The 72,089-nt window shown below is 41.5% G+C and overlaps 2 protein-coding genes and 1 long non-coding RNA gene across 3 annotated transcripts in view; all 3 read left to right on the forward strand.

Moving 5' to 3' along the window:
- LOC145655695 (homeodomain-interacting protein kinase 1-like) overlaps nucleotides 1-2,060 on the forward strand; it is a 7,076-nt gene extending 5,016 nt beyond the window's left edge. The window contains exons 5-10 of the mRNA XM_081709185.1: nucleotides 269-388; nucleotides 509-595; nucleotides 896-1,077; nucleotides 1,221-1,451; nucleotides 1,708-1,834; nucleotides 1,962-2,060. Coding sequence (XP_081565311.1) covers nucleotides 269-388; nucleotides 509-595; nucleotides 896-1,077; nucleotides 1,221-1,451; nucleotides 1,708-1,834; nucleotides 1,962-2,060 — 846 coding nt within the window. The remainder of the gene's footprint in view (nucleotides 1-268; nucleotides 389-508; nucleotides 596-895; nucleotides 1,078-1,220; nucleotides 1,452-1,707; nucleotides 1,835-1,961) is intronic.
- Nucleotides 2,061-26,174: 24,114 nt separating this feature from the next.
- LOC145655696 (protein NDRG1-like) lies at nucleotides 26,175-28,163 on the forward strand. Its single transcript, XM_081709186.1, has 6 exons — nucleotides 26,175-26,400; nucleotides 26,512-26,632; nucleotides 27,070-27,132; nucleotides 27,246-27,306; nucleotides 27,660-27,746; nucleotides 28,155-28,163. The coding sequence occupies exons 1-6, from the start codon at nucleotides 26,337-26,339 to the stop codon at nucleotides 28,161-28,163; spliced, it is 405 nt and encodes a 134-aa protein (XP_081565312.1). The 5' UTR covers nucleotides 26,175-26,336.
- An 89-nt stretch (nucleotides 28,164-28,252) lies between these two features.
- LOC145655706 (uncharacterized) lies at nucleotides 28,253-29,236 on the forward strand. The gene is made up of 3 exons (XR_014121685.1): nucleotides 28,253-28,311; nucleotides 28,859-28,962; nucleotides 29,068-29,236. It is a non-coding gene; the product is annotated as an uncharacterized LOC145655706 (long non-coding RNA).
- The last annotated feature ends 42,853 nt before the right edge of the window (nucleotides 29,237-72,089 follow it).

The raw sequence follows: 72,089 nt of genomic DNA on the forward strand, positions 1-72,089 counted from the left end.
AAGAGTGGCGTAGTGTTGCTAATGGAAATGGCCGTTCTTCTAACTATGCAGTTTGTTAGGGAGTCCATAATGGCTAGCAAGGAAGAGAGTGAATGTATGGTTTGAGCTTTTAGCTGCTGCTTTGGCTAGCTTATTTTTAGGAATAATATAAATAAGAGTTTCTATGGCCTGTTTTTCTTTTCTTTTTTTTTTTATACATGCATTTTGAAAATGGAAGGATGAACACAAAATAAAGTCGTAATCCTCTTGCCGTGTGGTGTCTCTGCAGATCCGTTACATCTCCCAGACGCAGGGCCTACCAGCAGAGTACCTGCTGAGCGCAGGGACCAAGAGCAACTATTATTTCCACAGGAGCCCTGACTCCAGCTGCCCCCTGTGGAGACTCAAGGTTTGCCAGTCTTTAAATGCCAAATACCATGTGTTTGTTTCATAAGGGATGTAACTTAATGATGTCATGTAACTTTATGGTGGAGCTGAATGGTTGATTTTTTTTCTTTCCTTTCTCCAGACGCCTTCAGAGCATGAGGCAGAGCATGGCATCAAGTCCAAAGAGACACGGAAGTACATTTTCACCTGTCTTGACGACATGATGCAGGTTATTTTGGCTTTTGTGCACATAACTGTACGCATTGCTTTACTGTTGTGATGTGAATTTGAAGAACGTGAGAAACAGCTTCCACGGCTCACGTTGTAGAGCAGGTTGAGCAAGGTGCTAGCTCAAAGGTCGAGCGTTCGTGCCGTTATAATGAGGAACGCACATGAATCGCTCTGGAGAACGGCATCTACGAAAGGCAGAGCAATGCATAGTAACTTGCTGCAGAACTTGCTGCGTCTTAGGTGGATCGGTGCCCTCTGCTGGTGTTTAATATGACTCACCCCTGGGTCTCTCACGCAGGTCAATGCGACCAGTCTGGAAGGCGCAGACGTCTCGGCGGAGAAGGCAGACCGGCGGGAGTTCATCGACCTGCTGAACAAGATGCTCACGCTGGACGCTGACAAACGGATCACGCCGATGAAGGCCCTGAAGCACCCGTTTGTCACCATGAGCCACCTCCTCCAGTTCCCTCAAAGTGCCCAGTGAGTTGTTCCAGGCCTTCCAATCTACATGTCACAGTTTTTAAAAAAAATTAAGGAACACCATCTTAATTTACAAATCCAAATGGTAGTACTGTAACTTGCCCCCCGCCCGTGTCTCTCTTTCTCTCTCTCTCTCGCTGCAGTGTGAAATCTTGCTTCCAGAAAATGGAGATCTGCAATCGGCAGTGCACAGGGTGTGATGGCAGCAAGAGCCTGTTTGGCAGTGGGGGTGGGGCGGGGGGCGGGGCCAGCACAGCTGCCAACCTCAATGACACCTTCAGCAGCTGGCTCGCCCAGCACAGCCAGGTGGGACAACCGGCACAGCAGGGCGGGTTCAAGAGGTCAAAAGATCGCCAAGCAGAGAGCCGGGCTAGGTACTCCCTGCTTCTTATTGCACTTTTTAATGGTTGGCATTAGCGCTAAAACTCCACACTAATTCAGTGCAAGGGAACCCTAGAACAGGACTCGAGACCTACTGGTCTAGTGTGTGGGTCTGCATAGTGGGTACAACTGTTGTAACAAGTGCTGGATGGCTCTGTGCCATCACACTTTGGTGATAGGTTGTGTGTGTTCACTCGAGTGTGCAGTGTGTGTTGAGAGTGTTGACGTGCTCCTCTGACCCTGTGCCAGACCTGTGTCCTCCCCCGTGCATGGCATGGGCGACGCATCGGAGCCCATTATCATCTCTGACACGCCCAGCCCAGCTATGAGCGTCATCATCATCTCCAGCGACTCGGAGGACGAAGATGACACCAAAGTCCAGCCCACCAGGTGCCCTCGCCTCGTCTTTTTAAAGCCATTATGAAATCCTTCCTAACACTTTCCTTGCCGTCACTCATCTTGTTGTTTAACCCTTCCTTCCCTTCCTTGGCCCCAACTCCCAGCTGCGGCGGGCGAACGTCATGAGCTGCGTGACGGCGCAGCACTCCGACATGTCCACATACATCCCGCTCAGCCCCAAGTGTCTGCCCAAGTTCGTGTAGAGCGCCACCAACCTGCCCAAGTGTTTTTTTGTTTTTGTTTTTTTTTACTTTGAATAAAAAACTTTGAATTGAAGTCGCTGACTGTGCCATGCCTTTCTGTGGGAGGCCCCATTTTTAACATTTTTTTTAACAATACCCATATTTTTATACATTTATATTTTGATGTTGATGGTTTTGGTTCTGTGTGAAGTTAAAATATTTTTTTATGCTGCACTTGGCCTCAATTAATGTATTTTAAACATATTGGATGTGAGTCCTTGACCAGCATGTCAATAAAGCTTCATCCAGTTGCTCTTGTCACAATGTGTTCAGTTCTTCTTAAAAGGGTAACATCGCAATTCTAAATTGTATTACAGTAAAGCAAAACATTAAAGGTTATTTGGTTGTACTATTCTATTGATCCTATAGTCAGTGGCTATCAATAAGAAATGATCAAGCACAGTTTTATTGGGTGTGTGTCTGGAAAGAGAACTACAGCTCCTGGCGAGATTTTTGGTTCAAGATTAATCATCATGCAAATTATTGTGATTAACGCTTTGTCTGTTTAATGAAACTATTATACTATAAACCTAATGTTTTAATAGGGCTGGCAACTTTCTAGATCTGATTACTACACGTGTGTGAAGTACAGGTGCTGTAGCTATACAAAATACAAATGTCCACAGTAGCCTAATTATAATATATGCATCCAAAATAAACACCAGAAGCCTGGACTAATGCTAATGTACATAAGTGCATTAAATCTAGGTAGGACTGCTCGATAGGTAGGATAACAAAACATTTGTCCCGCCATACAAAAGAAATGAGAGCGTGATAAGGACTCCAAGTCGCCACCAGATGGCGCCCGAAACCGCTTAAATGTATTCCAGTCGGAGACGCCTTTTACCTTAACATGCCAGGATACACACTCACTGGATGTTTAATCTTTCGAATGGGTCAGCTATGTTTTTATAGTCCGGAAAGATTTTTTATTATTATTAATCAGTTAAGTAATTCAAGCTGTTGCATTTTGCTGAGTTGAGGGAATATTGCATAACCCTGTACTAGCCAAATAATTAGATTTGATGTGCTATTTTGTGGATTAATACCATACCTGGCATGGTTTTAATGGCACATGGTCAATACTTGCTGTCAAAATACAGAGGTTCATAAGAACCTCCTTCCTTCATAAGGAGACTCCTGTTTTTGAAACTGTTTCGCGCTAACACCACTGTTTCTGCATACTAGCTCTTACTGCTTTTTTGCAACATGTTTATTCTTCGCCATTAGCGATAGTTTTATCTGTGAGAAGTGTAGATGAATTGCTGTTCTGTGACGTGGGAGACAAGGCAGGATGCAAAGACGAGCCGTGGTTCACATGGGACAGATGTTTATTAACACACAAAACAAAATGAAACCAAACACGAAGAACATTAAGCACTAACATCGGAGGCTCGTCGCTTTCAGAGTCCTCTGACCCGGTCTATAAACCACAGGAAGGATCCTCATGGCGGGCCTCCTCCACCTCCACTGATGGATCCTCAGAGCGGTCGGATTCGGTGTCTGACCTGAGGCCGACGTCAACATACTCCTCACTCCTGCTGTAATCCTCCTGGTAGTCCGTGAGGGGATAGTAGGACCCTGCAGAGTCTGTCCCTGGATATTGGTAGTCGTAATCGTACGGGTCCCGGTAATCCAGTGAAGGTAGGCAGGACTCTGCAGCATCTGATCCTGGACCACCACCAGGGCCCCCCCAAAATCCTCCAGAGATACTCTCCCCTGATGTGATGACAGGGAGTGTTCCCACAAGTATGGAGGATTCTCCTGCATGGGTTGGGTAGAAGCAGCTACACTGCTTCTTCCCCTTTTTCTTCTTTCCCTTGGCTCGAGGCAACCTTCAACGGTCGGTGTTCCTGTGACGTGAAGCCGGATGCAAAGATGAGCTGCGGTTCAGATGCCACAGACGTTTATTATCATACAGAACAAGACAAAACCAAACACGAAGAACATTAAGCATTAACACTACTTAGAACATAACAGGCAGTCTTAAAACACAACAAAGCAGCATACATGGGGTCAAACACTGACAAACAACAACAAAACAAGGGTTTAAATATGTGTGCTCACAATTAAAAGAACTATAGACAGATGCTGGTTCACTCCTAACATCTGCAAATTAAAATACAAGTTGGTTATTTCTCAAAAAGGACTGAAGCTCTTCCTCCGTCAGTGAAGCACCCTGGTAGTGTTCTCATATGTGGCGATGGAAGTGACGTCCATGTAAATAGGTGTTTAATCACTGCCATGTGCTACTTGGAAAATAAATTAATCTTTTAGTATGAACAATGTTGGGGATAAAGAAAGGGGACTTGTACATCTCCAATAGCGATTAGAAGACAATAACTGACACTAGGACACCTCATCTAAATATGTTGACTTGACAAGTATAGTATTATTCATGTTATACATCTATGGGTTAAAAATATGGAAAAAGTGTTTTAACAAGAACGCCAGAGGGGGCATTTACTATTTTGTGGAGAATAAAAAATGGCTCATTTTAATGTGTTAAAATTTTTTAAATTCTTTTGCAGAGAGGGAAGGGTGAAAGGACTGAGAAAGAAGGTTAGCACCTGCCAACCGGTGCTGGGAGTAGGCCTCACTCACCTGTCATGCACAAGAGACCTGCAGTCCCAGGGCACAGTAAAGGCTAATTTACTCCCTACATATAAAAGCTTGTAAAACTTGTTTCTGTTAGAGTGCTCCTAGACTGAGGTACCTACATTCCCAAGTCTGAAAGGTGAGATTCTACCTGTGCACGTAGAAAATCAGGTAGGCTGTTTTTGTCCTGCTCTTCAGGATGGCTGGCTCAGTGCTTCTTGATACTTTTAAGTCACTGAATGACAACCAGCTCTGTCCTTCTCCCTCAGCTGTGTCACTGATATAGTGGCCTGTCGGAGTAGTCGGTGGTCCTTAGTCATTTAATAGTTTCTACTGCACGTGTATAAATAATGTCAGATTACTCACCATGGTCCATGCTGTCACCTAAATGAGAAACCACCGCCTGGAGTCTGTAGGTGCCAGTGGGTGCACATTCCTGCAACAAACAAATACATCTTTTTTTTCATACGATTAACTGAAAACGCATCACGGATCGAACGCCATCTCTGTATTAACAGGCCTCTTTCATTCTCTCTCATTCTGTCTCTGTGTCTCTCTCAGCCTGTATCTCTCTTCTTTTTGGTCTCTCTCTCTCCTCACCGGTAGGCTTACTTGCTGTCCTCTAGCTCCCTGTCCTTCTCCTCTCTCATTTACTACTGATGGGTTAAAAGAACTTAGTCATTATGGCAGATACTTATACACAGCCGTATTATCACTCCACTGTAAGAAAATGGCACAACTCTACCTGGCTGGGGACTGGAGTTTTCCCCCAGTTTATCATTTTGCATTTCTTGCGGTTTGTCCTGGGTTCCCGCTGCTCCACTGAGGACAAACCACAAAGCCATTCAGTCGGCATTTTGTAGCTAAATGGGAATGGGTGGACAGAGAAGTATGTGGGCATGGGTTGATGGTACGAGCTCACCTCGACTGCTGCCTGAGAGAAGCCACCCCAGGAAGGGCAGAGAGATCCAGCTCGGACGGGACGTCCATCACGTCTGAGAGCTTTTGGCCCAGCATGTCAAACCGCTTAAGGTGGAGGACGAAAATACTGTTCCAAGAGGAAAAGTGACTTAAGGACTGGAAGTGTGTGTGAGTGGAGGAGGGTGTGTGTGTTGGACTGGTTTAAAACTCATTCTTTAAGGTCATCTACGTCAGACGAGACTCACCGTGGCAGTGTGAAAAACTCCACCTCTTCAGTTGCCTCGCAGCCTGCTTCACACTCACAAAAACGCTCCAGTAGTGTTGGCTGAAAAAAGAAAGAGACCCTTTCATTGAGAGTGATAAAATCAAAATGGTAGCATGTCATAACTGTATTCTCTCCTTTACAACACAGTAATGAAGCCTTATCCAAAGAGGGTGTGTGAGGTGACCAACCTTAAAGTAAGTGTGTAGGCTGTCGGTCGTAGCAGGGCTCAGATTTACAGAGAGGTGGTTGTAGACATCCACTCTGCAGCTCTGCTTTCCACAGCTTTCACAAAATGGAGAACAGAAATGTTACAACATTTGCACAGAAATAATCTCCTGCATCCCTTATACAGTGTGTGAGTTATCACATGCTAATTTGCTCAGTTTTACAAGTAGATAACATCTTATCTAATGTGAAGCATCAGAGCAGAAAACATTTAGAATGCTCAGTCCATGTCTGTTATGTTTTCCCAAACTCACACACACTCTGAGATTTGAAAGCTATGTGATGAATACAAGCTGAACTTGTGAGCATTTTAAATGTTCATATTTAAGTTATGTATGTTATGAAACTTTCATGAATACTTTAAACAGAGATGTCCGGAGAAAGCGCCTACTCTCCGTGAGAAAATGTACTTTAAACAAACATGTTAAGACTGGTTAAGACCAGTCCATTAACACAAAGGAGATATGCAACAGTGATACCTAATTACCTGGTACATGTGAGCACAGACTTGATATGAAACTCAAAGTTTGCCACAGGGCAGATGTAAGAGAAGAAAGAGGCCCTGAGTCTCTCTCCCTCCTCTTTCAGCTGCAGTAAGCAGAGCATCAGGAACTCATGAGCATCCTGTGGAGGACAGCACAGGAGAACATCAGAGGAGGATTTGCTCCTGGACTTCAACAGCAGCACGGTGAGAAAACAAAGGTGGCCGTGTGCAGTTCCTGCAGGGTACTGCGTGAGGTTCTGATGTGTTCTGAATGGCTGAGGGGGCTATTTAGCTGGACCTGTTCATAGTCCTCTTCGAATGCAGGGCAGCGGGCTGAAACACACTCAAGCAGGGCTCCCAGGAGCTGCACCTTCTGCTTTGTGCTGCGAGTGGTGAGCTGGGCCTGCTGCAGATCTGAAAAACATCTACACACAGCAACAGGGAGACCAAGTGGTTTATATCTCTGAGCATCACAGCACCTCCTTAAGCACTCATGATTAAACAGTTCATTTAGACCCATGTGAAGCCTCTGGTTCTGAACGGGTACCTGAGCATCTGGCAACTAGAAGGATCCGTCAAGCAGGATGACTGAGCTCTGATGGGTCTCCAGAAGCAGGAGATACTCAGTAGGCACTGCAGAGTGGCGTTCATATAGCAGCTGTTCCCAATGTTGGGAAACCTAACAGGTCATCCATGTTAAAAATAGATTTAGTGCACAAGCTCTGAAACATCCAGGCCACTACATGTCAGTATAATGGCTGTTTCATAATGTGAAGAAGAACTGCTAAATGACTTACTGCTCATTTAATTACAATATGTTTGTATTTGTATAGGAGAAAAAGACTGAGCTTCACCTGTGTAAACTGTAAAATCATCTACTCTTAATAGGCTGTGTAGTAAAACGCGGTGTGTATTCTCGTCTTTACCCGAGCTGCCGAATGTTGAGGTGTTCGACAGCGGAATGGATGGGGGTGTGGCCTTGGCCCTCACCCTGACCAATCTGACGCATCCTTTTACTCCTGAGGACGTGCAGCAGCTGTCGCAATAAATTCCGCGGCTGAACACGAGTGTCTGCCTGCATCAGAACAGCCGGAAACCTGAGAGAGAGAAAAGAAGGGAGAGATGAATACAGAGTGGCCAGTTATGCACAAAATGTTCACATAACAACCCTTAGACAGATAAAGGTGTGAAGAATGAAAAATACAATGATGTTTTTTCTCGTTTTATGCCCTAAGGAAGTTACAATGGCAGTGCCATTGGGTAACCACCATGCCACACTTTTCTCTGCCACGAAGATGAATTTTGATAATGTACCCACCTCTCAATGCGCACGGAGTCCACATCTTTATCTGCAGCCTCTGTATAGAGAACAGAAACTTGGAGTAAATGTCCTTAACCAAAAACAGACTATGCATTTGAACAACATGATCAAATCTGCTGAGCTCTAACCAGGAACAATCACTGCTGTAGTCCTGAGCGACTCATATGAGGAGGAGGAGGAGGCTTGACCAGGAAGGCACGACTGGGTAGAAGAGGCATTGTGGGATATGTCCACAGGTGAAAAGGAAGAAGCAGTACTGAAGATCAGGGACCCCTCAGAGGAAGAGGGGCAAGAAGTGGAGGTGGTCACATTCGCGGCGTGACCGTCTAATGCCACGCAGGAGTCAGACACTTTGGAGGATGAGATTATGTGTCTCCACCAACTTCTATTCGTTTTCTCCTTCTTCTTTTTCTGTAGAAAAGCATTGTAGAAACGTATTGATTTGTATATGCAGTATTATCGCGACTTAGCGATATCTCGGTATTCTTACAAGAATCTCATTTTGATTTAAAAAAAACAAAACAAAACTTTTTAATCATCTGCATTTGCGCTAGTTTTTTTTACAGGAAAATGCTAATTAGTTACGCACTGTAACGGCCCGAGTGCCGCTGGTCAAGGAACAGGACGTACAGACTCGCTCCACGGAGACGTTTATTAACGATTATTAACATACGATACAGACACCGGCACTCACGTATAACACAAACTGTGACCGTGAACATGATCAACGACTGACAATAAGGCACACACTAACAAGGGTTTAAATACATACAAACATGACAAGAGTAAACCGATGCAGGTGTGTGCTGAACAACATAGGCAAGGTTACGCACGAGACAGTCAACGAAGAACTCCCAGTGCACGCGGCGGGCCATACCACGTGACCAGTGGAAGCGTTCCGTGACATGCACAATAAATCTTAATCCTTTTCAGATTATCGTATTTAAAATCGTTCCCAAAGTGTAGGAAAAAACATACATACCTTCATACACGAGCAAACACAGCCCATCCTGTTCGAATCTGTGATCTACTCGATTAGAGAATTAAGTAAAATATCAAATATGGTTTTTACAGGTCCTTTAACTGATATTCGCGATACAGCGCACCTCATTGTTTTGTTTTAAAACGGAGTTTTGACTCTTAGATGTTCTGAATATGTATTATTTTGTCATTACTGATGCAAGTTCTCAGTTCTCATACGTTGTCACCCTCTTGAAAATAAATATTATTTACGTGTGTGTGTGTGTGTGTGTGTGTAAGCGTTTCAAACGTTAAGATTCTTTAACTTCCGCAGTATAGTTTGGTAAATTCAGGTAGCGTAATGTTTTTTCCTAAAATCCTCACTGTCTCGCCCTGTGGTAAGGAGAAATGTTCCAAATATGACAGGTTACGTTTTATCATAGATAACTGGCTACAAATTTACATTTGCGCCCTAATTTCTCTAGACATACATCTATAAGCATTGTTACTTTAAGACGCAATTAGTCTTGCGCTCTGGCAAACGTGTGCACCTGTAAATAATTACAATTATTTTAATGTACAACTTATTTTATTGTATAACCACACTGTAAATAGAATCCATAAGAATGTATTCAAAGCCAGAGTTGTAACGTTCAGTTATTTTTACAGGTAGAGGATTACTGTGCTTCTACTATCTCTTAGCAACAAGTGATTTTTTTTTCTTCAGTATGACATGTGGGATAGTTTAGGGAACCTGATTTTTTTGTTAGATAAATATGTGTGGGTTATGACCGTTAAAAAGACCTGAACAAAAAAAATGTTTGGATTTTTATTCGCTGTCACCTTTCATCACGGGCAACATAAAAATTCACACTACTGCAATATCGCTAACATGTTACTGGCATGCGAATAAGACACCTGAGCACAGAGAGAAACCCAGTGTTATGATTACAGTTGACATTGGAACTAGCTAGATAGCTCATATTAAGACACTTCTTTGGAGAACACGTGCTAAAGTGTTTTCCCCACAATCTATATGCACAATTTATTTGCCAACTGTGACCAGAGAGAGAACATAGCTTACTCACAGCCTAGGACATGCATGGATTTTGATGAGGACTGCATATGCCTGGGATCAATTCAAACACGTCATGACGATGATATAAAACCTGATGAAACAAGCTTGACAAGCAGCAGTTCCGTTTTTCCGTGAAAGTATCAAGCACAGATGAAGACGTTTCTATGGTTATCTCGGTTTTATAAATATTAGCCTATAGAGTTGGGCTTAGTACGTGAATAAAAGATGGAATTAAACATGCATAAATTACGGTGTCCTGGAAAACCCATCGTGCTGCAAATACACAAAGCATATTCATCAAAGTGGTAACACACTTTAGAAATGCGGTGCAAATTTAGAAAACGCATACAACTTCAGGAACAAATCCTGTCACAACACAACGGAAGTGCTGTTTCCGGAGGACACGGAAAGGGGTGGACTTCTATGAGATTAGCGTGAAGTCTATTGGAAGTAGTGACAACTGAGTAAAAAGGGTTGTTTTTTTTCCAGTTACCACAGTGTTATCAAGGGTAGGTATGTGATACAGAATGGAAGACTGACCTATTCATGCTCTGCATTCTTGCTTATTTTATACATAAGGCAGCCTTAAAAACATGGGATGGAAATCCCATTTAACACAATATGGACTGTTTTACATTCAGAGTGAAATAAGTAACATTCACCTTTTAATATATATTATATATTTATTTATTTTAAATGTTAAAATTCTTAACTAGGTCAGTGTTTTAGTTAGCTGCAAAAATGCCCCCATATTGAAATTTGTATTTCTAATGTCACAAGAACACTTTATTGACCTATCTCTGCCTAGTCAGCCTATAGAGGTTTAGCACACCCACTTAAATTGCCTTTCTCAGGCATTTCAGCTCTGAGTACCTTTTGAATGAAGCACAATACAGGGCAGCCAATCATAAAGGAGCTCATTTATCTTACATCCGTCTTAAAGGTGCAGTAGCAACAGGTGCCTGTTGAATTCCAAGCGATATCTATAGAGGTTGGAAATTGGTTGTGTAAAAAAAAAAAACAGGCTGAAAACGAGTCGTTTCCGTTCTGTGAATTGGGAGAAAGGGACAGTGTGTGGAAGCCCAACCCCAGTCATATAGGTTTGCTTCAAACAGTACCATTACCATCACCCACTCTGGTGCACTAGTTTGAGTGTATTAGAACTAGTAGCAATGCTGAAGCATTACATGTATCTATAACAAATATTCTGACCATGATGAAGTGATAGATTTGTTAAGGCAAACTGTGTATGCAAAACATGTTGCTTAGGTCACTTGCTCTAATTGTACACAACTCTAAAGCTACACAACTGTACATTAGTTAAAGTCTACACAGTGTCAGTCATGTGAAGTACAACTGAAAGTTCCCCTGTTGTATTCTTCCAACAATCAAGTTCTGCGTAAGTGGGGGCAAAATAATATGAGCTTCACATCAAAGAACATTTTAAACAAATGGACTGTATGTACATCTTTTTTTCTAATGTTACAATTGGAGTCTAAAGTTATATCTCTTATCAGTGGAGGATGCACTTGCTCAAACCTTTTCTTTAGATTCCTTTTGTACACACTACAGACTGTGACCTCGAGATGCTTGAATGAATGTTGAACATTCACACTTGTGTATGAGTGCCGAATGTTAGCTAATGCATCATGATGAGCCTATCCTTTTTGAGTTACTTACTGAGATCATTCTCATAGCAAGTTCATTACACCTTGTGTACTCGATGTAGTGCGGTGAGCAGTTTCAATCTTAGTTACAATCTTAGTTATCAAAGACTCACTCCACCGACCAAAGCCTCTTCTCTTAGACAACATGACAAAACCATAGCAGCTTGAGAGCAAAAATCGAGCCTCGTAAGAGGTGTTATGTTCCATAGGCAGATTGACATCTTAATGCGATACACATGAACTCAATTTTCTTTGCATACATGTACATTGCACTTGTAATGTTTCTGATATTGCTTCTCTCCTGAATAGCTCAGTCAGTAGAGCATCAGACTTTTAATCTGTGGTCCCTGTTCAAGTGAAAATATTGTTCTTTGCCACTAAAGTGCGCTTGAGAAGTTTCTTGAAATACCTCTAGATCAACCTAAGTCAAGGGACAGGACCCTGTTGCCTTGAGCCTTGCCGATTAAACTGACATTTCACATCCGTTTCCCCCAGCTGTGATGCTGTGCATTGGCTGTCATCCCAGGTTAGGCTAGCTAGTTCTGCTGGCAAGCTTGAAATATCAAAATCCTTCCTACTTTAAAAAAAATCATCACTTCTGAGCGTATCCTTTTTGAGTTAATTACTGAGATCATTCTCACAGCAAGTTCATTAGACCTTGTTCACTCATTGTAGTTCGGTGAGCAATTTCTATATTGGATGAGAGAAGGAGCAGACTTGTTCAAGTCACAGAATCCATTTACACTTAAACAACAGGAGCTTGTCAGTGGAGGGTGTACTTGCTCACACCTTTCTTTTCGATTCCTGTTGCATAAGGGAATAAGTGACAAGGGAAGTCATTTTGGAACAAACCTGTGAGGCAACTGTCTTTGAGGCAAAGTGTCTGTATCCAGGGAAGAACATGTGCATGTTCAAGTGCTTGCCCTGTACTTCATTCTCTGAAGTTTACTGAGAAAGACCTGACAGCAGTTGAACACCATTGGTTGTTGTCTGCTACCTTGTCTCTGTCTCTCTCTGTGTTCGCATGATAGGCACCACTGCATGCCATGCACCAGGCCTCCTTTCTTGTGAGGCTGTCCCTCATGACATCTATGGAGTGCATAATTGAAGACTAAGTAAAAGGATTCCCTTAAGATCTGAATACCTTTGGTTGTTGTCGTACATTGTCTCTGGCTCTCTCTGTGTTAAATGCAGACTGCTCAGGTCATGGTGTTGACAGCTTCTAGTATTTTCACTAGATCCAAAGCAGTGTCAAACCTGTTTTTACATTTAAATGTTTTCACTTGGTTTTACATTTTAATGTTAACAAAATAAGAAACAATACACATTATAAATGTTAGATAGCTACATATTTGTACTTCTTGTACAAATTAAGAAAATAATAGAACACTAATTTAGTTATGTGACATATTGACACCTGAGCAAGACATGAGTGAGGGATAAAAAGGCAGGATATTAGTCACACAAAGCACTGCCAAAAAGTTTTAAAAACACAGATGTGTGGAAGCTCATGAAGACAGGCTCAGCTTTAGTCCACAGTATGCTAAATGGGAAACACTGGAGGATGGTACATGAGGGGTTTAAATAGGGAGAGAGTTAATTAGAAGCAGGTGATCGTGATGGTTGATAAGTGTGTGATTGTGAACCGAGCAGTGGTCGTCGTGGGTGATTTGTGCGGATATGTGTGTACGTGTCTGTGTCTGCGTTCCTGGTTCGGTGCGGACCAGAACCTGACAACTTGTTTCCACTTGATATCAGAATTAGTTGAAGAGAATTTCTGGTCCCGTCCTTTATTGCAACTTAAATATAAACATGCTTTTGAGGGACCCTCCGGAGAATGTCGGAGGGGTACACAAGAGTTTAATTCTTATAAACTTTTTCAAGGGCAATTATGTAAACAACCCTCCTTTTTTTCCATATTGTTCTTTGAAGTTTCCACCATTATGCTCAAATTACACATGAAATTATAAAAGCTAGTCACCTATGAACCTGCGGGCTTATATAGAAGGGAAAATAAACTATGGACTATTTGTGCTCTGCATTCTTGCGTATTTATTTATGCTAGGCTGTACATAACGCAGCCTTAAAAACATGGGATAAAAATCCCCATGTAACACAATTCAGGTTCTGTCTAAATACATGGCTAGCTAGCTAGTTATTTTACAATCCCATTTAGCCCATATATCGTCGTGAATGTCCTGAACAAAACGCGCTGTACCTAATCCCCATAAATGACATATCTCTCAGTGAATAAAAACTCGTATGCTTCAACAGTATACAATGGGAGAAATGGCGATCACCTTTAAAAGGATTTCTTACTGTAGGCCTATTATAAACAACATGGAGGAAATAAAAATAAAAATACTTGAGTCAGACCGTGGGCACAGGCTGCTAATAAATCAGGTAAATGAAACTGGATGGACTGCTTAATTTTGTAACAACACAACATTTATGGTGACAAGGATGTTTCACACATACACTCTTAAGTGATGCTGACCTCAATATCCATATTTCACATTGTTACTGTAACACTATAGATGAACCTAAACCTCACATTCTCATCACGTTGATAAGCTTTTTGAAAGTTCCGCTCTGCACGTCTCTGAAAGGCAGGTGAGTTAATCTTCTGGAAACATAAAAGCATGATCTTAAATCTTTCACTTTGTTCTTATATGCGAGTTGTCAATAAGTCAAAATTCTTGTTAAAACTCTGGAACTCTGTTGCAGCTCAGTGTCTCTGTTTTGCATTGCCAGATCACTGGACAGGAGTATGTCCAGCTTTGACACACGTGCCCTGCGCTGACCAGTACCGCCAGCAACCACAACACATGTGGAGACGAAATGCTCTTTAACTACTTGTCCTTCCTCCACGTATATACACTCAAAACTCCAGTTTAGAGTGGTTAATGGCACTTACGCCAGCACACTGTACCGGTTTGTTCACCTGTAGTCAGAGATGCATGGACCCGTTGGTGCGTATGCGTAACTCGGAGCAGGTGCTGCTCTACAAGGTTATGCTGCTGCTTATTGTCACTCTCTCACGACCACAAGCCCTCATCTACTTTAACAAGGCTAAGTCACTGATAATGTAATAACAAACATGTTTGACAAAATACTAGGTCATGGTTTGCAGTCTGAAGTATTTCTGACCTGCTGAGAGTTAGCCTGATTTGATTTAGCTTGTTCTTAACCTTTGTTTAGTATGTTACGTAAAAGCTCACTCATTAGGGTTTTTTTTTAATAGGCTGTAGTAATTTCAGGAGCTCAGGCAGGGGCATACTTATATTTATGAGTGGCTATGCAACACCCACTGAAATAAAAGCTGAGGATGTCATTGCAGAGGTAGGAGGAGCCAGAGCAGAATATTACAGAATATTACATTGCTTGAATAGTGGCTCTGTCTGCCCTGGGGGTATTATTGAAACCCAAAGGCTGAAAGGATGGGGGGAGAGAGAGAGAGAGAGAGAGAGAGAGAGAGAGAGAGAGAGAGAGAGAGAGAAAGAGAGAGAGAGAGAGAGAGAGCATGTGTGAACATATTCTTGTCACGGTACGGCCCCTCCCCCCAAACGTCTCCCCGTGTGCGTTTGCTTGTGTGTGTGTGTGTGTGTGTTCATCCGTGTGGCCACGCTCACTTGTGTTTCACGCCTGCCCTTCGTTGTGTTGTTATTGTTTGCGTATATAAGTCCTTTGTGTAAACGTTAACGTTGTCAGTGTTTGATCCCACGATAGCCTTATTGCTACGTTGTCTTCCATGTCTCTAAATAAACATCGTTGTATGCATCATGGCTCCTCTTTTGTATCCTGCCAATCCTCCCTGCGTTACAATTATGATAAAATTTGATAAAATACAAGATCATAGTTTGCAGTCTGAAGTACTTTTGACCTGCTGAGAGTTAGCCTGATTTGAGTTAGCCTGTTCCTAACCTTTGTTTAGTATGTTGCGTAAAAGCTGATGGAAATATTTCAGATGTAACATACATCTAACTGACCTAGTAGAGCAAAATTACAGAATTTTAAGGAGGAAGTGACGTTCTTGGGGCATATCATTAAGGGAAATACACACAAGCTGTCTCAAAACCGACCACAAGCCCTAATTTCGCTACCTAAACCATAGTGGCATACTCCCATCTTACTCTTTTAGTCCCACACGCAGTACACCGAATACTGCAGGACCAAAGAGTGTCACACTTCTCAGCCCAGTGGTAGCTGAGATACCACACCACCCTCTTAGATATGCCTAATATAACTGTCAAAAGGTGTATAACACTGAACCCAGCTACACTCCTTCCTACGGAGGAGGATGGAGATCCACAAGACTGCACAGCAATCTTAGCTGAAGTATATATACCGCGGGTTGATCTCTTGGAAGAAGCCATAAGTAACCCAGACCTATGCCTCTATGTGGATGGGTCAGCAAGCAGGGACGACACAGGGGTCAATAGGGAAGCATACGCGGTAGTAACAGATCATGAAATACTTAAAACAGAAGTATTACCATCCTCCTATTCAGCGCAGGCTGCTGAACTAATAGCACTGACGGAAGCATGCAAACTAGCTGCAGACAAAACTGTTAATGATTTTGGAGCCATATGGAAACATAGGCAATTCCTGACAAGCTCGGGGAAATATATTAGACATCGCCATCTTGCTAGAAGCCATTTTGCTGCCAAAGACAATTGCAGTTGTTAAGTGTGCAGCTCACAAGACTACAGAAGACCAAATCAGCAAGGGGAATAATTTTGCAGATAGAGTAGCAAAGGCAGCTGCAACTAAAACCGCTGTGCAAGCAATACAGGAAACCGCTGCTACCCCGCAGGCCACATTACGGGAGATTCAGTCATGGGCTACCGCCACCGAGCGCACCAGGTGGAGATAACTAGACTGCACAGTGTACAATGGTGCTTGGACACACACACCTACGGGCAAACCTTGCCTACCCAAATCATACGTGCAGGGCCTAATCAGAATTGCTCATGGGCGTAGCCATATGAGCAAAGGGGGAATCGTGGACAGCATATTAAAGTACTGGTTGAGTTGGAACTGTGTTGAGTAGGGTGTTAAAGGCAAGGCCTACCCTTTCAACACTCGGAACCGTCAAGAAACCCATAAGATGGGTGTGTTGGTGCTTGTGATACTTGGGGTCTGGCATAGTGTCCACTTGAGTACATCCGAACGTATAACCTGGGATACCTCCTCCTCCGGTTATTGGACCAGGTTAAACAACGGCTATTTTAGCACCTCTAACAAGGAACAAATCCCATGGTATCAAGCCTTCAATAAGCCAGTGCAGCAGACAATTACAGGTCACCTAAGAGAAAACACCACAAAGCAGAGTCAAATCATTAGGGTTCCGTCTGGTTCTTATGATTATTCTGCAAACAGAAACTATGTATGGGACATCAGAACTGATAGTGAAGTTAAACAGTCAATCTTACTATTGCCAGTGCACCCGGGGATGGAAATGCCATTCAGGTAAAGTTACGAGGAAACTGGAACAATCCCAATGGTAGCTATCTGTGCTGTATAGAAAGGGTGGGGGCTGACATTTGTGTGCCTCTGACACATGTAGCACTGCCACATAGAGAAAATCAGACACAGCTAACACAGTCAGAACATAGACTGCATATTAACATGGATGAAGAATCCCACGACTTATCAGAAGACTTGTTGCCATTTCAGGGTCCCAACGCCACTGAGGCAGAACGATTAGCAGCTAAATGCCAGCAAAATACAGCGTGTATGTCAGTCATTGTGCATGCCCAACATATCGAGCAAGAGTGCCTGGTGTGCCAGCATACCAGTGTTCCATGGACTGTAATCCCTCTGAAAAACGCAGACGTAGGAGAAGTGAATATGACAATCTCTATGTGCCAGGTTATTAACCAGACCTCAAACTGTCCCAGTCCCACTAACCCCGCACCACCGAAAATGATGCTGCATGTGGCAGCTAGTAAGGGTGAGATATTTGTATAGCAGATGAAGCAGCAGGTGCCGGAAGGCTGGTCCAGATGCGTCGACTATGTGCAGGTGCACAGCAACGGCACTTGCAGTGACTCCAATAGCAGTTCCCTGTGGAATTGCTCCATGACAACCCTGCAGGGGTATTGGAATGTAATGCGGGTCGGTGGTTCGGTGGCCTATGGTGAATTGCCACAGAACTGGACTGGATGTTGTTATCCAGCTGTAGTGCGCCCAAGGACACAGGTGTATACACTTCCCCATGCCAAGCAGCACAGGGTGAGGAGAGACATAACCAGCATAGACTCTTGTGGTAGAATTCTGAGGGACCCATGGACCACTCCGGGTGAAACCATTGGTTGGTCCCTTTTCCTGGGCGGTGGCACAGTAGCAGCCCTGCAAAAGATCAGTGGCTTAGCTTATCAGTTACTGCAAGTAGTTAATGACACCTTAGCAGCAATAGGTGCCGTAAAGATAGAACAACAAGCGATAAGGGCAGTAGTGCTTCAACATAGAATGGTATTAAATCTCCTAACCATGAAGGAAGGAGGAGTGTGCAAAATGATTAACACTTCCTGCTGTTTTTACATTCCAGATCTCAGCGCTAATATTACTGATTATATGAATCATATGTGATCTGCCTTCACTCCGCAGCCTACAGTTCCAGTAGCGGCTGTAGCGTTGCCCATTCTGCTACCCATTCTTCTTCTTTTTCTTCTTCTTCTGTGTTTACCTCCTTTTTTGTCATTGCGTGTCAGACGTCTTTCTAGTGTGTTCACCATGCCAGCGCTCAGCGGCCATGCCAATGACCAACCGCAGCTCAGTGAAGACATTCTGCTCCCCAAGATGGGCGGTGCTGGTGATCCACATGAAGACATCGTAGTGCTATTTGCTGAATAAATGTGTGATAATGTGTGATATAGAATAAAGGGGGGAAATGTTGTGGAAATTTACCTTACTTCATTTTGTGGAAATTTACTTTGCTTTATTTTACTTTGCTTTATGTTTCTATAGTCACAGCATAACAGTCTGCAGATAAGCGTGTGAGTCAGGTACACCAGCTGCTCACATACCGTTCTAACCATAGAGATAGAAGAAGCCTTCAGCGCTCAGGCTAACCAAAACATGAATTAGCCAATACTCTGTAGGAGTCGTTTTTCTTTTTTTTCTCTTTCTTCTGTTCTGTGTATAAGGGGAGGGGGACCGTACTGCGGGTCAGTCCTCTTACTCTGTTATACAGGGGACAGAACTCAATAAACTTTTACTCTTTACTACTCAATGCATAAAGCTGTCTGTGTTTGATGTGCTCTCATTTTCCCACCACATCCATTTAGCAGTACTTCTGAATAACCGAAATGGCTTAAAACAGCTGAGGGGATGTTTGAAACTGAGTGATAAGATGTTCAGCAATTTATATATGATAATACAAGGCAGTAAATTAAATTTGGCTGAACTGGACAATAGTACCTGGCATGAAAAGTATGTCGTAGAAAGAGTAACAAAAAACTCAACCTCTCACCTCGCGCTCTGAGATGTCTTCGTCACTGTCTGTAGTGTCCTCTAGGATACTTCTGCCCTCACTAAAGTGTGTCAACCTGACCGGGTCAAACATCTCTTGAACATAATAACTACACAATGGAAAATCAGCTTCAAGTGCTGCATTGAGCAAGAGTGCACTGTAAATGGCCAGATATAAATGGCAATGTCAGTAGTAAATTTATATATGCAGTCATGGAACAGGACCTAGCTGTAGAGCACAGCTTTAAGGTGCATATTATGATGTGCTCTTACCAATCATCCTCCTGGCTGTGTCTTGCTCTTTTGGCCAAATGTTTCTCTTCCAAAGCAGACAGACCAGACTCGCTGCATATTACTCTGTGCACTATAAATAAACCACATGTATAATGCCTTGTAAACAATGGAAGAAGGGAAATTTGAACTGTGACTACTCTGTTAAAGGGGCGGATAAGGCACCCCACCCAAACCCCCGAAAGCTGTTCTGTTATCCCTAATTGCTATGCAATAGTCCTGTGATTAACTCAAAGGCTGGAGAAGTTTCACCTTTCTCTATTTGAATCCTGAAGGCTGTTCGGTTCCGTCGCCCACAATCCATCCTGTGTAATTAAACATTCACATCATAACTCGACACCGTGTAATAGGGCAAACTCACTCGGATCGGGGAAAGGATCACAGACTACCTGTACTGCTGCTGCAACTCTGCGGCCATTCCAACAACATCCACATACATTCCAGCAACATCCTATTATAGGACACAGTGTATCTGGCTTAAGTACACCCATTTAATAGCATGTTGGACCTTCTTTGGCCTCCAGAACTGCAGCAATTCTTTCTGGCATAGTTTCCACTATATGCTGAAAATACTCTGCAGGAATCTTGGTCCAATCTTCATAGGATATTTTCTCTCAAATTACATAGAGGGACTGACATGTTCTAAACTGCCTGTTATACCTTTACCCAGGGATGTTCTATAGGATTAAGATCTGGGGACTGTGAAGGCCAGGAAAACATTGAAAATTTGCTGTCTTGATACTGGAACAAATCCGTGATTATACAACCCTTGCGGCAGGGTTTCTTGTCTTGTTGAAAGTGTCCTTCTGCCATAGTTTAAGCAGCTGCATGAAGGGATGCACTCGGTCGCAATACATAGGTAAGCCCTTCTGTTCAAACATCTACTGATTTCAGAGGACCCATGGTGTGCCAAGAAAACATTCCTCACACCTTTATGCCACCTCTACCAGCTTGAACTGTTGACACCTGACAGGAAGGACTCTTTAATTCATGCTGCTTATGCCAAATTCTTACCCTCCCATCATCATAGTGCAACAGAATTTTGGATACATCTGACAAGATGATGTTCCACTGTTTAGTTTTCTGCTCTTCTGCCCACTGGAGTCTTGCCGTTCTGTTTGCCTCAGACAGCAATGACACTCGAACAGATCATCTGAACAGGTCATCCAAATGTGCTAAGGTGATGACCTGTGCATTCAGACATGTTAGTTGGAGCAACAGCATTGTATCTGGCTGCAATTTGCTTGACCGTGCACCACTTGATCATCAGAATTATTCTTGATGTCATCCTCCTTTGATCCCTTTCAAAATATTGGTCCTGGTTAGTCTGGTCCATGCCTCGTTCGCAGTTCGCTTCGCTCAGACCACTTGACTTTCCCATTCTAATGTTTACATGGCGTTTTTTGCAATTAGTCAAAACTGACCTTTCATGACCTTCATTATAAACTTTTCTAAGCAGTCATGACCTCACCCTGTCATAATATTTACTATCATATCTTCCCTGTGTCCAAAGTGATCTCATGGCAGGAATTTTCTAGCCAACCATTTCTAAGTCAAGCCAATTCAAGCAGAAATGCCACTGAGAGTGTTTCTGATGAACTCCTGTCATTGTACTAAGTCGGTAAGAAAGGGTTAACTACATAAAAATAAAAGTGAATGACTTAAAAGTTTGATCATTTTAACTGAATCTATATTTTATGGAATGGTGTAATTAACCTTCATTATAAACTTTCCTTAGTCGTCATGGCCTGTCCCTGCCAGAATATTTACTATCAGATTTTCCCTGTGTCCAAAGTGATATCATGGCAGGAATTTTCCCAAGTGTTTACATTAAAGGAATCTGACTATACTGATTACTCTTTGCCAGCTAACAGCAAATAAAAGATGCTGGATTTTGGATTATGTGAGTATATAACGCGTGACTGTGTTTGTGTCAGAGAAGGGAGAGGAGAGGCTTTGTCTCCAGCCTCCCGCTGCTTGCCGCTGTTCAGCTTCTCACTCCTGAGATCCTTCTCGTTCTCCTTCTCCCCATTGCGTCCCACTCCGCCAATGCTGCTGCAACTTCAACCGCTGACAAAGTGCACCAGCTCAAAGCGTGGTCTAGAGCCAAATTTCAACACGGGCATCTTCCTCATTGGCTCATCTCCTCAGAGGGGCAACACATGCACAGTTTCAGCTCCTATCGATGCCCACGTAGAACCTTATAAAATCAAACTGACAATGACAAGGAAACCATATTTTCAACACCTCCAGCACAAGTAGTAGTTTTTAGCAATGCACTACTTTTAGTGGTTGTTGAGCATCTGGAAAGAATGCAAGTCACCAGGGTAACATCATCAAGAAGCCCTTTTAGACTTACTTCCATCAGATGAATTCGGCCTCTTTTTTGCTTCAGTATTTGGGACTAATTCGTAGGAGGGCATTTTGCCAACATGAATCCCCTCTGCCATGTCATGCACTCTCTGCATCAGTTGTGGGCCATACCTGCTAGACCAAACATTTACATTCTGAATACTTTGGCTCAAGTTGTTAAAATCTTAGTATAAAAATCAACACTTTTATCTGTATCTTAATTTCAGGCTGATTTAACAAGTAGATAAGCTAACGTAGTGAGCGGTTGTCTTGGCTTGTCCTAATGGCAGTCAGGGGCCAAAACACTTACTGTAACACTTTATACTTATAACACACTTTCCTTAACTATTACAGATGCCGTTTAACAATGTTCTATTTTTAAAATATGGAAACAGCAACTCAGCACATAAGGCGTTAGACCATACCTGCATGCTAAGAACACATGGTTCACTCAGACCATCGATAGAGACAACAGCTGATCTAAGTCTCTTGCTTCGTAATTTTCAACGTGCTTGTTTATGAATAACTTTCGAGCTAACCACTGCTTATCACTTTCAAAGTGTTGTCAGAATTTATTGATATGAAAGGCTCTCGTCATGCTGATAATTGTCTGGTAGGACCAACTGACAACGTTATTGCCCCGACATACGCCCGGTGAGAAAAGCATTGTGGGAATTTCAAATATGGCCTGTGCAATGCTCGGTTTGCCTGCTAGTGCCTGATCTTCGAGCAGGGAACCTCCAGCTTTGGTCACGTTCTGCCCAGAAATCTATCCGCTTCAAGATTGGTCTAATGGGCCAGTCATTGCTCATCCTCCGCCGCTCTTGTTCAGTCGGCAGAGGGTGGATTTTCGTCCTGCTCTGTCTCTGTCCCATTGTCAAATGCGCTAACATTTGCTGAACTTGAATCTTTTTAATTCTATGGCAGGGGTAACATTCCAGAACTGTTGTCAGTGTAGATCATTTGAATAAATGACTGTTCTGTTTGCCTGCTACGAGCTGCCATAGCTGCAGGTGTTTGGTGACTAGACCAGTCAGCATGCAGGAGTCTGCCTATGTTCAGTTAGAACAGGCATCAGTAAGACAAGACTCGCTGTACTCACTCATTATCTTAATACTGTTCATTAAATTAAGTCAGCGGTTTATATTGAGTTTACGTCATTTGGTACGACGACTCTACAGTCTTGAATTGATTTATGCAGTGTAATATGGATATAAATGTTAAAATGTTCTATTACAGAACACGACACCTGTTGCGTTTTATATTGGTAAATATCTGATATGACCGCTGTAACATAAAGTTGCGGTTATAAGTACGTGAAACATTTTGATCGACTGAAATGTAGATGTATGTACATGCAATATATTTGTGATTATGTAAATCAAACAGCTATTCTTATTCTTATGGCTAGCTAAATTGATTGCAATTTCGTCGTCTTCAAGGCATGGCATGGTGTTTATTCATTCTTTGGCATACAAAATGACACCTTTTCACGTTTTGGAACTACAAATATGGCGGCCTTTTTTCTTTAGCGTTTTAATGACGTAAAAGCAGAGTCTCACCGTAAAGTCGGGCAGGAGGATCTGGACTCATTTATTTCTTCGTATCTTCCCCCATCTAGCGGTCAATAACGGGTAGTCTTGAACTGATTTCTATCGCGTAATACTTCGGATATAAATGTTTAAATTTCCTGTTGCAGAACAGACAAAGTATAGTCAACCAGTTCTAACCTTTTGATAAAAACTTGAACTTCAAAGTAGGTGAATCTATTTCCTTAAACCAATGAGATCACAGTTCATTTACATAACATCAATGCTTTGAGTGCTTTAGATATGAGAACATCACAGTGATCTTTCTGCTCACACATCAGTCAGTCTATAATTCTGTATTATGTGTTTCTATAGCTTCCAACTTTCATGAGTTCCTTGAATCTGTGGAGAAAAGTGCAGACCAATGTAGTTTCTTATTTGTGAACATTTATACATTTATTGTAATTTATTTATCATTTAAATGTTTTAATTCTTTTAATTTATAGACATAAGGATACAGAAAACAGTTCATATATGTATAGTACATCAATCAATGTATAACACTTTTAGTACTTAGTATATGAATCAATGTATAATATTTGGACTGCTTTAACACCAGTACAAAAGTTTAATATAATAAAGAAATAATGCACTGTGATTACGTGTGGCGGCACGAGTGCCGTAGGGCGAGGGGCAGGACGCACAGACTCCACTGACTGGGACGAACATTTATTAACATAAATGACAGCGGCACTCATGTATTAGAAACAATAAACATGGACCTGAAACAAATGAAGTTAAACAAACATAATACACAAGAATACATCTAACATAAACACGTTACATTCAGACATTACACCGACAATGACCAACACCCTGTACACTTTAACACGGGTTTATATACATTGAGACGAACAAGGTGCAGGTGTGGTTACAAACACAGCCCTCCCACTGAACGTGGCAGGCCAAACCACATGACTCGGGGGAGGCTAACATTCCATGACATTATGCTTCATCTTGTAAAAGCTTTACATGACTGACAATTTCAGCTTTTTCAGAGGACCTATTTAATTCTTTCTTACATTGTACTTCTTTCCATTCCTAGTCTAATCTTGAAATAAATTTAATTTTAATGGAAGTCTTCATAATGTGTGTTTCAGGTTATGCAAATACTTTGGGAGTTGTTTAAATCAGTCAATCCACTGAATTCCCCACCAACAACAGTATGAATAATTAATTGTCATTTACATTTATAACTTTTAACATACTAGTAGCATGTGAGTTTCATGAATTTGTACTTCATTAACTATTTGTATCACATTATTTACATTACTGTTGTAATAGTAATAGTAAAAATTCAATGGTAATAGGGCACATTGATTTGACACAGTTCAATGGCATTAAACTGCTATTAAATGAGTTCCAGTGAAGTAACTTGCTACTTGAGTATTCTTGTAACAGATACTTTCTTACTTTTACTTAAGTAATAATTTAAATGACTACTTTTACTTCTACTTCAGTAGTTATTATTTTAAAGTAACAGTAATTTTACTTGATGACAGTTTTGCCTACTCTACCGACCTCTCTCTGTATTACAGTTAATGTCTTGATCTTTATCAAAAACCCATGTAGTGCCTGCATGGAGGGACTTCGTGTTGTATTGGAAAACTGTAATAAATGTCTATATAACTGTACCCATCTTTCAGCTACGTACTCAGCTGCCGCTAAAAATAGGGATTTCACATATTTTTTAAACTTTTGACTTATTTTCCCAATGACCAAAATGTCAGCGCAACCCTGTAGTAACATCACAATGTCTATGACGTCACAATGGCTATGACATCACTACATCTATTTTAAAGGTGAGCGCAAGCATCTATATGTTATTTCACTTGACACACTTCAGCAGTTCAAAGGTTGGGAGACAATAGGGTGAATTAAACCTAACCATAGGTGGTGGATTACTACTGAATTTTACAGAACAAGGTACAGTGGAATCTTTAGTCTCTTAGGGATCATTTTGATGCATTTCAAACAGAGAAGGTCTGTCAGAAAAACAGCTGTAACATCCAAAACATACTTCATCAAGCATTAAAAAGTGGCATGGTGTTCTTGTCATATAGATTTTAGGGAATCTGTCATTAAACTGCTCAAAAGTATTTTAGTGATGTCATAATATTACTATTACAGGAGAGCTGCAAATATTCTAAATTGGAACTGCACAGCCTAATATCCAAATAAGTCTGTACTGAATCTCTGTGACCAAAAGGAAACGACCCTTACAGTGGCACCAGCAATGCAGACGGTATTCAGACAGGGAATCGATTTAGCGAGGAATATTTGCTCGTCAACTTTTGGGATAATGGCAAAAAGGGTAGGTTGGGCAAATGTTTTAAAAAGAGAATACTTGTTTAATACTACCTTACAACCAAGTTTTATCTAACTTTGTACTGAGAATTTTTGCTTCTTAACCCCCAGGCCCTCTATAACCCTCTATTGGAGGATGATGAAGAAACATCTGATGATGCCTTTTGTATGGACCCGTTGTGTCCGGTAAAATAAGGCTGTATTTTCAGACATTGAGTACTGTTAATAGAATAAAGTCTATGGGATGGATCTTTTCACATCCAGAATGAAATGTTACCACTCCAAAATCTATTTTTCTCTGTGTTTTGTCTGAAGGATTTTAAGGGGGCATTTTGGGGTCAAGTTGTGGTAAGTAGCACTACCTTTTCACAGATGTTTCAATAGGCTAAAGCTTTTACCCATAAAGCATGTTTTCAAGCACTGTCATGTGTCTTCTGAGTCAAACATGATCTTTTGTAAACAAATTAACTTGGTTAATGATAAATAATAAATAAATGATTGACATTCCTCGTGATAAGAGGCTCATTCCACAGAAGTAGTTCTAAGTGTGACAGAGTAATGTCCTGACACACAAAACCACTGCAGTGGAATCAGACCTCTTTTTAGAGGTTTTTCTTATACATCTAGACCTAGACCTTTATACTCCACCTGGGTCTTATAGGAGGACAATGTGGAGACCCCCTTTGGCACTGTATGCTGCACCATGGCAGGTATCCCCAGGGATAACCGACCGGTCATCCTCACCTACCATGACATCGGAATGAACCGTAAGACTCTGATACTGTTGCTTGTGGCACGTAGCTGATTGCTCTAAAGTCTAAAACTTAGCATAAGCATCATTTATTGTGTTGTAATGACCCTGGAATGCATGTCTGCAGACAAAACTTGCTTCGACGTTCTTTTCTATGATGAGGACATGCAGGAAATCATGCGACACTTTGCCGTGTGTCAGGTCAACGCTCCTGGGCAACATGAGGGTGCCAGCACCTTCCCTGCAGGGTGAGCGTGAGTGCACCATATGCCACAATGTTCTTTCAGGGGCTGAAAGACATTCCAAGGTTAAATCTAATCTAAAATGTGACCTTCAGCTACCCCATACAATTTTTTCCAGAATGTATATTTATCAGAACCTACTCCATAGCCCTCCGTCTGCCCTCAGACCACTCCTTCCTGGCAGTCAGACAGGACGACTCTATGCCATGGTGTTGGTGCCCACCTAAACTAACATCTGGAGGCCCTGACTGTCAGCATGTCTAGCTGGCACCGGCTTGTCATGCACCAGGGTTTCTTTCATGAACTTTTTTCTTAGCGTTCATATGCTACATTGATGGCTGTGGCTCCCAGTACATCATAGCTAGGTTTAGCAGGTTCAAATCCTGAAGAATCAGTGGCGTCCCTTAGAATTATAACTCACTCAGGGCAATTTTTTCCTGTAGATTCACATATCCCTCAATGGACAAGCTCTCCGAGACCCTCCCAATTGTGCTCAAGCATTTTAAGTGAGTGAACCAGATTAGCCATTTACTCTGAGATTAAACTGTCAATCCTTGTTCTAATCTGAAACCTTGCGCTTTAATGGTTTAAAGTTATGTACATTTTTTTCTCTCCACAGAATTAAGAGTGTTATTGGAATGGGTGTTGGAGCAGGAGCAAACATCCTCACACGGTTCGCTGTGAGTTGTAGCACTGTCTTTCTTCCCAATAGATTTTAACACAATGATCAAACAAGGATTACTCCTTGGTGAAATTCTTGCTTTGTAACAAAGTGTTGATACTTGCAGCATAATCCTAATCATTACACTGTCAAGCTAGCTAGACATCAACTCTCCAGAATACTGACACTTCACTATTGTTCCTCTGCTTGCACATGTAAACAAACCTTTTTCTAAGTGCAATGTAAAGTGCAAGAATGCCAAATATGGAGACTCTTAATTGCTCATTTAACTACAACAGTTTGACATATAGTAAGTAATTTTGCCCTGAAGGTTCATCTCCCTTTGACTGCTCATGCATAAATGTCTTGCAGTTGAAGTACCCAGACTTGGTTGAGGGCCTTGTCCTGATGAACATTAATGCTCAGGTAGAGGGCTGGGCAGACCGGGCAGCATCCAAGGTATCACAGTCTAATGCAATAGTAATTATCATTCTGTTAACACCCTGCTTAATCATCACGATCCCTGTATCTCTACAATTATGTCGTTTAGCTGGTCCCACCTAGCGTCCATGTCTATGGTTTCCCTGTCTCATGTCTTTTGTTTTGCTTTACTTCCTTGTTGTGGTTCCGTTCCTTAGCTTCATTTTCTCCGCTCCTTATTATTTGCACCTGTCTTGTTTAACTCTTATTACTTCATGTATTTAAACTGTCTTGTTCCCTGTGTCTTGGCTGTTCACTGAATCCATATAACTTTCAATGTGATAACAAATAGTTCTCAGCATATTACTCTTAGTTTTCTGCAGTTTCCAGTTAACCTTTCATGCCAATCATATGGTGACAATCGACCCTATATTTTTATTCTTTTAGGATCCTTAGAACAGTGTCAAGCCTCTTTTAATAAAGTAATGTATTTGATCAAAGCTTATGTGTACTCCAGCCACTAAAGATCAACCCACACTTTCCACAGATTTCCAGCTGGGCCCTTGGTCCCCCCAGTGTTGTCATCTCCCACCTGTTCGGTCAGGTACGAAATAACGCCTAAAATGAAATGTATATTGTATGTATTATTGAGCAGTACTTGTCAACCCAGTCCTTGTGATACATCTGACATCCCACATTTTCCCTCTATCCCAGCTCCTGACAACATCATCCTAGCTCCTAAACCAAGCCATTAGGAAAATGAACACCTGGTACAGTTGTACTGGGCTGGGTTAGAATAAACATGTGGGCCATTTCATGTGTACTGTGGACTGGGTCACTAAACACTGAACTAGAATATTTAAAAGTTAAATGCCTTATTACTAAAGATGAGTGTTCCAAATGAGCTGTCCTGAATTTAGACTGTGTCCTTTTCGTAACTAAAGAACCAGATGCCTACATTATTGTCCATCAAAAGGTCAACAATGTTTTTTTTTTTTTTTACATATTCCTTTTATTATACATTTCTGTCTCGAGTGCCTGTGCAGACTGTGCATATAGAGGAAGAGACATTTAAATTCATATTCACATCAAGTTTTAATGTTTTGTGACTGATTGTGTCTTGGACTGACTCCTTTATGGCACCGTGGCAGGAGGAGATTAAGAAGAAGGCAGAATTTGTAAAGACCTTCCGTCACAACATCAGCAAAAGGATTAACCAGACCAACCTTCTGCATTTTATGAAGTCCTACAACAGGTATGACTGACATCTGCATTCTATGGAATCTTCTGAGCTCTCTGCTTCTAGACTTGTTTGTCATATGAACAGCTCCCAGTCTTATTAGATCTGATCAATTTTCAGCCGAAGTAAACTGAACATTAAGAGAACTTCTCTGGGTAGAAAGACTCTAAAGTAAGTGAGAAACTGTTTCTCTTTTATCCTTATTCCATGTTATTTTTTGATGTAAAATGCCCCTGTGCCACCACATGCCTGAAAGGTTTTGTTGCTGTAGGTGTCACACTCTTCTGGTGGTAGGAGATGACTCTCCTGTGGTGGATGCTGTGGTATGTACAGCTTGTTTTACATGCAGAAGTTTAAAAACAACATTCAAAATCCAACCCAGCATTCAAATCAAACTTCTATATGTACCTGGGAGCCTGCGTGCAAATGTTTGTGTTTTCCGTCGTAGGTTGACTGCAATTCCAAAATGAATCCCTCAAAGACAACCCTCCTCAAAGTTAGTGACCTTCAAACCTCAGCAAAGCGATACTTAAAATGTTATGTTTTGCTTTTTTTATTTGACTCTCATTATAAATGCAGAAGTCATTATATGTCACTGGGGGCTTATAAATCTAGAACTTTGTGATGAACTTGTGGTGAATAACATTGTCCTTCATGTTGTCCCTCATGAAGATGGCTGACTGTGGAGGTCTACCACAGCTTGATCAGGTCTGTCGTTACCCATTAAAATAATGCTCTTGCATTCAAACTGAGTGATGCACTGTGTAATCTATTGTGTCCTGTTCTTACCTTATAGCCTGGCAAGCTGGCAGAAGCCTTGAAATACTTCATTCAAGGACTGGGCTACAGTAAGTAAATACTGTAAACACACTGACAAAAGGTCGAAATTAAAAATCGTTCAGCCTCTGCGCAATGTAAAACCCATAAATCCAGTTTAGAAAAGTTCATTACTGCCTGTTGTAGACCTTCAGGCTTTCACAACTATCTTTAAGTTATGCATGCTTTCTAAATGGTGCAGTTAAGTAGGGACCTTGAGCTATGTTACTTCACCTTGTCCTTCTGCTTATCTGCCTCTGACAGTGTCTTCTGCAGGCATGACACACCTGTCTCATTGGCACCCCACCTTCTCCACCAGAATGGCATTCTTCCACCCCTGGGCCATCACTTCCATGGAGAGCACCTCCAAGCAACGCTGAAGATGAGGCTCTCCTACCCGCTGCTCCATCCCAGTGTTGTCATGCTCAGTTCGGCTCCATTTCAAATAAAAAATACTCTAAATTGAGGGACCATTGATGTGTTGGTGTTAGTGTTTGTGTGTCATTGTCCCAGTGGACTAATTTAGACTTGCACAAAAGGAAAAAAAAACCCTAAACGATAAAAAGCTGTTTAAAATGTTTATACTTATCAGGCTCAGTATTGTACCTTTATTTAGTAGCCATAAAAAAGTTGATGTATAGTTTTCTCCGCATCAATCAATGTATAACACTTTTAGTACTTAGTATATGAATCAATGTATAATATTTGGCCTGCTTTAACACCAGTACAAAAGTTTAATATAATAAAGAAATAATGCACTGTGATTACGTGTGGCGGCCCGAGTGCCATAGGGCGAGGGGCAGGACGCACAGACTCCACCGACTGGGACGAACATTTATTAACATAAATGACAGTGGCACTCACGTATTAGAAACAATAAACATGGACCTGAAACAAATGAAGTTAAACAAACATGATACACAAGAATACATCTAACATAAACATGTTACATTCAGACATTACACCGACAATGACCAACACCCTGTACACTTTAACACGGGTTTATATACATTGAGACGAACAAGGTGCAGGTGTGGTTGCAAACACAGCCCTCCCACTGAACGTGGCAGGCCAAACCACATGACTCGAGGGAGGCTAACATTCCATGACATTATGCTTCATCTTGTAAAAGCTTTACATGACTGACAATTTCAGCTTTTTCAGAGGACCTATTTGATTTTTTCTTACATTGTACTTCTTTCCATTCCTAGTCTAATCTTGAAATAAATGTAATTTTAATGGAAGTCTTCATAATGTGTGTTTCAGGTTATGCAAATACTTTGGGAGTTGTTTAAATCAGTCAATCTACTGAATTCCCCACCAACAACAGTATGAATAATTAATTGTCATTTACATTTATAACTTTTAACATACTAGCAGCATGTGAGTTTCATGAATTTGTACTTCATTAACTATTTGTATCACATTATTTACATTACTGTTGTAATAGTAATAGTAAAAATTCAATGGTAATAGGGCACATTGATTTGACACAGTTCAATGGTATTAAGTACCCAATGCTCTGCTTTGAAGAAGAAGAAGTACAACATTGAATTATTTTACTGCACTTGTACTGCATATTTTCAATGTATTTACATCATTTTAGAGAATGCCATATTAAGGAATAAATAAATAAATAAAGTTTATTTACCTGCTATTGTTCTTACGTCCACTGAAGTCCAAAATAATCTTTAAGGCTCTAGGTTACTTAATAGCAAATACATTTCTGTGGTATTCTGATTTATTTTCTACTTGAAAGACAGGGAATATTCTGATGTCTTTATTAGTAACTTTAATGCACCTAATGCACCCTTTTGGGGCACCCTAAAACTCTGACTAGTATTACGTGAGTAATCGCTTTAGAGCAGGGAATTGAAGATAACAGGATAATTGAGGAAAAAAGGGGAAATTTTGTTTTTTTTTCTAAAATGAATGATGTAGCCAGCGATATGAAGCCCACCCAGCCTGTTTCACTATTTGGTATCTATAGGCCACCACGGCCCTACTCAGAATTTATTAAGGAATTTTCAGATTTCCTTTCTAATCTAGTCACTTTTGTAGAAAGAGCCATTATTTTTTGTGATTTCAATATTCACCTTGATAATGCCCAAGACCCTTTGAGATTGGCCTTTAGCTGTATATCAGAATCAATTGGTTTCATCCAATGTATAAGAGAACCCACACACTCTGATGGACATGCGCTTGACTTACTATTGACATACGGTGGACACGGAGAACATAGTCAGACTACCCCAGTCGGATGCCATCTCAGACCATTCCTTAATTTCATTTGAACTACATACAAGCCACAATATAATAACCTCGCCTCGCTATCATAGCAGACGCACGATCACATCAGCCACTGCATCCCCTGTAGATTCACACACTGTTCTTTATAAAGGCATCTCTCACAGTTTAGTTACATGTAACATTTTAGCTTTTAAGCATGTAGCCACCTTTCCATATCCTTTTCTAACCTTTAAAGGGAGATGTTTCTAGCATCACCTTTGACCACATTTCCATACTTTCAAATGCAATAAATTCTTTACAAGAGGTGGTCCCTGTTATTACTGAGGTAATAACATGCGTGTTTACAGGGAAAAGAGGCCTAACAGTGCATTGGACAGATTAATAACATAAAACATAAGGGAGTTTAGAGATTCTGTGTCCTTTCAGAATGACTTACATACAGGGCTTCAGGCTTCAGTAAAGGATCCTGCGTAGGCTTTTGGTGGACCTCAGGGTAAGATATATGAACTCTCCACCAGGCTCAGGACCATATAGAAAAACAATCTTCTTTAGGACAAGGCTAATACAAATCTTCTCTTGGAATGTAGTGGTAATGGCTTCCAACTGGTGTGGGTATTGAATAGCAGTTTGCATATATTGACTACTGTGTGGTTCAGATGTAATGGTGGTGAATGCAAACACTAATATGTAAAGGAAGGTGGGGTGAATACATAACCACTTCTGAAAAGTGTATAAAAATATGGGTTCTCTGTTTGACAGTTAGACCTTCACGAAGGGTGCCTCAATAATGTTTGTTAAGGTTAACCGGCAATAAAGGATGGGACCAGCTATTCTCTTTAACTAATTCTGAAGGCTGACTCTTCATGTTATGTTTGAATGTTTAACTTTAAAACTAACTGACTGGGTATTTAGGAACGACATTACTTTCCAAACTTCATTACTACTTTTCATCCCTTCTCATACCTTTCGGTTTCTACCCTTTATCATCTTTGTTAGCTGCACAGCACTCAATGCAGTATGAGGATGGTCAGATTGTTGTATTTACTAATAGTTACCACTAGTATTAAAATAACAGTAAGCCCAAACTGTTCGACTATGTCCTCTTAAACAAACCTGTGATTTTTTAAATATTTGGACCACATCCTCCTGCAGAATAAAACAATCAGGAAATACAGTTGAGTTGGCCCATACCGCCCTCACATCAGTGTGATTTCCATCAATGACGTGTTATGGCTCTGGGTAAGGAACAATGTTATATTGTTCAATAAACTTTTCACAGGATGCATATTTTTCATTGTTTTAGCAAAGTTTTCGCTACCTCTATACAGCAAACACCAGAATCGACAAGGTTTACATTAATTATAGTCAGTAGAATTAAAGGGAAGAGGCCATATAAAAGGCTGGGATCTACGTTTAGCAGACTCGGCACTGTGTTACTAGATATTGCCCACATTCCAGTAATTTTATTAAGTCCTCTTTAAACAGAAAATAAAGATGCAGACTCAAGAATTAATTGAAGAGAGTAGTAGGTCCATTATTTATTTTGAGCTCAGCGTTACATACAAACGAGGCATAGTCCAGAATATGTCTAATAATCACACAAGGAACACACATTTTTATCCAGTTTTCACAACTGATTATGTGATTGCCACACCTTCTCTACATACTGGTGTTTGAAATCTCCACCACTGTGTTCAACCATACATTATTCAATATATGCAAATTGAGATCTATCATTGTACAAATTGAAGCTTGACCCCAGTATATCCTATTGGAAGATTTTCCTGTTTTTTTTTTTTGTTGTTGTTTTTTTTGTTTTTAACAAAGATGATCTCAACTCATACCATCAAACACCTGCAAGATGATGTTGCAGGTCAGTATCACCCTGCTCTTATGGTAAGATAATGAACCTTGCTTAGCCACAGAACTCTCGAAGAGGCTTTCACGTCTTTTAAAAGCCGGGATCTTTCCCAATACTTAGGAAGCTATTTCTCACGGGAACAGTCCAGAGTCATCTGCCGTAGACTTCCACAGAGGCCTTGAAACCACCTGCATCAGAGCCTCTGCTCTGCACTTACAGACCCAAAAAGGCCTTGAGATACCCCAGAAACATTATTCCTCTTTATGCTTTCAAACACAGTCTTGCACCACTCTGCACCTGTTGCAGAGAGCTTCAAAGCCTATTATAATTAGATCACAGATCGCCTCATGAAAATACCTTTACCCCAAAACATTTTATTACCTCAGGTGGAACAGTGTGTATAGGCCTAGACCTCTTTAGATGTAACTTAGAACCGCCGGTGACCGCTGTATGCGTTTCTTTGGTTGTACAAGCTCCACTGGAGGACTCGATGAATAGTTGATGATGGAAGAGGGGTATATCAGATTCACCCCTTCTGCCTCCATGTGACAAATTAACAAACTGCATAAACCTTTAGAAATAAATCAGTCTTTTAACAAATGGTAAACATTCTCTAGAAAAGATTATCTTGTAACAATTCATTGAGTATATGAACTGTTTTTGTGTCCTTATATCTATAAATGAAAAGTAATGAAACATTATAGATGATAAAAAAATTACATAAAATGTATAAATGTTCACAAATAAGAAAGTACCTGAGTCTGCACTTTTCTCCACAGATTCAAGAAACTCGTGAAAGTTGGAAGCTATAGAAACACATAGTACAGAATTCTAGACTGACTGAGGTGTGAGCAGAAAGATCGCCATGATGTCCTTATATCTAAAGCACTCAAAGCATTGATGCTATGTAAATAAACTGTGATCCGATTGGTTCAATCTAAGTAAATAGATTCACCTACTTTGAAGTTAAAGTTTTTCTCAAAAGGTTAGAACTGGTTGACTATACTTTGCCGTGTTCTGTAATAGAAAATGTAAACATTTATATCTAAAATATTGCACGACAGAAATCAATTCAAGACTAACCTCTAATGACCGCTAGATGGGGTAAGATATTAAGTAATAAATGAGTCCAGATCCTCCTGCCCGACAATACGGTGAGACTCTGTTTTTACGTGTGATGGAAAATGATACGAAACTATGTATTATGTGATTCATATAAAATCACACTGATCCTTGTGTTCTTAAATTAATAATGCTGTTTGCACATTTATATCCGCCTGTTGCTGATTAAGTTGAACATGTATCAGGAACTGTTAACATCAAGGTCAACTTGACACACAACCCACACTGTTTGGAGACAGTTTGGGTTGGTTTGTGGAAAAAAACAAGCTGAGAGCTGATTGGCTTATAGCCACAGCAACAAAGGAAAGAAGAGCTGCTTAAGAAAAGATGATTGGTTAAAGACAGCACAGGAGTAGTATAACTAGCCACGGTTTTGTATACTCGGGGCTCCCTACCTGAGGAGAGCCAAACATTTATTTTATTCTTTTTCTTATTAAATTACTCTCTTAATCACGTCTGACTTGCTGTTTGTTCAAAATTCCACAACATATGTCTTTACTACGCCGCACAAAAAAGACCGCCATATTTGTAGTTCCACAATGTGAAAAGGCGTCATTTTCTATGCAAACGAATGAATAAACACCATGCCATGCCTTGCTGTATCCCCTCTTTGCACCGCTGGACAGACACACTCATGACACTGTACTCATCAAAAGCAGCACCAGAGATGCACTGAGTCATATCCCGCTACACACCTCTCAGGCCAGCTTGTTTGCACGTTTTGTCATAAAACTTAAAATGTCATTTGTTGCCATTATATATAAAATTACCTATTTAAAAAACCAAATAAATCAAAAAGTACTTGTGACTAGAGAAACACGTGGCTAATCACCTACAAGAAATAATGTCAGTGATGTTTAGGGCAGGTGTTTCAAACTTGCCCAGACTCTTGAGAAGCACCTAAACGCTCACACAAGGGTGTCCGCTTGCCATAGTGCTGCAAATACTGCAGGAAGGGCTTTGGTGAAACAGGCCACATGGAGGAGCAGAAGACAATCCACACAACTGAAGAAGCCCATAGCTGCCCAGTATGTCAGAATCCACACGGGAGAAGAACCCTGTAGCTGCCCAGTATGTCAGAAGCAATTTGTGCAGCTGGGTAATGAACCATATTTGTACCCATTCGTATGTTGGGAGCAAATCAGTTGAAGACTTGAACAGTATGTTAACAATCAGTTAAAATTACTGTTGATGACAAGAAAACAATGGCTAATATGTTCCTTCACAGCTATGTCATTGGTTGATCTATTTTTGTCAGATTTAGTGCTTGTTTGGGCAAGTGTGTTAAAGTCTTCCTTTGTTTTTGGTTTTGTTCCTTTTCATATAGTTGTTTATTCCTTTTTGTCTAGTGATGTCCATTATCCATTTAAAATCTGTCAAATTAAACAAATGTGAAACGAATTCCATAGTATTCAGATTTGATTGCAAAAGAGACCAACCACTCCCCGTATTTTGAATTTTGCATATACAGTATATGTGCAGTTCCAGCCTAGTCCATTGATCCAAAATCTGGCCCAGATGTATCTGTTGACTGCAAATTTGAATGATTTCTGTGCTCTGCAGCAAAGGAGCGTTTGGTTACTATCTGATGGATTAAAATAGGCTTGTTGGTAGCCAAGACATCACTAAAGTGTACAGAGCAAAGGTACTCCAGGACCAGGATGGGTAAGTAGCAGCTTGATCAGTGGAATCTTCTGTGAGACGTAACAGGATTTCGGTCTTAAATGTAATGTTAGATCAAGTGAAAAACTTTAGTGGATTGAAATACAGATAAATAAATCCACTAAAAGTGCATCTGCATCATTGGTTAAAAAGTTGTTCTGCTAGTTGTCTGATTTTGTTCCAGTAATCTAATGTTTCCTGGCACTAGGTGGTTCAAGATTATATTGGTGTTTGCTTTATTTCTGTGATTTTTTTAACCATAGTCTGCTTGTTTATACTGTCTACCAAATGCAATACTGAGTAGTGAAACACTGACACAATCCCTTTTGGCGTCAGACATTTGTAATAATTTCAATAATCTACAGTTGTAAGTCAAGAGGGCAGCACCATTTTAAAGTCTAGTTTCCTTTCTCTGTCTCACTTTCTGGAATTTTTCCATCTGTGTTTTTATTAAAGTTAAAAATGGAAAGGGTATTAAAACTCCCTTTCACTGACCTCTCTTCCACTGAACTTGAAGAGAAAGTGATGATATGAAGATGATTATGTTTATCGTTTTCACTCAGAGATCATTGTCTGAGGGTCATGTTGTACAGTTCACGATGCCCCGGGTTGCAATCAGGAGGTTTAACAGTGATGTGCCACACAGTTGTCTGTGGTGTTCTATATGATCATCACAGAACATCACACATAACTGGTCAAATTGTATCTCCAGTAGTATATTTGTGTATTATACTATATATTAGCAGCATATCTTTATGATGCAATTAAAAACATTCCCCATCCCCCTGAATACCAATCATATTACATATCTGGGTATTAAATTCACTTCCCAGTTGTCTGTTATTCAGAATAAATAGTCATCCAATTATTAAAACAATAAGCGACGAACTTCATTGATGGACAAAGTTGCACCTTATACTCTTTGGACAAACTGCAATAATTAAAATGAGAATATAACCTAAACGAAATTGTTTGTTTTCAATTATTCCAGCGCCACCAACCTGTCTAAAATCTTTGGACAACATCATAACTTGATTCTACTGGAAAAATAAATCACATAAAATCAAACTCACAACATTACAGAACTGTAGTTGATTATTGCAAATCAACTACAATATGGAATAAAATGGATAAAACCTAGTATATCAGACAGAATATGGATAGACATAGAGCAAACATTATGCAAAGATCTAAAAGTCAGACTTACCATTTATCAGTCAAATCAATTAAAGAACATTCATGATCAACAATTTGTGGGTGGCCATGATACTAACAGCGTGGTGGAAATTCCACAAGATATCAAACTCCACACTAACATAAACATAACACTGCTTTCATGTCACTTCCACAAGTAGCCCAAACATAAGATATAGAAAGCAGGTAAGAGCGGAGCAGTCAATGTGCCTAATATGACTGCAAAAGCCTGGCAGGACAGGAGGTATTCCTGCTTCTGCTAATCAGCAAAAGGAAGCTCCTGGCAAAGTGACGTGGACTGCAAAAAAATCACCAGGAAGGTCAAGCTACAAATGCCAGAGAGGAGCAGGGAGCACCAAAAGTTCCATAGCATCCTGCGGAAAGAGTACCACATAAGCATGGAAACAGTACAGCAACCCATGGTATGAGCATGGACAGATGAGGAAGAGCTGCTAGAACAGTACGTCCCCAATAAGCAGGCAGGATGTGGATCCGTCTCACTATTTCATCGGCAGAAATGCAGGAGCAGGTGATAATACTCCTGGGCCCAGCACTCTTCAACCTGGGTACTTTAAGGAGAACACGGCAGCCTCCCAAAAGTGATACAAAGTCCCAAAATGGCTATTACCTGTGCTGAATAACAGTATGAAGGACAAATCTACCCCTGTCCAAAGTTTAATTGATTTAACTGAATGCCAACCATACTACCACCATCAATCTGTGTAAGGTGTACTTGCAAGTGCCTTTAGCACCAAAAGCAAAAGAACTCAGTGTTTTCAACACATTTCATCCAAGCATCATCATGTGAAATGTTGTTCTTTTCGGAAATTCTTCATCTAAATATGGTTGTGTTGCTAATGAGATCATATTATTTGTTACTCTTTAAACCTTATTATTCCTTTAAGATTCAGTCTACTGTGTTAGGAAACCTATGTGAGAATATAAAATCCGCAGTTTCTGCATGCTTGTGTGATGAATACAGAAAGTGATCTCTTATACCTGCGGAATTAAGGCTTCAAATGTCTTGGTGTTCAGACGATATGGAGAGGCTCTGGGAATCTGGAAGGATAAACGTTTGTTTCATTTTCAGGGACTGTTGATCATTTATTTGTCCATTCATTTATTACACTATTAAGGGATTATTAATGTGCACTGGGAGAACAGTATAAAGTTATCAGTCTTCTTCATCAGTCTTCTAACTAAATAGCCTGGTCTTGTAAGGTAACCACATCCACACCTTTCCCTCAGTGATGGCAAGGAGTGGTTTAAACTCACCATGTCGTCTGTGATTCTGAGTGTGAGTGCTCCTGCATTTTTCTACACAAAGCCTGCTGAGTTGACAGTGAAGGCAGAGATGCCCATATACAGCATGTTGCTTTCATCAGGTGGCAGTGAAAATGGTGTCGGGGCAAAAGCGGGTTTCTTGTGCACTCCAATGTTGTAAAACTCCCCCTATATAGAGAGCAATGCAGAGATTAACTTATTCTTTTACAGCTCCTGGGTCTTGATTCTTCGTTCAGATTAAACTGTTTTATCAGTGTAACCTTTGTGTAACCTTTTTTTCCTACAAAAGCCCAACAGTGCTTTCTGGATACACTTAGGCACAGTTTTGCAAGTGCTCCTGTTATTCCCTGTTAATTCAGATCTTTGGCTCAGAAAGGCTTTCTTATGATCATTATGGTCATTATTCTTATGCTTTGACAACTTGTGCCTTTTTTAACTTGTGCCTGAAAACCCCTTTACCTATGCCAATGATAAAACACTGATGAACTCCTGCAAACAAGTTGTAGTTTATTAATTAGTGCATTAATCTTAGTTTGGGATCTTTAATGGCCATCTTAATCTGTGTATATTATTTGATTGTTGGTTCTTTCCTAGCTGAATGTAACTTCCTCTCACAGTAGTGTACAACTTCCAAGCTTATCAAAGGATAGTGTTGTAGTCAGGACCATTAAAAAATCATTCAAGCAAAGACCAAGATTTTGTAGTGTTTGAATCTGAGACAAGAATGAGACTTATTTAACAATGATTTTACTTTAATTATACCACTCACTGAAAATGTATTGTAAATTGTCATTGTCATAAATTGTCATAAATAATTGTCATTATAAAGGCAGCTGAATATAAACAAATATAAAGCAAAAAGGTTCATATGGTCATTTTTATTATTAAATTAAAACATAGTAACACTTAAATAATTGCTATCTGCCCTTGGGTCAATCATGGAAAGGATTAACTAGATGTGTTCTGTAATGTGTTAAATCCTCTTGATAAATGCATAGCTTTAGCTATATCATAAAACATATGATGAGTCCTTTTCTCATTATTACTTGTGTACAACAAAAGTTTGTGTGACAAGCAGCAACATGTATATTTACCAATTTATGAAAACGGGAGTATGCGCAGTGGGAGAGTAAAAATATTTTAAAATGACTCTCAATTAATGGCAATGCATTTACAATAAGTCTCTTGCCACAATAACAACACTGTCTGGATTTGCCATCAGCTGGTTGATTGCAGCATCGTGCAGCCTGCAGCCTAGCATTTGTTTGCAGGGGAACATATACTGCCATAATTATTACCATAATGAATTTTTTAAGGAGAAAGAATAGTCTGTACATTAATGTTAAAAATTCCAGATCCAGATAGCAGTGTTTATGTATGTCAGTGGCTGTGCACCAGGACTTGTGAATGTACACACACAAACCTCACCCTTTGGGTCTTCCCCAAGTCCCCTGTCCTGTTCGCACTACTAGTTAAGAGCAACCAGCTAACTTGATAGCAGTTTGACTCAATAATAATAAAAATAATAAAAATAATAGTAATAATAATAATAATAATAATAATAATAATAATAATAATAGTAATAACAATAATAGTAATAATAATAATAGTAATAATAATAATAATATGGTGCTTCCATGCACATCAGCAAGCAAATAGGAACACTAGCACTTGCATGAAATTAAGCATATTAGCATTTCTGAAGGTAGATTATTTAGCCTGCTAAAATAGCAGGTGTGGCAGCAAATGTCTGTTCAAAACACTATGTCACAGGTATGAGTATCATGTATTTGCTATAGTATGATTGTTCATGTTTGTAAATTTAAAGCTTACAAATGCTGTATTTACAGTGTATTACAGGTTATTAAAATGTGGCAGTAATTATTAGGATATAGAGAATTGTAGTGTTTAAACAAATCATTATGTCAGAAGTATGTTTAGGGGAGAACACACCCTGACCCACCCAGAGTTGACACACACTTACCTTACATTATTGATCATAAACTTGAATAGCTACAATACTGTCTGCTAATCATGCAGTTTGAAGTTTGCAAAGTGTGTACCCAGACAAAATCTGTGTTAAAACTTTCCTTTAACACCGAGTCATACATGAGTCAGACATGATTCTGAATAAATGAATGAATGAAAAAATGAAAAGCCTTATTTCATTTCAAACTGCACTTCAGGAACACTGAGCTCAAGTTCTGAGGAAACTTCCCTGCATATTTTCAGGGGTTTTCTGCCTCACCATGCCTGAATCACCTCATAATGAGCTTGATAATGAGGAGACAGGGTGACTGAGGCAGTGAACACTCCTCACTGAGCATACTGGCTTCCAAGAGCTGGAGCTGGGAAGACCTATAGGTCTGTGACACACACTCCCACCCAGTCCTGATACTAAGAAGGTGGAACCTACAGGCTAATATGCAGCTGCTTGTGCATCAATAGGCGTCTGGGGTGTCCATCACTCAGGGAGGCGTGGCTGAAGGCGTGGCCTTGCAGACTCTGAGAGCTGGCTGAGGTAATCTCTAAAGGAGAGAGTAGTCACCAATAATTATGGAAATGTAGCCACAACTGTACAGTATATTTCACAGCCATGTATATTACATATCACAGACAGGCTTACCAGAATAAATATTCCACACATACAGCTCATATATATCTGTGTGTGTGTGTGTGTGTGTGTGTGTGTGTGTGTGTGTAAAAACATGCTCCTGTTTTAGTCTCAACACAGACAGATATACATGTAGGAGTAGCAAACTGAAGTAAGAGCTCACCTTCACCAGTACATAGTCTCCAGCTTTAACAGTGACAGGTACGAATTGATGTGCGTAGACAACTACACAGGGTGGCCGGAAGCGTGGCCAACAAAACGGGAAGACAGTGCTTCAGTGGTAAAGTTCCTGGTGAACCAGTACATTCCTCACCATGGGTTTCAGAGAAAGGTGAGATCAGATAATGGCACTCATTTTACAGCGCGCAATTTGCAGGAGTTAGAGAAAATGCTGGGTCTGAAACATTCATTTGGGGCAGTGTATCATCCTCAGTCTCAAGGTAAGGTGGAAAGGATGAATCTAAATGCGAAAAACAAAGTGGCCAAAATCTGTGCACAGACAAAATTAAATTGGGTTGATGCCTTACCTTTGGCATTAATGCAAATTAGATGTTCAGTGAATGCAACAACTGGTTTTACCCCTTTTGAATTGCAGACAGGTTGAGGATTTCCAGGACCCCAGGGACCCTTAACAATAAATGAGAAAAGAAAAACATCTCACACACACATCATACTTTAATGAATTGCAAAGTATCGTTTCAGCTTTCTCCACGCAGGAGGGGGACCGGATGGGGAGCAGACAAACCCAGACGATACCCATTACGGACTCGGGGCTGCTGAGAGTCATCAAGAGAAAATGGAGTGAGCCGAGGTGGACAGGTCCATTCCAGGTGACAGAAAGAACCAGCCACGCCGTACGCCTGAAGGGTAAAGGGGAAACGTGGTTTCATCTGAGCCAGTGCGCCGCCGCAGAGTCACCGCAGAGGAGTCTGCAAGAGACAGCGAGGGACCTTGCTGAAACATCACCTAACTCACCTGACCCGGAAGGGGCAGAATAATCCCCGGGAGCAAAAGGGTCAAGGTAGTCCACCCTTAGACCCCGAAGTAAGAAGAACAGAACACCAGTGATGACTTCTGGACAATTGTGTTGTTTGATTATTTGTTGGTGTATTGTGTTGTGTGTTTCCATTTACAGTTTGGTCACGCTTGGGTTAAATAATAGCATGGCAGTAGGAAAGGATTAAAACATTAACAACAAGACGGTGAAGAAGAATGGGGGTAGAGATTGGTGGATGTGTAGCATGTGCAGCCGCAAGACCCAGACTTATAACCACCCCGGCACCCCTATTCCCACAAAAAGACCCCAAGGGTTATGCGTGCATGATTGGCCTGACTAAGGAAAGAAACCCTAAGAATTGTGACACTTTGAGCGTTATTTTCCCCCCCATCAGTAACAGAACCAGGACAGGACTATTTTCACCCGAAAAGGGGGAGGGGAACTACACGTGCTTCGTTAGAAGTTCAAGCACACCTCAAGTACGCTTGCTGCACATCCCGGCGGAATGGTGTAACCGCACGGTCACTGGGAACGAGTCTGTGGGTTCATGGGCACGAGCAGGATTGTATGATTATTGTGGAAGGATGACTTTGGTTGTTAACATGCCAGAGAATTCGGAGGCGACATGCGCCATGGTCAGGTTAGCAGCTCCTTTATTACTGATAGGCAAAAAACTACACAGGGACCCGGTAACTGATGCAGCAAGACAGTAGCGAGAGGCATACCGTTTTGATTTAACAAGGAATACCCCCACATACATAGATGCAATAGGAATACCTCGCGGAGTTGCGGACAGATATAAGTTAGCAGACCAGATAGCAGGGGGATTTGAGAATATTCCGATACTTTCTGCATTATTCCCCATTACTCCAAATAAAAATGTGGATCGGATTAACTATGTACATTATAATGTCCTCAGGCTAGCCAACCTGACTAGGGATGCAGTGGAAGGACTTAGAGATCAGCTGGGACCAACCTCACTGATGGCGGTGCAAAATCGTATGGCATTAGACATGTTGTTGGCGGAAAAGGGGGGTGTCTGCGCTATGCTTGAGGATGTGTGTTGTACATTCATTCCTAATAATACCGCTCCGGATGGGTCAGTTAGTAGAGCATTGGATGGTTTGAAGACCCTATCAGAGGAAATGCATGAGAATTCAGGCATAAACAACCAGTTGGAATCCTGGATGGTGAGCCGGTTCGGTCAGTGGAAAGACTTAATTGTGTCATTGATGGTTTCATTAGCCACATTCACGGGAATTGCTGTGACATGCGGGTGCTGCTGTATTCCATGTATTAGGGCGTTAATGGTTAGACTAATCTCAGCTATGATAGAAAGGAAAGATGTGCATGAGGGTACGACGATGATGCCACTGATACAGGGGGAAAGGGACGTAGAGACAGGAGATGCCAGAATAAAGGAGTGTGATTGGTGATCTCTTTGTAGAGATCAGAAGGGGGAATTGTGGAGTTTCAAAAATTAAATGAATGCTAAGCTTACACTAGTAGAGAATAATGTGCAGAATGGAATAGGACTAATGCTTGAATAAATAAAATAATTACTGTATGTCCAGACATAACAGGAAATGCCCTAGACGTGCATATGTGTGATTATGCAAGAAGACGTGTGTACGAGACGGTCAAACAGAGGTGACGGCTGAGATGGAAAAACACAAAAGCAGAAGTGGCACAAGGCGAGAGAAATATAAGTCTGTCTGTTGCAAAGTTATGCTTTAGATCTCACTCGCACTGTGTTGTGAAGTGACATCTCCAGAGCTCTGCATTAATAAAAGGCCACAGGGTAACGCACTGTTTCCTGTCTCTTCTTTCCTGCATCAACGGACACGACACTAACTAATGATATAACAGAATCTGGCCCTTAGATATTTTATTAGCTTTTTATCAGGGCACGCTTAGTAAAACGTCACATCTCTACATCAACTTTTTTAAAAAAATTAACAGGCAATCAAATTATTTTGGCTATACTAAAACCTGTCCTGGAGCAATGCCTAGCTAGCTGGATAGCTAACACTAACATGCAAGACTGGGTTTGTTTTGCAGAAGTAGCAGACGCTAAATAGCTGCCTTGTAAAAGAGGTTTGCATTGGGGACTGTTTGTATTTGATGTATGCACTTTAGGTATTATTGCATAACGCTATTTGTGATGTATTTTTGTTTTTCAATCAGTCACATTCCGAGCCAAACTTCTCTTAGGTATCTTGTATCAGTGGAGAACTACTTTTGAAGGCATTGTTACTAGCTAACTGTTAGCTAGCAAGGTAACAAGGTAACTCTTTTTAAACAACAAAAAGAAAAAACACTTTACTGTGATTAACAACTATGAATTTACTAAGTTGTGATTGTTTCATAGAAGGTCTGATTAGCTAGCCTAGCTAAAGCTATGTTTGATACGTTTTGATACGTCTAACGACACTGGCATTTTTGGACAAGAGTAGCTTTATAGTTGCTTAGCTAATGTCACAGAATTAAAAGTAGAATCAGAAGGAAATGTTGAATATTGTGTCATTGCACCAGCCATGAGGCATTAAAGTGTCTGGACAAGAACATAGCTAGCTAGCTAACTGGCTTAGATCACTACTGCAGCTCTCACACCTCGGTTTATTACATCATAATAGGTAATGTGGAATTTTTAAAGACCATTGTTGCGTCCGATAACCCGTTCAGAAAAGGTGTTCTTCAGCTGAATGAACAGATACTGAAACGAACACTAAAGAGATCATCCAACATTCAAGATATTTCAGTAGACACACTAGTGGAAGAGCTGCTGAGGTTCCTGAGCCATGAATGTCCGGCCTCCAGCATCTACTCTGGACAGGTATGTCACCGCCTTGCACCAGGACGCAGAGATCCATGAGCATGACTGAGATGTAATTATAACTATATACACCTCATTAGTCTGATGCTAATGAGCACACATGCACACCTGCCGTCCAGTTCTTTAACATCCATATCCGTCACCTTGATTTATCTTAGTAAGTTGCTGCTGAAGCTCTGTCTCTCTTTCTCTCTTTCCCCATGCCTCCTTCCCTTCCTGTAGGAGTGTGGATACACCACTGGCGTTGTTGCCTGATGCACCTCCTTTGGAAGAGGACACGGTCCACTGTCAGAACTGGCAGGAGACAGTGGAGCCGCACACACTCGCCTCTCTCGGCTCCCGGGAGATCGAACGGCAGGCTGTCATATATGGTAAAACAGCAAATGTGGTGCACAGCAACTGACTATAAAAGACAACTCCCAGTACACAGTTAACATGTAAAATGAAAAAAATTATTTACTGATCTAACTTAAACTAAATAGCTACTAAATCTTTTGAACATACAGTATTCTATTTATTATGCACATATGATAATTCTATCCTGACTCATGAAAATGTGGAATTCTGAATTGTGTAACGTTTGTAAGAAATTGTAGTGACTTTGCTATATCCTCTTCCTCAGAGCTGTTCACAACGGAAGCATCTCACTTGCGGACTCTCAGGGTTCTCGATCAGGTGTTCTTCCAGAAGATGAGGAACCTTTTGACCGTCGAAGAACTTTCCTGTATCTTCCCCAACCTGCCCCAGGTCTACAGTCTTCATGGTCAGTCTCTCTGTGTGCGAGCGTGTGTGTGTGCGTGCAAATCTGCTCCATTTGTCTTAGTGTGTTTTCAAACCTACATTTCTGAAGCCTACTTGGTGTCTAAATCATAATCAAGATTAAAGAAGTGTAAAACCCACCCAAACTGAGAATTTAATGACAGAACAATATCAGCTATCGGCACCATGCCATTACTGTGAGCAGGTATGGACTGGAGGCTGTACATGTTGTTTCTGCGGTGGCCTTCATGACACAAGTAGAGTTCTGTTGCCCACTGACACAACTTTCTAACAAACCACATATACACTGGCTCGCTTAAACAGATTCTGTTTTGTGGTGTTGCATTTGTGTTTCAGCGAATCTGTGTGAGTCCATGAAGAGGCTGAGGGACTCTTCTATAGTTCAAGGCATCGGAGACATCATGGTGTCTAGAGTGAGAGCTGGCTAGTGTTACTCCCTTTCTAGTTCACATCATCTTTTGGTGCTGTCTAAAATGAAGGGGTTGTTCTGTGTAGTGTGGGATATACTTGTTGCTTTACTTGATATGTCAGTAGCTCATGTGTTTGTGTGTGTGCATGATAGTTTGAAGACGCTGCAGGAGAGGAGTTCCAGGAGCAGGTGTCTCACCTGTGCAGTCAGCAGAGTCAGGCACTGGAGCTCATTAAAAATAAATGCAAAGACCTGCGTTTCGCGCACCTTATACAGGTAACACTTTTTAGAGGTATAAAGCCTTTGGACAAACCTACAAACACTAGAGCTTCTGCCATATTTGTTAGTGGGCTGGGTTGTGAATTGGTTGACCCATACTTTGAATTGGAGACTATCCAGTCTTTTATATTTGACTTTTATTGCAGCACATAACTTCTAGTGATGCTGTTTTAGGTATAAATTGGTGTTGCAGTCAACAGAATCCACATTTGGACTTAGATGTCCTTGGCTCATTCGTGTGTGTGTGTGTGTGTGTGTGTTAGGAATGTGAAGCCAGCCCTCACTGCCGCCGACTGCAATTAAAGGACCTTCTAGTGTCTGAGATGCAGAGACTCACCAAATACCCCTTGCTGCTGGATAACATCATCAGACACACAGAAGGCATGTATAGAAACACTCACACACAATGTATTGAACCATGAAAACACTTCAGTATACACACACATACCAGTTTACCAAGGAGGCAAGCACACACACCCTTTCTCCTGGATTAACACTAGTATGTGCCCCCACAACAGCTGGTTCTCCAGACCTGCAGACATTGGTGAGGGCACAGGCGTGCTGCCGTGGGATACTACGAGCTGTCAATGAGGTCGTCAGGGAGACGGAGCACCGGCGACTGCTCAGCCGTTATCAGCGCAGGCTAGACTTGTCCCCTCTGGAGAGGCAGGCCAGTCCTGTCGCTGCTCAGTTCAAGGTACGGCCTTACTATGTATCCACCATCTGCCTTCCAAACAGCTTCTCTGGTCTTGGAGCACCTGATCCAGAGTATGAATTATTAACTATATTCTTTTTCTATGTAGAATCTGGACCTGACCACTAAGAAAATGATCCACGAAGGACCGTTGACTTGGAAAGTTAGTAAAGATAAAGCTATAGGTAAGAGATCATCACAGCTGAACAAATCACATTTTTGTTTTTCCTCTTGCAAATGATTACTTGACAGGTCCATTCTCACTCTGTGTGTGTGTGTGTGTGTGTGTGTGTGTGTGTGTGTGTGTGTGTGTGTGTGTGTGTGTTTCAGACATTCATGCTCTGCTTCTCTCAGACCTGTTGGTGCTACTCCAAAGGGGTTCAGGTGACCGTTTGATCTTGCGATGTCCTGCGCGCTCACTGGGTGGGGTTTGGGGTAGGAACACGGACCTCAAAACCCCCTTTTGCCCCGTTGTTCGCTTGGATTCATCTCTTGTCAGATCTGTGGCTACAGGTATATTTGTAGTTATTCTTACAGCTATGAATAGCCAGAATAGATGAATGGGTCTGGAATAACTATGTCTTTATTTTATTTTTAAAAAATTAAGAAGCCAGTTACAAATTGCATTTGGGTTAGTTTGAATACATTGTTTGACAGCCTGCTCTTCTCTATCAGATAACAAGGCCTTGTATGTGATCAGTACATCAGAGAGACAGATATACGAGCTGGTGGCTGGGACTTCCTCTGAGAAAAACACGTGAGTTTGTTTTTTTGTCTCTCTCTGACCCACCATCTTCTCATCAAGGTCAACCAGTCAGCACTGCTGTGTCTGTTTTGTGATAACATTTATGGTGTCAGGCCATTTATGTTCAGATGATTTTAACAACATTGTGCTGTTGTAGAAATTGGGACCTGATGGCTTTAGCGATGTTTCCACAGATGGAAGAATCTGTTAGAAAAGACCATCTCCTCGGCCTCTGGAGGCATTGAAGCCACCGAGCAAGGATCAACAGCTCCGTAAGTACTCAGGATTTTTAAAGTTTTCTAATGCTGCTGTAATGCTGTTAAGAGAAGGCAGAATTTCAAAGATGCACTTACAATGATTGGACTCCTGACATCTCCTCTAGGTCTGCGGTTCTACGGTTGCATGGTAATCAAGTCGGTCGTCTAGGTAAGCCCATGTTTGTTTTTGTTTGTATACAATGTCATAGGATTTGCTCTCTGTGGTACTTATGGCTGATGCCTTTGGTCCCTAGATGGCTCCCTATCAGAAGAGTCTGGTTCGATAGAGAGAGATTCACAGAGTGATGATGAAAATGTTCTCACACCTACTATCCCAACTGACCAATCAGAAGCCTACATGCATACTGGTGGGCAGGGTTATGTGGGAGGACAAGCTAAAGTGGCTGATGCTGCTTTTCAAGATGGTAAGAATTTGTTACACTCCGTTACACAGTCATTGTTGCACTATGATAGTTAAACAGTATATTTCTGGTGGTGGTGGTGTTTTTATAAATAGAATTTTAGCAGGCTCAGATATTTACCAACTTTTTTGCACCCTTTGTGTTCTGCCAGTCAGGACACTAAGACTGTTGATCCTTGGATCCTTGGATCCTTTAGAGGCTGCCAGTCAGAAGCAGAAAGTGACATCATTGTCCTCACAGCAAGAAGGGCAGGAGATGCCTTGCCAGTCACCAAAAGGCCGTTCACACCTGGAGATGCTGAGGCATGAAACGAGGCCCTGCCAATCACGAGCAAGCATACGGCAGCGCATGATAAAAAATGTGGATGGAATCTTTCAAAGAATGGAGGGACTGATGAAAAACCTGCATCAGCTTAGGGTAAAGTGGATATATTACTCACTCTCTCTCAAACACACACACACACACACACACACACACACACACACACACTATCATTGCAGCTAGCTAGCACTTTCATGTTATGTTTTAAAAGAATGGCTTTGTGCACTTGTGAGATCCTGGTTAACTCCTTGTTTTCATTTTCATAGGAGATTGAAGCAGACCAGTGTAGACTGCTCACAATGGTGAGAAAAAAGTCACCTGTCAGTCAGTTCAGATGACACCATCCATGGGTCTTCCTCCATTATCAGGACACCATCTATTTATCTTGGGTTGAGCGATGGTAAGTGTGTCAAAGAAGCAATTTATAAATACTGGGGCTAAACCTGTTTAATGCTGTAGCACAATTCTTTTTGATTGTACCAAACAAAAAGAACTAATCTGGAATCACTGGGATAATTTGGGGTTGAGTTTAAATGGAGCACACAGTTGAATATTAAAACATTACCGCAGATCTTGGGTCTTGCTATTGCCAGACTGAAAACTGGCCTTCAAACCTGTAGCAATTCCTAATTTCAACTTTAAGAATTTTATGTATGTATTTGAATAATGTTTAGTATTGATTTTGGAGTTGATGTAATTATGTTGCTTATGGTGTACTACCCCTGCAGACTGTGACAATTGTATGGTCATCTTTCCAACCTGTTTAGGTAACGAAGAAGGGCCAACAGAACCAGCTCAGCCCGAGATCCATTCTACAGGATTCTGATTTATTACACGAGACATTGTAAAGAGTTTTACTTACACATTTGAAACATGAACACACACAATAAGGGTGTGGCATTCCTGCCATTTCATACATCCGGTGTAGCTCTTTACTAGAATCCCAGCATGCCTTTCTCCTGGGAGAAACCTGCAAATATTGTATTGTCTGCAACTGAGAAGAGAGAGACAGGACAGACGAACCTTCAGCACATGCACCGAGTTGGAATAAAAAGCATTCAAATGAAAGTCCAGATATGTGAGGTGTTTTTTTTTATCAGGTAAAGCTAAAGTTGGAACAAGGGAACTGAGGTGACAGTTTAAAAAAAAAATTAGTCAGTGAAGATGAAGAAGTGGAACTAAAATGAGACTGAAAATGTATGGCTGAGGAAATGAATCTGCCCACTAAAGGGACCCCCCCCCCCAAGCACTTTGCCCAATACATGTATGTTAATACTCACTCACGCCATCAGTGACAAACTGGCAATCCAACAGGTGCCATTTTGCTCGAGAACCCATAATGTGCCCATGTCAACTTGAGGCAAGATGGTGGTCTTCATCTCTCTTCGCCTTATGGAATGTGTGGATGGGTGACTTAAACAAATTCAGGTTCTTTTGCACTGGGACCCCTGCAAGACACATGGGCTCCAAGAGGGTATTTTGCATTAATATCATCATATGTCTATGTTGTATCCTTTATTTTATAAATTAACACTATGCGAGAGCAAAGAATAAAGAGTGTGGAAGGAGTTTATTTTATTTCTTTAAGCGTTCTACAGAATAGAAAATAAAGGTTTGGCCTCTCTTTGCGCACAATGGATAAGGCAGGGCTTACTGGGATTGCCATTGTGTTGTGGCAAGACATCATCTTCACTGCTCATTACTGTATACTTATTTGTGCAGCCCTGTTCTGGACTGACTCCTGTCAACATTGCAGGGGACATAAAGGAACATATTTGTTGTCTGATATCATGTCATTACCGATGAAGAGGCACATTCTGTGTAGTGTAAATACTGTGAAGCTCGTCCCTCACCTCTTGAAATGGCTCAGTGATGCCAGGGTTGGTTTTTGACACATATGAAAGGATTTATACTTTGATCTGTTAAGATGTTGGTAGAAGTGGCTCCTTTACACTGACTCCAGTTTGGCCTTTGTTGTATAATGGCTAATGTTATGGTTCAAAAAAGAATGAAATCGTCTAAGATCAGTGTTAAGGACTAAGGATTATGGTACTAATGTTTTAATTTAGGATTAGTTAAGAAATCAGTATTTGGTGGAATATCTCAGATTTTGATTGCAGCTTGTTCATGCATCTTGAGGTGTTCTCCACCAGTCTTTCACACTGCTTGTTAAATAAGCTTTGATTACCTAATCAGAATCTCATTAAATACAAAGAGCTGTACATGTGGTGGAATTCAACAGACTGTGGAATTGAAATCATTGCCAAACGCAGAGATACTAATTTGGACTGATCTCTTAATTTTCTTCGAGAGTTATGTTTTTATATATGAGTTTTTATTTTAAACTTTATCATAAAATGTATGGGGTTATGGTCCCATTCTATTCTGTTCAAATGTAGGCCTACTGTTTTTACAATTCCTGTGAGAAGCGTGTGTGTGTGTGTGTGTGTGTGTGTGTGTGTGTGTGTGTGTGTGTGTGTGTGAGAGAGAATCCAAGAGCCCCTATTTGAGATTGATGAGTGGCATGTGTTGGGAGTCTGCCCTCGACAAATAGTATCCTTGACTGTATTATCAGTTTTGTAAACAAACCCTGACAAGTGGGTGAGTGAGTAGTGCATGCACATAGACACAGCAGAAAGAGGAGGTCTGTGTTTTTGGCTTCCTAATCAAGTTTGCGTTCCCTTCATATACAGCCAATCAGAGAGAAGGGGACAGACATTTAGAAATAGAAAGTGAGGAAAGTTGTGGTTCTTCATTAAAGGAATTGGATTAAGAGTCACTATTCTTAAGAATGTGTTTAGTACCTACTCAGGCACACACAACAGCTTCTTCAATGACAGTTGCTGCTGTTATTTTAGAGCTGACCACACACACAAAGACCCAGGTAAACATACAAACAGCTCACTGACATATTTTTGCTCTCCCCAGAAATAGGGTTGTGTGGTTAAAGGTCATGTAACCATAGAAACCTAGCCCCCACACTGTTCACTGCTCCTGTACCCCCTTATTCATTCCCTTGGTAAGAGCCAAGCTTGGTAACCCTAGAGATGATGGGAGATGGCTGGGGAATGTGTGTGTGTGTGTGTGTATGTGTGTGTGTGTGTGTGTGTGTGTGTGTGTGTGTGTGTGTGTGTGTGTGTGTGTGTGTGTGTGTGTGATGAGACCTTGTGGTGAGTGTGAGAATTGTGAAAGCACTGATTCACAAAGTTGTTGAATGATGGGCCTGTTTTTGTAAATTGCTTCCTTAGGTTGAAACACATTTAATACCTTGAAGGTGAAGTAGTGTGTAATGCTATTTTCTGGTTTGTTCATTATTCTTGCACAGTTCAATTAATAGATGAAGACTACAACCTTTGTTTGAATTTTCAGTGTGTATTCAAGATGTTCATTTTCAAAATGTGACTTAATTTTATACTATCACTGTTCCGGGACATTAATGGATTCATTGAAATATATAAAAAGAGATCTTTATAGATCTCTACATATTATGGTGTTGCTCTGATTTTATATGCACTTGTTAATTCTGAATGAGAACAGATTGTAATGAAATTGTGGGCACTTGTAGCTCACCTTTAAGAGCAGATAGAGCTTTGTGCTGACACCACCAGTCTTTGGTTTGATTAACAGGGAGCGTGTTCACTCTGAGATGTGTTGCTCTGGATTATGGTATTTGCTTTAAAGGTATACTTATTTCTCTTCCTCCCTCAGGTTAGTCCTCCTCCTCTTCAGCCTTCAAAATAGATTCTCTCAGGAGTAAGGTTGAACTGCTGCAGCTGCCGCTGGCTCTATCCTCTAAATCTATCTCAGAGCGCAAAACTCAAATGCGCAGAGCAACAGAACGTTCCAGTGGCGGAGCTGGGGTCCACAAACCCCAGGCACTGGCCCCAGACATGGACAACGAGTCACAGTACTCAGGCTACTCCTACAAGTCCTCCCATTCCCGTAGCTCTCGCAAGCACAGGTGCGTATGCCATTTCCCGACATTCTTCCATTTTGCCTAAATGTGGGCGGGCATTGATGTTTTGTCTAGAACATACAAATGTGAATGTACACTACTGCAAACACTGAGGGTACCACCGTATCGTTATTTAACGATTATCCATTTTATGTTGCTTTATGTACCAACTTGGAGTATACTGTGTATATAAATGTTTATATACATCTGTGTGCGCGTGCGTATGTGGTGGTGTTTCAGGGATCGGAGAGACAGGCACCGTTCTAAGAGCAGGGACAGCAGAGGGGACAAATCGGTCACTATCCAGGCTCCTGGAGAGGCCCTGCTGGACACAGAGTCCACACGTGGAGATGATCGAGTCCGTGTTTTCACTTCATACCTCGTCCAGCCTGGAAAACCATTCCACTATAGCTTCAGACCATAAAAAGTCTATAGTGCTTCAAAATATGATTGACTGACTTTTGTTTTTTTTTTTTTACTGAAATGTTGGACTGGGCATCTCATGTCTCCTCATGCAGTGTCAGAGATTTTGCTCTAAAATCTTGCAGTACACATATACGCAACACGCGTATAAAAACAACCGATAAGGAACAGCCTGCCTTTTTGATGTCACATTTTTGTGACAAAAGCACAATATCTTAATGATCTAGCATGATAGTTTCCAGAAAATCTTTATCATGTAGTCTGATATTGAGAACAACCATCGATGTAGCACTGTGCCATGGAGTTTGGTCAAGGTTTCAGATGCATCATCTTGTACAGTTTGAAATGCAAAACAATGTGTAAGACTGCTGGAATTACACAGTGCAAAGGCAGGTTGGGGTGAGTACCAATGTTGTACTGCTGCTTCCTCAGAAATGTCCCACCTGGGCCCAGTAAAGTATTATTTGATCTTCTCACCACCAGCTCTGTATTGCATCAAGTGAGGATGAATTTTGCTGCACTGGTTTGTAGCTAACTGGGTTGACCTGAGAGGGTGAATGAGCAGGGTCAGACTTTCCTATTGAATACAAAGCATTTCTTCCACAGTAGTGGAAGTGTGTTTTTTGAACACACTCAAAATGCTTATTAAGTGTTATATTGGCACATATTTGCCATTCTCTTGTTGTGCCTTGCAAGTGCAAAAGAAGCAGCATGCAAAATGAAACTCTTGGCATTAAATTCATACTCATGTTAGCTGGCATGCTTTTGTTGTAGACTTGATGGCCGATTCATTGTCTTTTTTCCAAGTCAAGCTTCCACACTTTCACACTTGACACTGTAACCTCATCAGCATGGTATGTTTCTCTACCAGTCAAGTTTTCAAAACCAACTGATGGTGAATGACATCTCAAAACTATTCTTGAACGTACTTTTTCAGATTTGAATTCCTTACTGAGAAGTTTGAAAGAACTTAGGAGTCGTTGTTGAGTTACGAAAAAATGTGTCTGGAGTGTGAATGGCCATCATAACTTGCGTTTTTCATCGGAGCCTTGCTCACTAAAGCTGTTATTTTAACTAAGCCTACTCGCTGGTTGAGTTAGCTAAACAGGCAAGCTTGTTAAGGTTTAATTCCCGAAGTTTGGGCCCTGCTGTCGGCTTGTATGTCGACACGTAGCCCCCAGGAGAGAGAGTTTCGCCTGGTTTGGGCTCCTACGTGACAGCAAGGATTGTATTTTGCACTGGAAAACTTAAATCAGATTGTGAGCTAAGAAAAGGGGGAGAGAGACAAGTACTCATGCATGTGAGCACACAGCTTGACAACATGGAAAAAAGACACCCAACATGCAGCAGGAGTGGCTAAAGCCATACAGAAAACAGCGCATCTGGTAATGGGACATCCAATCATGGTACTAACCACACACAGTGTAATAGCATACGTGAACTCACAAGCCTTCACCTTGACAGCACTAAGGCAACAGAGGATCAGCAAAATTTTGGAAGCACCACACATCACGTACACACATGAAGGAATCAACATGGCAGACATGATGGGAGGAGGAGAGCCTCATCAGTGCGAACAGGAAGTCAAAAAGCAGGAGAAGGTGAGACCAGACCTAGAAGGAGAACCAATTCCAGGAGCAGGGAACATGTTCACTGATGGGTGTGGATTTAGAGGACCAGATGGGGATATAAAAGCAGGGTATGCAGTGGTGGCAGAAACACAGGGAGAAGTAGATGAATTTTGGACGGTGAAAGCAGAAAGGCTGAAAGGTTAGCAATCAGCACAGCGAGCTGAGGTAATGGCAGTAGTGGAGGCCTTGAAGTTAGCAAAGGGCAAGGAAGTGAATATTTATACTGACTCTGCTTACACGGTAGGGGCAGCACATGTGGAGCTAAGACAATGGATGAGAGCAGGGTTTAGGACAGCGGGAAACAAACCAATTAAACGTGCATATGTGTGATTATGCAAGAAGACGTGTACGAGACGGTCAAACAGAGGTGACGGCTGAGATGGAAAAACACAAAAGCAGAAGTGGCACAAGGCGAGAGAAATATGTCTGTCTGTTGCAAAGTTATGCTTTAGATCTCACTCGCACTGTGTTGTGAAGTGACATCTCAAGAGCTCTGCATTAATAAAAGGCCACAGGATAACGCACTGTTTCCTGTCTCTTCTTTCCTGCATCAACGGACATGACACTAACTAATGATATAACAGAATCTGGCCCTTAGCTATTTTATTAGCTTTTTATCAGGGCACGCTTAGTAAAATGTCACATCTCTACATCAACTTTTTAAAAAAATTAACAGGCAATCAAATTATTTTGGCTATACTAAAACCTGTCCTGGAGCAATGCCTAGCTAGCTGGATAGCTAACACTAACATGCAAGACTGGGTTTGTTTTGCAGAAGTAGCAGATGCTAAATAGCTGCCTTGTAAAAGAGGTTTGCATTGGGGACTGTTTGTATTTGATGCATGCACTTTAGGTATTATTGCATAACGCTATTTGTGATGTATTTTTGTTTTTCAATCAGTCACATTCGAGCCAAATTTCTCTTAGGTATCTTGTATCAGTGGAGAACTACTTTTGAAGGCATTGTTACTAGCTAACTGTTAGCTAGCAAGGTAACAAGGTAACTCTTTTTAAACAACAAAAAGAAAAAACACTTTACTGTGATTAACAACTATGAATTTACTAAGTTGTGATTGTTTCATAGAAGGTCTGATTAGCTAGCCTAGCTAAAGCTATGTTTGATACGTTTTGATATGTCTAACGACACTGGCATTTTTGGACAAGAGTAGCTTTATAGTTGCTTAGCTAATGTCACAGAATTAAAAGTAGAATCAGAAGGAAATGTTGAATATTGTGTCATTGCACCAGCCAGGAGGCATTAAAGTGTCTGGACAAGAACATAGCTAGCTAGCTAACTGGCTTAGATCACTACTGCAGCTCTCACACCTCGGTTTATTACATCATAATAGGTAATGTGGAATTTTTAAGGACCATTGTTGCGTCTGATAACCCGTTCAGAAAAGGTGTTCTTCAGCTGAATGAACAGATACTGAAACGAACACTAAAGAGATCATCCAACAGTCAAGATATTTCAGTAGACACACTAGTGGAAGAGCTGCTGAGGTTCCTGAGCCATGAATGTCCGGCCTCCAGCATCTACTCTGGACAGGTATGTCACCGCCTTGCACCAGGACGCAGAGATCCATGAGCATGACTGAGATGTAATTATAACTATATACACCTCATTAGTCTGATGCTAATGAGCACGCATGCACACCTGCCGTCCAGTTCTTTAACATCCATATCCATCACCTTGATTTATCTTAGTAAGTTGCTGCTGAAGCTCTGTCTCTCTTTCTCTCTTTCCCCATGCCTCCTTCCCTTCCTGTAGGAGTGTGGATACACCACTGGCATTGTTGCCTGATGCACCTCCTTTGGAAGAGGACACGGTCCACTGTCAGAACTGGCAGGAGACAGTGGAGCCGCACACACTCGCCTCTCTCGGCTCCCGGGAGATCGAACGGCAGGCTGTCATATATGGTAAAACAGCAAATGTGGTGCACAGCAACTGACTATAAAAGACAACTCCCAGTACACAGTTAACATGTAAAATGAAAACAATTATTTACTGATCTAACTTAAACTAAATAGCTACTAAATCTTTTGAACATACAGTATTCTATTTATTATGCACATATGATAATTCTATCCTGACTCATGAAAATGTGGAATTCTGAATTGTGTAACGTTTGTAAGAAATTGTAGTGACTTTGCTATATCCTCTTCCTCAGAGCTGTTCACAACGGAAGCATCTCACTTGCGGACTCTCAGGGTTCTCGATCAGGTGTTCTTCCAGAAGATGAGGAACCTTTTGACCGTCGAAGAACTTTCCTGTATCTTCCCCAACCTGCCCCAGGTCTACAGTCTTCATGGTCAGTCTCTCTGTGTGTGAGCGTGTGTGTGTGCGTGTAAATCTGCTCCATTTGTCTTAGTGTGTTTTCAAACCTAAATTTCTGAAGCCTACTTGGTGTCTAAATCATAATCAAGATTAAAGAAGTGTAAAACCCACCCAAACTGAGAATTTAATGACAGAACAATATCAGCTATCGGCACCATGCCATTACTGTGAGCAGGTATGGACTGGAGGCTGTACATGTTGTTTCTGCGGTGGCCTTCATGACACAAGTAGAGTTCTGTTGCCCACTGACACAACTTTCTAACAAACCACATATACACTGGCTCGCTTAAACAGATTCTGTTTTGTGGTGTTGCATTTGTGTTTCAGCGAATCTGTGTGAGTCGATGAAGAGGCTGAGGGACTCTTCTATAGTTCAAGGCATCGGAGACATCATGGTGTCTAGAGTGAGAGCTGGCTAGTGTTACTCCCTTTCTAGTTCACATCATCTTTTGGTGCTGTCTAAAATGAAGGGGTTGTTCTGTGTAGTGTGGGATATACTTGTTGCTTTACTTGATATGTCAGTAGCTCATGTGTTTGTGTGTGTGCGTGATAGTTTGAAGACGCTGCAGGAGAGGAGTTCCAGGAGCAGGTGTCTCACCTGTGCAGTCAGCAGAGTCAGGCACTGGAGCTCATTAAAAATAAATGCAAAGACCCGCGTTTCGCGCACCTTATACAGGTAACACTTTTTAGAGGTATAAAGCCTTTGGACAAACCTACAAACACTAGAGCTTCTGCCATATTTGTTAGTGGGCTGGGTTGTGAATTGGTTGACCCATACTTTGAATTGGAGACTATCCAGTCTTTTATATTTGACTTTTATTGCAGCACATAACTTCTAGTGATGCTGTTTTAGGTATAAATTGGTGTTGCAGTCAACAGAATCCACATTTGGACTTAGATGTCCTTGGCTCATTCGTGTGTGTGTGTGTGTGTGTGTGTTAGGAATGTGAAGCCAGCCCTCACTGCCGCCGACTACAATTAAAGGACCTTCTAGTGTCTGAGATGCAGAGACTCACCAAATACCCCTTGCTGCTGGATAACATCATCAGACACACAGAAGGCATGTATAGAAACACTCACACACAATGTATTGAACCATGAAAACACTTCAGTATACACACACATACCAGTTTACCAAGGAGGCAAGCACACACACCCTTTCTCCTGGATTAACACTAGTATGTGCCCCCACAACAGCTGGTTCTCCAGACCTGCAGACATTGGTGAGGGCACAGGCGTGCTGCCGTGGGATACTACGAGCTGTCAATGAGGTCGTCAGGGAGACGGAGCACCGGCGACTGCTCAGCCGTTATCAGCGCAGGCTAGACTTGTCCCCTCTGGAGAGGCAGGCCAGTCCTGTCGCTGCTCAGTTCAAGGTACGGCCTTACTATGTATCCACCATCTGCCTTCCAAACAGCTTCTCTGGTCTTGGAGCACCTGATCCAGAGTATGAATTATTAACTATATTCTTTTTCTATGTAGAATCTGGACCTGACCACTAAGAAAATGATCCACGAAGGACCGTTGACTTGGAAAGTTAGTAAAGATAAAGCTATAGGTAAGAGATCATCACAGCTGAACAAATCACATTTTTGTTTTTCCTCTTGCAAATGATTACTTGACAGGTCCATTCTCACTCTGTGTGTGTGTGTGTGTGTGTGTGTGTGTGTGTGTGTGTGTGTGTGTGTGTGTTTCAGACATTCATGCTCTGCTTCTCTCAGACCTGTTGGTGCTACTCCAAAGGGGTTCAGGTGACCGTTTGATCTTGCGATGTCCTGCGCGCTCACTGGGTGGGGTTTGGGGTAGGAACACGGACCTCAAAACCCCCTTTTGCCCCGTTGTTCGCTTGGATTCATCTCTTGTCAGATCTGTGGCTACAGGTATATTTGTAGTTATTCTTACAGCTATGAATAGCCAGAATAGATGAATGGGTCTGGAATAACTATGTCTTTATTTTATTTTTAAAAAATTAAGAAGCCAGTTACAAATTGCATTTGGGTTAGTTTGAATACATTGTTTGACAACCTGCTCTTCTCTATCAGATAACAAGGCCTTGTATGTGATCAGTACATCAGAGAGACAGATATACGAGCTGGTGGCTGGGACTTCCTCTGAGAAAAACACGTGAGTTTGTTTTTTTGTCCCTTTCTGACCCACCATCTTCTCATCAAGGTCAACCAGTCAGCACTGCTGTGTCTGTTTTGTGATAACATTTATGGTGTCGGGCCATTTATGTTCAGATGATTTTAACAACAAAGTGCTGTTGTAGAAATTGGGACCTGATGGCTTTAGCGATGTTTCCACAGATGGAAGAACCTGTTAGAAAAGACCATCTCCTCGGCCTCTGGAGGCATTGAAGCCACCGAGCAAGGATCAACAGCTCCGTAAGTACTCAGGATTTTTGAAAGTTTTCTAATGCTGCTGTAATGCTGTTAAGAGAAGGCAGAATTTCAAAGATGCACTTACAATGATTGGACTCCTGACATCTCCTCTAGGTCTGCGGTTCTACGGTTGCATGGTAATCATGTCGGTCGTCTAGGTAAGCCCATGTTTGTTTTTGTTTGTATACAATGTCATAGGATTTGCTCTCTTTGGTACTTATGGCTGATGCCTTTGGTCCCTAGATGGCTCCCTAACAGAAGAGTCTGGTTCTATAGAGAGAGATTCACAGAGTGATGATGAAAATGTTCTCACACCTACTATCCCAACTGACCAATCAGAAGCCTACATGCATACTGGTGGGCAGGGTTATGTGGGAGGACAAGCTAAAGTGGCTGATGCTGCTTTTCAAGATGGTAAGAATTTGTTACACTCCGTTACACAGTCATTGTTGCACTATGATAGTTAAACAGTATATTTCTGGTGGTGGTGGTGGTGTTTTTATAAAAAGAATTTTAGCAGGCTCAGATATTTACCAACTTTTTTGCACCCTTTGTGTTCTGCCAGTCAGGACACTAAGACTGTTGATCCTTGGATCCTTGGATCCTTTAGAGGCTGCCAGTCAGAAGCAGAAAGTGACATCATTGTCCTCACAGCAAGAAGGGCAGGAGATGCCTTGCCAGTCACCAAAAGGCCGTTCACACCTGGAGATGCTGAGGCATGAAACGAGGCCCTGCCAATCACGAGCAAGCATACGGCAGCGCATGATAAAAAATGTGGATGGAATCTTTCAAAGAATGGAGGGACTGATGAAAAACCTGCATCAGCTTAGGGTAAAGTGGATATATTACTCACTCTCTCTCAAACACACACACACACACACACTATCATTGCAGCTAGCTAGCACTTTCATGTTATGTTTTAAAAGAATGGCTTTGTGCACTTGTGAGATCCTGGTTAACTCCTTGTTTTCATTTTCATAGGAGATTGAAGCAGACCAGTGTAGACTGCTCACAATGGTGAGAAAAAAGTCACCTGTCAGTCAGTTCAGATGACACCATCCATGGGTCTTCCTCCATTATCAGGACACCATCTATTTATCTTGGGTCGAGCGATGGTAAGTGTGTCAAAGAAGCAATTTATAAATACTGGGGCTAAACCTGTTTAATGCTGTAGCACAATTCTTTTTGATTGTACCAAACAAAAAGAACTAATCTGGAATCACTGGGATAATTTGGGGTTGAGTTTAAATGGAGCACACAGTTGAATATTAAAACATCACCGCAGATCTTGGGTCTTGCTATTGCCAGACTGAAAACTGGCCTTCAAACCTGTAGCAATTCCTAATTTCAACTTTAAGAATTTTATGTATGTATTTGAATAATGTTTAGTATTGATTTTGGAGTTGATGTAATTATGTTGCTTATGGTGTACTACCCCTGCAGACTGTGACAATTGTATGGTCATCTTTCCAACCTGTTTAGGTAATGAAGAAGGGCCAACAGAACCAGCTCAGCCCGAGATCCATTCTACAGGATTCTGATGTATTACACGAGACATTGTAAAGAGTTTTACTTACACATTTGAAACATGAACACACACAATAAGGGTGTGGCATTCCTGCCATTTCATACATCCGGTGTAGCTCTTTACTAGAATCCCAGCATGCCTTTCTCCTGGGAGAAACCTGCAAATATTGTATTGTCTGCAACTGAGAAGAGAGAGACAGGACAGACGAACCTTCAGCACATGCACCGAGTTGGAATAAAAAGCATTCAAATGAAAGTCCAGATATGTGAGGTGTTTTTTTTTATCAGGTAAAGCTAAAGTTGGAACAAGGGAACTGAGGTGACAGTTTAAAAAAAAAATTAGTCAGTGAAGATGAAGAAATGGAACTAAAATGAGACTGAAAATGTATGGCTGAGGAAATGAATCTGCCCACTAAAGGGACCCCCCCCCCAAGCACTTTGCCCAATACATGTATGTTAATACTCACTCACGCCATCAGTGACAAACTGGCAATCCAACAGGTACCATTTTGCTCGAGAACCTATAATGTGCCCATGTCAACTTGAGGCAAGATGGTGGTCTTCATCTCTCTTCGCCTTATGGAATGTGTGGATGGGTGACTTAAACAAATTCAGGTTCTTTTGCACTGGGACCCCTGCAAGACACATGGGCTCCAAGAGGGTATTTTGCATTAATATCATCATATGTCTATGTTGTATCCTTTATTTTATAAATTAACACTATGCGAGAGCAAAGAATAAAGAGTGTGGAAGGAGTTTATTTTATTTCTTTAAGCGTTCTACAGAATAGAAAATAAAGGTTTGGCCTCTCTTTACGCACAATGGATAAGGCAGGGCTTACTGGGATTGCCATTGTGTTGTGGCAAGACATCATCTTCACTGCTCATTACTGTATACTTATTTGTGCAGCCCTGTTCTGGACTGACTCCTGTCAACATTGCAGGGGACAAAAAGGAACATATTTGTTGTCTGATATCATGTCATTACCGATGAAGAGGCACATTCTGTGTAGTGTAAATACTGTGAAGCTCGTCCCTCACCTCTTGAAATGGCTCAGTGATGCCAGGGTTGGTTTTTGACACATATGAAAGGATTTATACTTTGATCTGTTAAGATGTTGGTAAAAGTGGCTCCTTTACACTGACTCCAGTTTGGCCTTTGTTGTATAATGGCTAATGTTATGGTTCAAAAAAGAATGAAATAGTCTAAGATCAGTGTTAAGGACTAAGGATTATGGTACTAATGTTTTAACTTAGGATTAGTTAAGAAATCAGTATTTGGTGGAATATCTCAGATTTTGATTGCAGCTTGTTCATGCATCTTGAGGTGTTCTCCACCAGTCTTTCACACTGCTTGTTAAATAAGCTTTGATTACCTAATCAGAATCTCATTAAATACAAAGAGCTGTACATGTGGTGGAATTCAACAGACTGTGGAATTGAAATCATTGCCAAACGCAGAGATACTAATTTGGACTGATCTCTTAATTTTCTTCGAGAGTTATGTTTTTATATATGAGTTTTTATTTTAAACTTTATCATAAAATGTATGGGGTTATGGTCCCATTCTATTCTGTTCAAATGTAGGCCTACTGTTTTTACAATTCCTGTGAGAAGCGTGTGTGTGTGTGTGTGTGTGTGTGTGTGTGTGTGTGTGTGTGTGTGTGTGTGTGTGTGTGAGAGAATCCAAGAGCCCCTATTTGAGATTGATGAGTGGCATGTGTTGGGAGTCTGCCCTCGACAAATAGTATCCTTGACTGTATTATCAGTTTTGTAAACAATCCCTGACTAGTGGGTGAGTGAGAAGTGCATGCACATAGACACAGCAGAAAGAGGAGGTCTGTGTTTTTGGCTTCCTAATCAAGTTTGCGTTCCCTTCATATACAGCCAATCAGAGAGAAGGGGACAGACATTTAGAAATAGAAAGTGAGGAAAGTTGTGGTTCTTCATTAAAGGAATTGGATTAAGAGTCACTATTCTTAAGAATGTGTTTAGTACCTACTCAGGCCCACACAACAGCTTCTTCAATGACAGTTGCTGCTGTTATTTTAGAGCTGACCACACACACAAAGACCCAGGTAAACATACAAACAGCTCACTGACATATTTTTGCTCTCCCCAGAAATAGGGTTGTGTGGTTAAAGGTCATGTAACCATAGAAACCTAGCCCCCACACTGTTCACTGCTCCTGTACCCCCTTATTCATTCCCTTGGTAAGAGCCAAGCTTGGTAACCCTGGAGATGATGGGAGATGGCTGGGGAATGTGTGTGTGTGTGTGTGTGTGTGTGTGTGTGTGTGTGTGTGTGTGTGTGTGTGTGTGTGTGTGTGTGTGTGTGTGATGAGACCTTGTGGTGAGTGTGAGAATTGTGAAAGCACTGATTCACAAAGTTGTTGAATGATGGGCCTGTTTTTGTAAATTGCTTCCTTAGGGTGAAACACATTTAATACCTTGAAGGTGAAGTAGTGTGTAATGCTATTTTCTGGTTTGTTCATTATTCTTGCACAGTTCAATTAATAGATGAAGACTACAACCTTTGTTTGAATTTTCAGTGTGTATTCAAGATGTTCATTTTCAAAATGTGACTTAATTTTATACTATCACTGTTCCGGGACATTAATGGATTCATTGAAATATATAAAAAGAGATCTTTATAGATCTCTACATATTATGGTGTTGCTCTGATTTTATATGCACTTGTTCATTCTGAATGAGAACAGATTGTAATGAAATTGTGGGCACTTGTAGCTCACCTTTAAGAGCAGATAGAGCTTTGTGCTGACACCACCAGTCTTTGGTTTGATTAACAGGGAGCGTGTTCACTCTGAGATGTGTTGCTCTGGATTATGGTATTTGCTTTAAAGGTATACTTATTTCTCTTCCTCCCTCAGGTTAGTCCTCCTCCTCTTCAGCCTTCAAAATAGATTCTCTCAGGAGTAAGGTTGAACTGCTGCAGCTGCCGCTGGCTCTATCCTCTAAATCTATCTCAGAGCGCAAAACTCAAATGCGCAGAGCAACAGAACGTTCCAGTGGCGGAGCTGGGGTCCACAAACCCCAGGCACTGGCCCCAGACATGGACAACGAGTCACAGTACTCAGGCTACTCCTACAAGTCCTCCCATTCCCGTAGCTCTCGCAAGCACAGGTGCGTATGCCATTTCCCGACATTCTTCCCTTTTGCCTAAATGTGGGTGGGCATTGATGTTTTGTCTAGAACATACAAATGTGAATGTACACTACTGCAAACACTGAGGGTACCACCGTATCGTTATTTAACGATTATCCATTTTATGTTGCTTTATGTACCAACTTGGAGTATACTGTGTATATAAATGTTTATATACATCTGTGTGAGCGTGCGTGTGTGGTGGTGTTTCAGGGATCGGAGAGACAGGCACCGCTCTAAGAGCAGGGACAGCAGAGGGGACAAATCGGTCACTATCCAGGCTCCTGGAGAGGCCCTGCTGGACACAGAGTCCACACGTGGAGATGATCGAGTCTGTGTTTTCACTTCATACCTCGTCCAGCCTGGAAAACCATTCCACTATAGCTTCAGACCATAAAAAGTCTATAGTGCTTCAAAATATGAATGACTGACTTTTTTTTTTTTTTTAACTGAAATGTTGGACTGGGCATCTCATGTCTCCTCATGCAGTGTCAGAGATTTTGCTCTAAAATCTTGCAGTACACATATACGCAACACGCGTATAAAAACAACCGATAAGGAACAGCCTGCCTTTTTGATGTCACATTTTTGTGACAAAAGCACAATATCTTAATGATCTAGCATGATAGTTTCCAGAAAATCTTTATCATGTAGTCCGATATTGAGAACAACCATCGATGTAGCACTGTGCCATGGAGTTTGGTCAAGGTTTCAGATGCATCATCTTGTACAGTTTGAAATGCAAAACAATGTGTAAGACTGCTGGAATTACACAGTGCAAAGGCAGGTTGGGGTGAGTACCAATGTTGTACTGCTGCTTCCTCAGAAATGTCCCACCTGGGCCCAGTAAAGTATTATTTGATCTTCTCACCACCAGCTCTGTATTGCATTAAGTGAGGATGAATTTTGCTGCACTGGTTTGTAGCTAACTGGGTTGACCTGAGAGGGTGAATGAGCAGGGTCAGACTTTCCTATTGAATACAAAGCATTTCTTCCACAGTAGTGTTTTTTGAACACACTCAAAATGCTTATTAAGTGTTATATTGGCACATATTTGCCATTCTCTTGTTGTGCCTTGCAAGTGCAAAAGAAGCAGCATGCAAAATGAAACTCTTGGCATTAAATTCATACTCATGTTAGCTGGCATGCTTTTGTTGTAGACTTGATGGCCGATTCATTGTCTTTTTTCCAAGTCAAGCTTCCACACTTTCACACTTGACACTGTAACCTCATCAGCATGGTATGTTTCTCTACCAGTCAAGTTTTCAAAACCAACTGATGGTGAATGACATCTCAAAACTATTCTTGAACGTACTTTTTCAGATTTGAATTCCTTACTGAGAAGTTTGAAAGAACTTAGGAGTCGTTGTTGAGTTACGAAAAAATGTGTCTGGAGTGTGAATGGCCATCATAACTTGCGTTTTTCATCGGAGCCTTGCTCACTAAAGCTGTTATTTTAACTAAGCCTACTCGCTGGTTGAGTTAGCTAAACAGGCAAGCTTGTTAAGGTTTAATTCCCGAAGTTTGGGCCCTGCTGTCGGCTTGTATGTCGACACGTAGCCCCCAGGAGAGAGAGTTTCGCCTGGTTTGGGCTCCTACGCGACAGCAAGGATTGTATTTTGCACTGGAAAACTTAAATCAGATTGTGAGCTAAGAAAAGGGGGAGAGAGACAAGTACTCATGCATGTGAGCACACAGCTTGACAACATGGAAAAAAGACACCCAACATGCAGCAGGAGTGGCTAAAGCCATACAGAAAACAGCGCATCTGGTAATGGGACATCCAATCATGGTACTAACCACACACAGTGTAATAGCATACGTGAACTCACAAGCCTTCACCTTGACAGTACTAAGGCAACAGAGGATCAGCAAAATTTTGGAAGCACCACACATCACGTACACACATGAAGGAATCAACATGGCAGACATGATGGGAGGAGGAGAGCCTCATCAGTGCGAACAGGAAGTCAAAAAGCAGGAGAAGGTGAGACCAGACCTAGAAGGAGAACCAATTCCAGGAGCAGGGAACATGTTCACTGATGGGTGTGGATTTAGAGGACCAGATGGGGATATAAAAGCAGGGTATGCAGTGGTGGCAGAAACACAGGGAGAAGTAGATGAATTTTGGACGGTGAAAGCAGAAAGGCTGAAAGGTTAGCAATCAGCACAGCGAGCTGAGGTAATGGCAGTAGTGGAGGCCTTGAAGTTAGCAAAGGGCAAGGAAGTGAATATTTATACTGACTATGCTTACACGGTAGGGGCAGCACATGTGGAGCTAAGACAATGGATGAGAGCAGGGTTTAGGACAGCGGGAAACAAACCAATTAAACATGAGCCAGAAATGAGGGAGCTGGCAAAGGCCTTGCAGCTATCATAGAGTGCAGGGGACATGTAGAGTATGTCAACAGTACAATCCCAAACCTACAATTAAGGTGGCACCCGGTAAGTATCCGTTGCCATTAACACCAGGGGAAGAGATAGTAATTGACTACACAGACATGGTGGACTCAGCACAGGGGTACACGTACGAATTGATGTGCGTAGACAACTACACAGGGTGGCCGGAAGCGTGGCCAACAAAACGGGAAGACAGTGCTTCAGTGGTAAAGTTCCTGGTGAACCAGTACATTCCTCACCATGGGTTTCCGAGAAAGGTGAGATCAGATAAGGCACTCATTTTACAGCGCGCAATTTGCAGGAGTTAGAGAAAATGCTGGGTCTGAAACATTCATTTGGGGCAGTGTATCATCCTCAGTCTCAAGGTAAGGTGGAAAGGATGAATCTAAATGTGAAAAACAAAGTGGCCAAAATCTGTGCACAGACAAAATTAAATTGGGTTGACGCCTTACCTTTGGCATTAATGCAAATTAGATGTTCAGTAAATGCAACAACTGGTTTTACCCCTTTTGAATTGCAGACAGGTTGAGGATTTACAGGACCCCAGGGACCCTTAACAATAAATGAGAAAAGAAAAACATCTCACACACACATCATACTTTAATGAATTGCAAAGTATCATTTCAGCTTTCTCCACGCAGGAGGGGGACCGGACGGGGAGCAGACAAACCCAGACGATACCCGTTACGGACTGGGGGCTGCTGAGAGTCATCAAGAGAAAATGGAGTGAGCCGAGGTGGACAGGTCCATTCCAGGTGACAGAAAGAACCAGCCACGCCGTACGCCTGAAGGGTAAAGGGGAAACGTGGTTTCATCTGAGCCAGTGCGCCGCCGCAGAGTCACCGCAGAGGAGTCTGCAAGAGACAGCGAGGGACCTTGCTGAAACATCACCTAACTCACCTGACCCGGAAGGGGCAGAATAATCCCCGGGAGCAAAAGGGTCAAGGTAGTCCACCTTTAGACCCCGAAGTAAGAAGAACAGAACACCAGTGATGACTTCTGGACAATTGTGTTGTTTGATTATTTGTTGGTGTATTGTGTTGTGTGTTTCCATTTACAGTTTGGTCACGCTTGGGTTAAATAATAGCATGGCAGTAGGAAAGGATTAAAACATTAACAACAAGACGGTGAAGAAGAATGGGGGTAGAGATTGGTGGATGTGTAGCATGTGCAGCCGCAAGACCCAGACTTATAACCACCCCGGCACCCCTATTCCCACAAAAAGACCCCAAGGGTTATGCGTGCATGATTGGCCTGACTAAGGAAAGAAACCCTAAGAATTGTGACACTTTGAGCGTGATTTTCCCCCCCATCAGTAACAGAACCAGGACAGGACTATTTTCACCCGAAAAGGGGGAGGGGAACTACACGTGCTTCGTTAGAAGTTCAAGCACACCTCAAGTACGCTTGGGGCACATCCCGGCGGAATGGTGTAACCGCACGGTCACTGGGAACGAGTCTGTGGGTTCATGGGCACGAGCAGGATTGTATGATTATTGTGGAAGGATGACTTTGGTTGTTAACATGCCAGAGAACTCGGAGGGGACATGCGCCATGGTCAGGTTAGCAGCTCCTTTATTACTGATAGGCAAAAAACTACACAGGGACCCGGTAACTGATGCAGCAAGACAGTAGCGAGAGGCATACCATTTTGATTTAACAAGGAATACCCCCACATACATAGATGCAATAGGAATACCTCGCGGAGTTCCGGACAGATATAAGTTAGCAGACCAGATAGCAGGGGGATCTGAGAATATTCCAATACTTTCTGCATTATTCCCCATTACTCCAAATAAAATTGTGGATCGGATTAACTATGTACATTATAATGTCCTCAGGCTAGCCAACCTGACTAGGGATGCAGTGGAAGGACTTAGAGATCAGCTGGGACCAACCTCACTGATGGCGGTGCAAAATCGTATGGCATTAGACATGTTGTTGGCAGAAAAGGGGGGTGTCTGCGCTATGCTTGAGGATATGTGCTGTACATTCATTCCTAATAATACCGCTCCGGATGGGTCAGTTAGTAGAGCATTGGATGGTTTGAAGACCCTATCAGAGGAAATGCATGAGAATTCAGGCATAAACAACCAGTTGGAATCCTGGATGGTGAGCCGGTTCGGTCAGTGGAAAGATTTAATTGTGTCATTGATGGTTTCATTAGCCACATTCACGGGAATTGCTGTGACATGCGGGTGCTGCTGTATTCCATGTATTAGGGCGTTAATGGTTAGACTAATCTCAGCTATGATAGAAAGGAAAGATGTGCATGAGGGTACCACGATGATGCCACTGATACAGGGGGAAAGGGACGTAGAGACAGGAGATGCCAGAATAAAGGAGTGTGATTGGTGATCTCTTTGTAGAGATCAAAAGGGGGAATTGTGGAGTTTCAGAAATTAAATGAATGCTAAGCTTACACTAGTAGAGAATAATGTGCAGAATGGAATAGGACTAATGCTTGAATAAATAAAATAATTACTGTATGTCCAGACATAACAGGAAATGCCCTAGACGTGCATATTTGTGATTATGCAAGAAGACATATGTACGAGACGGTCAAACAGAGGTGACGGCTGAGATGGAAAAACACAAAAGCAGAAGTGGCACAAGGCGAGAGAAATATAAGTCTGTCTGTTGCAAAGTTATGCTTTAGATCTCACTCGCACTGTGTTGTGAAGTGACATCTCCAGAGCTCTGCATTAATAAAAGGCCATAGGGTAACGCACTGTTTCCTGTCTCTTCTTTCCTGCATCAACGGACACGACTAATGATATAACAGAATCTGGCCCTTAGCTATTTTATTAGCTTTTTATCAGGGCACGCTTAGTAAAACGTCACATCTCTACATCAACTTTTTAAAAAAATTAACAGGCAATCAAATTATTTTGGCTATACTAAAACCTGTCCTGGAGCAATGCCTAGCTAGCTGGATAGCTAACACTAACATGCAAGACTGGGTTTGTTTTGCAGAAGTAGCAGATGCTAAATAGCTGCCTTGTAAAAGAGGTTTGCATTGGGGACTGTTTGTATTTGATGCATGCACTTTAGGTATTATTGCATAACGCTATTTGTGATGTATTTTTGTTTTTCAATCAGTCACATTCCGAGCCAAACTTCTCTTAGGTATCTTGTATCAGTGGAGAACTACTTTTGAAGGCATTGTTACTAGCTAACTGTTAGCTAGCAAGGTAACAAGGTAACTCTTTTTAAACAACAAAAAGAAAAAACACTTTACTGTGATTAACAACTATGAATTTACTAAGCTGTGATTGTTTCATCGAAGGTCTGATTAGCTAGCCTAGCTAAAGCTATGTTTGATACGTTTTGATACGTCTAACGACACTGGCATTTTTGGACAAGAGTAGCTTTATAGTTGCTTAGCTAATGTCACAGAATTAAAAGTAGAATCAGAAGGAAATGTTGAATATTGTGTCATTGCACCAGCCATGAGGCATTAAAGTGTCTGGACAAGAACATAGCTAGCTAGCTAACTGGCTTAGATCACTACTGCAGCTCTCACACCTCGGTTTATTACATCATAATAGGTAATGTGGAATTTTTAAGGACCATTGTTGCGTCTGATAACCCGTTCAGAAAAGGTGTTCTTCAGCTGAATGAACAGATACTGAAACGAACACTAAAGAGATCATCCAACAGTCAAGATATTTCAGTAGACACACTAGTGGAAGAGCTGCTGAGGTTCCTGAGCCATGAATGTCCGGCCTCCAGCATCTACTCTGGACAGGTATGTCACCGCCTTGCACCAGGACGCAGAGATCCATGAGCATGACTGAGATGTAATTATAACTATATACACCTCATTAGTCTGATGCTAATGAGCACGCATGCACACCTGCCGTCCAGTTCTTTAACATCCATATCCATCACCTTGATTTATCTTAGTAAGTTGCTGCTGAAGCTCTGTCTCTCTTTCTCTCTTTCCCCATGCCTCCTTCCCTTCCTGTAGGAGTGTGGATACACCACTGGTGTTGTTGCCTGATGCACCTCCTTTGGAAGAGGACACGGTCCACTGTCAGAACTGGCAGGAGACAGTGGAGCCGCACACACTCGCCTCTCTCGGCTCCCGGGAGATCGAACGGCAGGCTGTCATATATGGTAAAACAGCAAATGTGGTGCACAGCAACTGACTATAAAAGACAACTCCCAGTACACAGTTAACATGTAAAATGAAAACAATTATTTACTGATCTAACTTAAACTAAATAGCTACTAAATCTTTTGAACATACAGTATTCTATTTATTATGCACATATGATAATTCTATCCTGACTCATGAAAATGTGGAATTCTGAATTGTGTAACGTTTGTAAGAAATTGTAGTGACTTTGCTATATCCTCTTCCTCAGAGCTGTTCACAACGGAAGCATCTCACTTGCGGACTCTCAGGGTTCTCGATCAGGTGTTCTTCCAGAAGATGAGGAACCTTTTGACCGTCGAAGACCTTTCCTGTATCTTCCCCAACCTGCCCCAGGTCTACAGTCTTCATGGTCAGTCTCTCTGTGTGTGAGCGTGTGTGTGTGCGTGTAAATCTGCTCCATTTGTCTTAGTGTGTTTTCAAACCTAAATTTCTGAAGCCTACTTGGTGTCTAAATCATAATCAAGATTAAAGAAGTGTAAAACCCACCCAAACTGAGAATTTAATGACAGAACAATATCAGCTATCGGCACCATGCCATTACTGTGAGCAGGTATGGACTGGAGGCTGTACATGTTGTTTCTGCGGTGGCCTTCATGACACAAGTAGAGTTCTGTTG

Source organism: Electrophorus electricus, unplaced genomic scaffold (assembly GCF_041902795.1).
Source record: "Electrophorus electricus isolate QZ-2024a unplaced genomic scaffold, ASM4190279v1 Scaffold32, whole genome shotgun sequence".
Lineage (NCBI taxonomy): Eukaryota > Metazoa > Chordata > Actinopteri > Gymnotiformes > Gymnotidae > Electrophorus > Electrophorus electricus.

Excerpts from the sequence above, each read along its gene's own strand:
- LOC145655696 (XM_081709186.1), top strand. The coding sequence starts at position 26,337 with ATGGCAGGTATCCCCAGGGATAACCGACCGGTCATCCTCACCTACCAT. Across the intron at positions 27,133-27,245 it reads ATTGTGCTCAAGCATTTTAA|AATTAAGAGTGTTATTGGAA; the intron begins GTGAGTGAACCA and ends TTCTCTCCACAG. Across the intron at positions 27,307-27,659 it reads ACATCCTCACACGGTTCGCT|TTGAAGTACCCAGACTTGGT; the intron begins GTGAGTTGTAGC and ends AATGTCTTGCAG.